The sequence below is a fragment of the Chiloscyllium punctatum genome, chromosome 17 (genome assembly GCF_047496795.1).
Source record: "Chiloscyllium punctatum isolate Juve2018m chromosome 17, sChiPun1.3, whole genome shotgun sequence".
Classification (NCBI taxonomy): Eukaryota; Metazoa; Chordata; class Chondrichthyes; order Orectolobiformes; family Hemiscylliidae; genus Chiloscyllium; species Chiloscyllium punctatum.
Window position 1 is genome coordinate 85,901,985 of NC_092755.1, and position 70,360 is coordinate 85,972,344.

The 70,360-nt window shown below is 41.2% G+C and overlaps 1 protein-coding gene across 3 annotated transcripts; it reads left to right on the forward strand.

The window, feature by feature from the left end:
• The first annotated feature begins 2,251 nt into the window (after nt 1-2,251).
• On the forward strand, nt 2,252-59,203 carry cltcl1 (clathrin, heavy chain-like 1). 3 transcript variants are annotated; one of them, XM_072587790.1, is made up of 34 exons: nt 2,252-2,464; nt 14,440-14,647; nt 19,340-19,608; nt 22,634-22,795; nt 23,113-23,226; nt 24,331-24,504; nt 25,019-25,216; nt 27,633-27,833; nt 27,993-28,145; nt 28,349-28,471; nt 29,468-29,605; nt 31,235-31,399; nt 32,362-32,542; nt 33,608-33,771; nt 35,608-35,733; nt 36,668-36,810; nt 38,929-39,163; nt 40,143-40,265; nt 40,959-41,104; nt 41,490-41,673; nt 41,934-42,126; nt 45,278-45,435; nt 46,096-46,260; nt 46,555-46,662; nt 47,726-47,893; nt 48,596-48,745; nt 48,988-49,119; nt 49,242-49,352; nt 50,123-50,293; nt 50,395-50,616; nt 52,910-52,930; nt 54,237-54,272; nt 56,232-56,307; nt 58,015-59,203. In XM_072587790.1, exons 1-34 carry the CDS (start codon nt 2,423-2,425, stop codon nt 58,122-58,124), a joined length of 5,070 nt encoding a protein of 1,689 aa, XP_072443891.1. In that variant the 5' UTR covers nt 2,252-2,422; the 3' UTR covers nt 58,125-59,203. The 3 variants fall into 3 exon arrangements, with proteins under 3 accessions (XP_072443891.1, XP_072443893.1, XP_072443894.1); XM_072587792.1 differs by lacking the exon at nt 54,237-54,272; XM_072587793.1 differs by lacking the exons at nt 52,910-52,930; nt 54,237-54,272.
• The last annotated feature ends 11,157 nt before the right edge of the window (nt 59,204-70,360 follow it).

The window sequence follows — 70,360 nt, forward strand, 5'->3', positions numbered from 1 at the left end:
AAAGGCATGGATAGGATAAATAGACAAAGTCTTTTCCCTGAGATGAGGGAGTCCAGAACTAGAGGGTATAGGTTTGGGGTGAGAGGGGAAAGATATAAAAGGGACTTAAGGAGCACCTTTTACACGCAGAGGGTAGTGCATGTATAGAATGTGCTGCCAGAGGAAGTGATGGAGGCTGGTACAATTGCAACATTTAAAAGGCATCTGGATGGGGATATGAATAGGAAGGGTTTAGAGGAATGTGGGCAAAGGGCTAGCAAATGGGACTAGATTAGGTTGGGATATCTGGTCAGTATAGATGAGTTGGGGTCTGTTTCCGTGCCATACATCTCTATGAAACGATGACTCTGTGACAACTGGAATACTGCTGAAAACATCAACCAATTAGCATTATTTTCTCTTGTAGAAGTTGAAATTAGGCAACGTTGCATTTGTCCTGATGAGTACAAGATGAAAAGCTTCAGCAACATCTCTCTGATATCAAGATGGCTTCAATTAATTTCATTATGTATTAAATCTATAATGCATTGTCCTTAATTCTACACATTATACAAGTCATAATAATATTGTATTCTGCAGGAATTACTTAAAGTGAAACACTTGTTAAATTAAGTTCAAACCCAATCCCTTGTGTATACTGGATTACAATAACAATGCAAGACCACATTTTTCACTCCAGTACCCATTCTGTAATATAAACTGAATTGTTACATTTACTGAGAGACTGTTCTGCCCATTGTGTCTTCACCAGCTCTCCAAATGAGCATTACTAATTAGTGCCACTCTCCTGCAAATCCTGCACAATGTTTCTAAAATGCTTCTTTGGGTGCCTGAACTTCGTCACCGTACTTCCAGAAGACAGAAGACATGATCAGCAAAGATATTAATGGATTATGGGCCAAGGCAGGTACAATATATGGAGTTAGGCCACAGACAGGTTATGGTAGAACAGGCTGGAGGGGCTGAGTGGCCTACTCTTGCTCTTATCAAAACAGGCAGCCGATATTTTAAATTGCTACTCCCTCCACCCACCAATGTGTTTAATATTGTGTTGCATTTCTATTTATAATTTTCTGCATTATTATTGTATAAAATGCTCCCCTCGCTGGAAATGGAACTAACTTTGAAGCTTTAACAATGCATCTCTAATTGAGCAACACAGTACTGTCGCAAATTTAAGTTAAAATCCTGCTGCATCATGCTGGCAGCAGAAAAATGCAGGGAACCCCTGGCACCAACACAATCACGTGACATGATGTAGCAGTCTGCAGCAGGCGGAAGGACACAAGCTGTGGGAATATGCTAAGCAGCCAAACAACATGCAGCAGAAGCACACGCCCAAAAAATCGCAGACCGCGAGAATACTTCAGATCCACGCTCAGATTACAGTTAAAATCAACTTTCCCCAAGCGCAGCAATGAGATGTGTGCGGGTGGACTCTATAGTCCCTGCGGAGGTTGCTGCTCCGCGGGAAGGACGCACACAGGCTGGGGCCACGTAATTGACATTCCTGGCGTCTCGTCCCGCCTTCATTAGGCGCCGATTGGTTTCTGTCGGCGCAGTGGGCGGGGATTGCACTAAGGAACCGCACGTAGATTGGGCCCAATGCGTTGTCCATCATTGGGAGGAAGGGCGTGAAGGCGGAGCGGCCGCGGGAACAAAGCGACAATTGGTCACACTGAGCCGTCAGTCACTGCTTGGAACGCATGAGGGTAGCGTGGAGGCGGACGTCCGTATGATGTGGATTTCTATTGGATAAGTTAGTGGTCAGTCACTTTAGGACACCCTATGGAATAATGCTTGGGGAGGCAACGGGATGGATGGGGCGTGGTCAATTGCGGGTATGTTGCAACGATTGGACATTAGACCCGTCAGTCATCCTTCCGGAGACGAGCTGGCGGCCGAGAGGCGGGATCGTTGAGAGCCAACCCTGTACCAATTGGATCGCTCACCCTTCAATCACTGCAAAGTCGGCAATCGGAACACGGGGAGATCCGGCGTCCGCCTCAATTGGGATGCCGATTGAACGGGCGGGCTGCCAGTCATAGCAAAGACCCGACCAATGGAGGGGCGGGACAACAGCCTTGCGGGGTTTAGACAAGTCAGTCTCGAGAGGAGGGGTGTGCCACGTGCGCGAGCCTAGGCTGCGATTGGATGCCCCGTGTGACAGCCAACCCCAGCGACGAATGAGGGACGGAGTGGGCGGCGCCCGGTGCGGGCCGGGGAGGACTTTAGGGCGGGCCCGGGGGCCGCATGCGCACACCGTTCCGCTCGCTGAATCCTGGAGGGGGATAGGGGGCGGCTTGAGGCTCTTCTCTCACCGGGGGCCCGTCTACTCTTTACGGACCTCACTCCCTCCGCCCCCCCCTCACCCAAGTCTTCCGCACTGACTGCTGAAGGGGAAACCGGCAGAGGAATAAACATGGCCCAGATACTTCCCATCCGCTTCCAGGAGCACCTGCAGGTAAGGAGTGAGATATAAATAATTTAAAGGTGAGGCCGGGGGGGGGGGGGGCGACAGGACACCCCCCCTCCCCCACCCCCGGGCCCAGTTGTTAGGCAACCGCGGCCTAGTCTTACTGAAGCCTGGGGTTCGGGTTGGTTGGGGCAGAGGTGGTTAGGGTACCTCACCCCCCCCCCCCCCCCCCTTCCCCCAACTCCCTGGCTGTTCGGCCACAGGGTGCATCACAGGGCCTTCCTGACCCTGTGAGGGGCTACTGCTCCTGCTGCAGCACTGGGGGGAGGTGGGACAGAGAGCAACCTCTCCATCCATCCATCCATCACTCGGATGAGTTTGAATGAAAAGGCGGCTTTTCTTTTAATGTTCAATGCTCTCCCAGGATTTTATTTTTCCCGAATCTCTCTCTCTCTCTGGATTGACTGAAGGGGTGGGGTGTGGTGCATGCAAACGGTGCTGATTATCCCGAATATCTGTTATTCCTCATTCTGAGAGTTTTAAACCAGGAGATTATTATTTTTCCCCCCACCCACCCCGTCAAAAAAAAAATTGCAATGACTGAAAACGCCGCCTCTTATTTTGGTGATGAATTACTCCCAGCCCTGGTCATGTTCCAGACCAGCCAGTCCATTGCAGCAAGGGGCTGCCTTACTCGGTACACACTGCCTCGTTTTACTCGGGGCCAATCGGAACAACTGTTTTGATCATTCTTTCTTAAACTCTTCAGTTGAAACTGGCACCATTAGGTGTAACAAACATTTAGGAGATGTTTGATCCAGATTTTCTTTTTCATCTTCCCCCCCCCCCCCCCCCCATGTCAAGTTTGCTGTTTTTTTTAATGACTTGAAGTCAGCTATTCCCGTTAGTTTTAGCTTGGCAGCAGTCGGACCTAATTTTCCAGTTGATTAGCACTACACCGTGCAAAGACTTCCATCTTCCTGATGGATCCACTTCAATTGCAGCTAACTGTTATTGGAGCCGCGTTGGTGCGAGGAATTAGTGTCCTCCATTTCCACGCATGGATTTTAAGTGTGGGTTCAAGGGTTTTGTCTTGTCATGACACCCCTCCCCCCGGACTAGTTCGAAGTATGTTGTCATACTTTTTTTAAAAGCAGGAATTTTAACTATTATCTCTTGATACTGGCGATGTTAACTTAGGTTTTCACCCTCCCGGAGCGCTTTTACAATATTGATAGTTGGAGATTGCCAAGCGTGATCATTCTCACTCCCCTGACATCTCTTCACGCCTATGTAAACAGAGCCACACTTGTCGCAATGGTTATTGATCAATGGCTTACAAGATGGTCGAACTCGTGAATGATCGTTAGAATCCTTCGCTGGTTTATTGAAGTGAAACGTATGATAATTGCTCCGAAGTTGTGCCGCTTTAAATAAACGTTCCTTCTACGCTCTTCGGTGTGTCCATGCCTATACGTTTTGCCTTCCAATACTCGTTATTAAATGCACTTAAACGTCTTGGGCTTCGTCTCTAGCACCCTTGCACTTTTTTGACTGACATTATAAAAAGCCCCCGACCAAACAGGAAAAAGGATTGCTAGCTAATCCTGTTATTTGCTAGGGGTGGTTATACCTACATCAGGACACAAGTCAACAGCCTGCGTGGTCGACATAGTCTAAACATCAATTGCATTAGTGTTTTGCTATGCTTGCACGCAAGCGTCACTGGTATTGATAATACAGTCCGGTTGTTTTCCAAATACTAACTAATGGACACCTACAAAGTTTAAACTTGGGCTTAATAGATCATAACAATTGTGAATGCCTGTTACCCAAAAACCAGCAATGCTAATAGGTTCTGATAGCTGAATACTAATGCACTTGTGGCCTTAATTGCTGATCGTATTTCAAAAGACTCTGAACACTGTCAACAGATTGTATTCTCTTGGTACTGCCGTGCTCCTAGTAAGTATTCTTTGCATAATTCATAATGTATCTTACTATTTGAATCAAAGGAATCATTAAATTGAAATATTAATGACCTATCTGAAAACTTGCCTCCTTGATTTAATGCCACAGCACATCTGGGCAAAGCTGTTTTGGACACTTACAAATTCTTCAGTGAAAACTTGAATTTCAATGTAGGCTCTAAGATGGGTATCTGAATACAGGAGCTTGGAATTTTTTGCAGATTCCTTTTCCAACAAATTTGTAGTTGTGACTTGTTTTCCTGATCTAATCATGTGGTTGAAGCTCAGCCTTGTTTTACCAGGCAAAAGTGAAGTGTTCATACTTGTGAAATGGGTTTGATGTTTGAATAATTTGACAACTGACTTCTGGAGGCAGATTGAAATGTTACTTTAATTGTTTTTGCTGCTAATTTTAAATTGGAGGTGCAAAACATCCTTTGTTTCTCAGATTTGAGTAGTACAATTGGATACACTTCACAGCCTGTTCTTGATATTGCAGCAGTTCACTAACATTGATGATGTTCAGGTTATAGTGGCAAGAGTCTGAACTTGGCTAGATTGCTGACCGTTCGATTGTTGAGAATGGGATCCAGGTGTTTTTTCACTTCCAAGGTTGCTGAGGAAGTTTACAGCTTAATATTAACTAAAATCAACTGTAGTGTTGAAATTGGGTGCTGTTTGGTTTGGAGAAACATTCTGTACTGATTGTCAGGGCACTATTTAGTTTATTTCTGATCAGTTGGGCCTTTTGAACACTTGGCTTAGTACAGTACTAGTCTTTAAGTCTGCAAACTAATTTTCATACTGCTGCAGTAACATGACTTAACAGTTGTAAGGTAATTGGGTGCCTAAATTGTAACTTGCAGCTGATAAGTTTGGTTCATCTTCAATATGAGATTGATAATCTTATTTATCATTTGGGTGGGAGTATATTGAGATGGTTAGACAGGAAATAAAAGGAATGTGGTCTTTTTCTGAATGACAGTTACTGTAGAATACAGCAGGGATTGGTATTAAGGTACCAGCTATTCACTTGGAATGCTTTTTTTTGGATCAAGGAACTAAATCTTGTTAAGACCAAAGCTGGGTGGTGTGAGCAGGATTCTTGTGTTTGGAGTGTGATTTGAACAAGCCATGTGGGTAAATGCATGCTAGATGTGTTCTAATGTGGATATGAAGTTATCCAGTTTGGTAGCAAAAAATAGATTCTTTAGTGAGGAGTAATCAGTGGCCAGGGTATCTTGCACCAGTCACTAAAGTAAGTATGCTGGTGCAACAGAAGTAAAGAATGCAAACAATGTGGGCCCCCAGAAAGAAGATTATAGTACAAGCATAAGAATGTCTTGCTGCAATTATACAGGGCACTGGTGAGACAGACCCCTGGAATATTGTGTAATCTTGGTCTTGTTTAGCAGAGGTAGGATGCCTTTTGCTATAGTGCATGAAGGTTTACAAGACTAACTCTTGGATTGACATTAAGGAGAAGTTTAAGTTGGTTTTAACATTGTATTCACTGGAGTATGGAAGAATGAGGGGCATCTTGCAAACCTAAAGCTTGAACACGTCTAGATGGGTTAGATGTCGGAGGGTGTCATCATGGGGGGTGGGGGGAAGGAAAGAAAGAGGGGAGGAAGAGTTTTAGAACCAGGGCCTGTCCTTTTTAAAGGATAAAGGTAATTTTTTTTTTCAGAACTGAATACCTTGCTGGTGAACCATCAAATTAAGTATTGTTTTTTTGAGGCGGTAGATCTAGCTTGTAGCTAGAGAACCAGGGATGGGTGGGAGTAGGCTGTTATGCCATGATCATAATGGCACAGCAGGCTTGTGGCATCAAATGGCCTATTCTATCCTCTATTTCTACAACCATTGCTAACAAGTTTTGCTATTCACTTTGTGAACAGAAATGATAGGGGATGGGGTGGTAGAGAAAGACAAGTGAATCTGCAAGATTTTGTTCATCTCATTAATTACATTTTAAATGTAATGGCCTCTACAATCATCACCTGTTGCTTCACTGGGCTAAATGTTCAAAAAGTCTATTGGGTTTGGTGTCAGAGGCTGGTTAGACTTTTTTAGTGACAGCAAGATGGAGTTGTCAGAAGGGAATACCAGAGCTCAGGGCCTAGGCAATTTTAAATTACCAGCTGCATTTTTCAGGTTTTTTCAAGAATCCAGAAATAGTTAAGCACAATGTGGGATTTGAAGATAAGCATTGTTAAAAATTTCTTGGTCAGATGGCAGCAAGCGCAGGAGTTAAGTGAACAGGACTTGGTTCGGTTATGTTTTGTGCATCAGAGTTTGGGAGATCAAGCCAGCCAGTGAAGCATCAGATTGTCACTTCAAGACTTGACTAAGGCATGAATTTCAAATGGATAAGTTGAAGTAGCACTTGGCGTGAATGACATTGGAAGCTTGAGCCATATACTGGTTTAATCTTAATTTGATGCCCAAGGAGACTATGGGAGCTGGTAGCTAGGGAAACAAATTAGAGTTGAGCAAAAGCAGTGGCTTCCATTCTCTATCTTGTGGAATTTGTAGCACTTGAAGTACAGTGACTTCTTTCTTTTTTGTCTTCTAGCATTCCTCCAGCATTAAGTTTGAGTATATAGATTTGCCCTCCTTACAATGCATAACTAATTAGTGACAGACTTTTAATCAAGTCAAGCCTTTTTTTTTGGGGTGAGTTGACTCCTTCAATGCAGGACAGACACTGCAAGCAACATGTAGTGCCCTGTCAAATTCACATGACTAAGCAAACTGTATAACAGCAAGTAGAGTTTGAAAGGAACTACTTAATTGCAGAAACAGAACTGATTTTTACTAGTAAAATTTGCCAAGGTCTGGCAGCATTCTGGGGTGGGGGAAAGCAGTCAGTGCTCTGGATCCAGTGACCCTTTCATTGCTCACTTAAAGACAAAGTGCCCTTAGATGACTATTTTACTGTTACATAACATTACAGTGCAGTACAGGTCCTTTGGCCCTTGATGTTGCACCGACCAGTCGTACTGATCTGAAGCCTATCCCACTACACTATTCCATGTATGTCCATATGCCTGTCCAATGTGTTAAATGCACTTAAACTTGATGAATCTACTACGTTGCAGGCAAAGCATTCCATACCCTTACTGAGTAAAGAAACTACCCCTGACATCTGTCTTATACCTATCTCTCCTCACTTTAAAGTTGTGTCCCCTCGTGTTTGCCGTCCCTATACTTGGACAGGGAGAGTCTTTTTCCGCCCTATCTAACCCTCTGATTATCTTGTATGTCTCTATTAAGTCACCTCTCAACCTTCTCTCTAACGAGAACAGCCTCAAGGCCCTCAGCCTTTCCTCGTAAGACATTCCTTCCATACCAGGCAACATCCTAGTAAATCTCCTCTGCACCCTTTCCAAAGCTTCCATATCCTTAATGCGGTGACCAGAACTATACACAATATTCCAAGTATGACTTCCAGAGCTTTGTACAGCTGCAGCATGACCTCCTGGTTCTGGAACTCAATCCCTCCTTTAATAAAGGCCAAAACACGGTATGCCGTCTTAACAACCCTGTCAATCTGGGTGGCAACTTTTTAGGAATCTGTGTACATGGACACCAAGATCTCTCTGCTCATCTGCACTCCCAAGAATCTTACCATTAGCCCAGTACTTTGCATTCCGATTACTCTGTCCAAAGTGCATCACCTTGCACTTGCCTACATTAAACTCCATTTGCCACCTCAGCCCAGCTCTGTAACCTACTACATCCTTCGTCGCTATCCACAACTCCACTGACCTTAGTGTTGTCCGCAAACTTACTAACCCACCCTTCTAAGCCCTCATCCAGGCATATTATAAATGACTAATAGCAACAGACCCAACACCGACCTTTGCGGTACGCCACTAGTAACTGGACACCAAGATGAACATGTTCCATCATTACAACCCACTGTTTTCTTTCAGCAAGCCAATTACTGATCCAAACTGCTATATCTCCCACAATCCCATTCCTCTGCTTTTTATATAATAGCCTACTGTGAGGAACCTTATCAAACGCCTTGCTGAAATCCACATACACCACATCAACCAGTTTATTCTCATCTACCTGTTTGGTCACTGTCAAAAAAAGTCAATAAGATTCATTAGGCATGACTTACCCTTCACAAAACTGTGCTGATTATCCCTGATCAGATTATTCTTTTCTAGATGGTTATAAATCCTACCTCTTATAATCTTTTCCAACACTTTACCAACAACTGAAGTGATACTCCCTTGTCTGTAATTACCAAGGTTGTCTCTACTACCCTTTTGAACAAGGGAGCCACATTTGCTATCCTCTAGCACTATTCCTGTAGACAATGATGATGATTTAAAGATCAGTGCCAAAGGCTCGGCAACCTCTTCCCTTGCTTCCCAGAGGATCCTAGGATAGATCCCATCCTGCCCAGGGGACTTGTCTATTTTCACACTCTGCAGTATTTCTAATACCTCTTCTTGTGAACCTCAATTTCTTCTAGTCTAGATGCAAGTGTCTCTATCTTCCTTGCCAACATTTTCTATAGCGAACACTGTCAAGATATTTTGGTGCTTTCTCCATCTCTGACTCCACACAACTTCCTACGATTATCCTTGATTGGCCCTGATTTAACTCTTGTCATTCTTTTATTCCTGATATACCTATGGAAAGCCTTAGGGTTAACCCTGATCCTATCCACCAACAACTTCTCATGTCTCCTGCTGGCTCTTCTGAGCTCTTTATAGGTCTTTCCTGACTTCCTTGTAACCTTCAAGTGCCCTAACTGAGTTTTCACATCTTGTCCTAACATAAACCTCCTTCCTGACCCAGGGATTCTACTTCCTTAGAATGCTTGAGCCATGGCTTACTATAATCTATACTCCTGCCTGACAGGTACATACTTATCTAGGACACACAGGATCCTTTCCTTGAATAACTTCCACATTTTTAATGTGCTCATCCCCTGCAGTTTCCTTCTCCCATTCTACACTTCCTAAATCTTTCCTAATTTGCATTGTAATTTCCCCCACGTGCCCCCCCCCCCCCCCCCCCCCCCCCTGCCAAACTCTTGCTCAGTAGAGTACACCCATCCCTTTCCATCACTAAAGTAAACCTGACAGAATTGTGATCGCTGTCTCAAGTGCTCACCTACTTCCAAATCTAATACCTGGCTAGGCTTGTTACCCAATACTAAACCTAGCAGGCCTGTCTACATACTGTCAGGGAGCACACACGACAAAAACTGACCCACTACACTAATCATACTGTCGTGATCCCAGTCAATATTTGGATAGTTGAAGTCCCCCATGACAACTACCCTGCCTACCCTCTCACTCCTATCAAGAATCATCTTTGCTATTCTTTCCTCTACATCTCTGGGACTATTTGGAGGCCTATAGAAAACTCCTAGCATGGTGACTTCTTTTCCTGTTTCTAACCTCCGCCTGTACTACCTCAGTTAACGAGTTCCCAAACATCCTTTCTACAACTAATGTTGTTCCTGATCATCAATGCCACACCTCCCTCTCTTTTACAATCTTCTCTATTCTTGCTGAAACATCTGAATTCCAGAACCTGCAACAGCCATTCCTGTCCCTGCTCTAGCCATAGCTCCGTAATGGCCACAACAAAGTCCCAGGTACCAATCCACTCTGCCAGTTCACCCACTTTATTTCAGATGCTCCTCACGTTGAAGTCCACACACTCCAAACCAGGTTCTCGCTTGCCAGTGTCAGATACTAGATTTTGGAACTCCCTACACTCATCCTCTTCTGTACCTTTCCTACAATTTTGGTTCCCATCCCCCTGCTGTTTAAATCCACCTTAATAACTTTAGTGAATTTCCCACCCAGGATGTTGGTACCCCTCTGGTTTAGATGAGGACCATCCTGCTTTAAAGGTCCCACCTACCCCAGAAGGAGCTCCAATTATCCAAAAACCTGAAACCCTCCTTCCTGCACCATCCCTGTAGCCACGTGTTCAACTCCTCTCCCTATTCCTCACCTCACTAGCACATGGCACAGGCAGCTAACCAGAGAAAAAACTTTGTCCTAGCTCTAAGCTTCCATCCTAGATCCCCAATTTCTGCCTTAAATCCCCATCTCTTCCAACCTATATCATTGATGCCAATGTGGACTACAACTTGGGGCTGCCCTCCGTCCCCCAAAGGATCCCAAAAACAGACATCACAGACCCTGGAGGCAGCACACCAACTGTGAGTCTCTCTCATCCCCACGGAACCTCATATCTGTCCCCCCAACTAAGAGTTCCCAATGACTACTGCTCTGCTCCTCTTTCCCCCTTCCCCTGGTAAGTCATCCCTCCCCACCACACGACAGTACCCAAAACAGTATACTTACTGTTGAGGGGAAAGGCCACAGATCCCTGCACTGTCTGCCGGTTCCCTTTCTGTCCCCTAACTGTCACCTATCTGTTCTGGATATTACTGCACCCTTTTTTACTATTCACCAGATATGAATGTCACTGACCAGCATGTATGCTATTGAGACTAAAGCAAATTGATCACTGCTTCAAAGGAGCCAGTTTTTGTTTTGTTGAAAACTGACACTTGAGGTTTTGATCTTATCATTGGAGAGACTAAATCTTAGTGAATCATTTGGTCAGTATCATCTGTTTAATTTATTCAATGGCTGGCCAGCACTTATTGCCATGGAAGGTTATGGTGATCAACTGCAGTCCACATGCTGCAGATTGACTTGCAATACCCTTAGGGAGAGAATTCCAGAATTTTGACCCAGTGATTGGGAATAGCAAAACTTCCAAATCAGGATGGGGAGCTTGCAGGTTGGTGTTCCCTTTTTTAAACTTTTTTTTTTTGTTGCCCTTTTATCTTCTAGATCGAAGTGGTCGTTGGTTTGGAAGGTGCTGTCTAGGGATCTTTGAATTTCTGCAGTGCATCCTGTAGATAACCAACACTGCCACTACTGGGTGGTGGAGTGTGGATCCTTGTGGATGTGGTGCCAGTCAAATGGGCTGTTCTATACTGATGGCATCACTAGAGTATTGTTGAGCTGCACTCATCCAGCCAAGTCGGGAGTACTCTATCACACTCTTGACTTCATCCCTGTAGATGGATGTGCTTTGTAGAGTCAGGATGAGATAGTCAGTATTCCTTGCTTCTGACCTACTTTTGTAGGCCCTGTTGGTGGCGAATGCAGTTGTTTCTGATCAGTATTCACAGGCCTCTATGAAGTTTTGAGGGAAGGAAGTAAAGATTGTTTAAATTAGTTTGTCTGAAAATGACTGACTTGCCAGACACATTTAACTGGTTGCGACTGAAGTAGTGTTAACAAAACAAAGCAAATATCTAGGCTTTCTGATGGGTCACATCCACTTTATAAGCCAGAGACTGAATGAAGTCTTTACAACATGTGCTTCAAGTGAGCACTGCAATTGATTGCCAGGTGATCCAGACTGGTCCTCCTTCAACTAAGACCAGGGCATGAACACAAAATCAACTCTCTATCTGCTTGAAGATTTCATGTGGGCAGCTAATTCTCTCTACTATCCTAGCTTAGATTCTTTCAACTGTTCCCTTGTTCTGTATGAACCCCATACTTGCCAAATAAACTAAATCCAGGTCTCAAATTACTAAATTAAAGTGGAGAAGGTAGTTGGCATGTTTGTTTTTTAAGCTTTGGAGACAAAGGATGATTAATGGCACTGACTTTGAATATCTGGAATGCCAAGATTACCACATTGCAAGATCCTGGTGAAATGTTATTTGTATAACTAGAACACCCTGAGCTGTTTCAAACTGTAAAGTGTTGGTCTCAGCCTTGATTGGCAAGCGCAACTCATCTCAGCAATAACCTGTTCATGCCACTTAGCTTGGGTCTCATAGGTCCAAATTGTGGTCAATGTAGTCCAGAGTCCATGTGGGATCAGGGAGTTTCATAGGCAGGCACTGAGGAAGGAGAGTGGCTGTGGCAGCAAGCCTGTTTTCAGGATGTCAGTGAAAACTTTAGGGTGGGGGCAATGACCTGGAGTTGCAGTGAGAGACTCTCAGATCTTTGTGGAGAGAGGAGAACTTCAAGTAGGCATCTTTTTTGAAGAGGATTCAGTGAGGTTAAAATCACCTAGGCAAAAGTGAAGACTGCAGATGCTGGAGGTCAGTTGAGAGATTGTGGTGCTAGAAAAGCACAGCAGGTCAGTCCACATCTGAGGAGCAGGAACACTAATGGTTTGGGCAAAAGCCCATCATCATTCCTGGAGGCAAATGAACTTTCTTTTGAAGCACCAACTAGGAGGGTATTACTGATTTCTTTTCACTAGTGAATGCACCATACTCTAACAGAACAACTGTGGTTTTGTGAGCTTGCTGCTAATATTCTGAAGTACTGTTGTCTCCAAATTATAACTGGCCAAAGCTTTGGCACAGCTTCAATATTTATTTCTGAAGATGTTTTAGTATGCTGTCCTTATTGGACAGAGCAGAAGGTATAGGAGTTGGGAAGTCATGTTGTGGCTGTGCAGGACACTAGTTAGACCACTCCTGGAATAGTGTGAAATTCTGATCTTCCTGTAGGAGGGATGTTATGAAACTTTAGTTCAGAAGATTTACAAGGATGTTGCCAGGTTGGGGGATTTGAGCTAGGAGGGGCTGAATAGGCTGGAGCTGTTTTCCCTGATGCTGAGGGGGATGACTTTGATTTTTATAAACTTCAAAAAAAAATAGGGGCCATGAATAGGGTAAATAGACAAGTCCCTTGGGATGGGGAGTTCAGAACTAGAGGGCATGGTTTGGGGAGAGGGGAAAAGGCAACCCCTTCACCTGGTGGTGCATGAATAAAATGAGCTGCCAGAGGTAGTGGTGGAGGCTGGTACAATTATACCCATCCAGACACCTTGTAAGTGTATGAATAGGAAGGGTTTAGAGGGATATGGGCCAAGTGCAGGCAAAAGGGACGAGATTAGGTTGGGATTTCTGGTCAGCATGGATTAGTTGGACTGAAGGTCTCTTTCTGTGCAAGTCAGTCAATCTGAATAGCTTCCTCAACTAGGAAAGACTTAAAATCAGCTTCAAAAAAGTTTCTTTTAACTGGAATTACTAGACAATTGCTAGCATCCTGTGCTTGGAGAGCCTTTATATTTCAATGTTAAGCTTTTTGTTTTTCTCCTTGAGGAATTTCGAATTGCTTCATTTCCAGTTGCCTAAGGGAGAAATACTAGCTCAGGAAGTGTTTTTGTAGTTCAGACATGCTGGTATTCTGCAGCACTATCTACTTTTTCCAGAGTTGCTATTTGAAAGTGGCAACATTCCCCAATCCTGTACTTTAATAAGGAACCCAAATTGGATTTGCCTAGTTGACATCAATCTGCTATCTTGGAATTGCTGAAACAAGTTCACTGAATCTGCTAATATCTGAACCAGATTCTTTAATGTTTTTGCACCAGTAGAACTAGTTTGTTTATACTATTACTGCACTACAGTTAGTGTGACCAGTGGTGATTCTAACACTTTTTTGCATAGGCTCTTCAAGGAATTGTATTTTTGATTTGTGGTAATGGTGGTGAAAGAAAACCTTTCCTTGAGAACCAATAAAGTGCAAATTTGCTCTTTTGTCTAAAGGAGGAAATATAGAGATGGGAACTTGTCATTTTAAATGACGTCAAACATTTTGGAAAGACCTTTCAGTAGTTGGCTCTTGGGTTTTTTTGTTCAAACAAATGTCAAGTTTGTGTTCAAATTGCCCAACTTGAGCTTTTTTCTATTCAAAAGATACCACTTCAAATGGGGCATAAACATGCCTACTAATGTCGGATAACTAACAGAAGTAATCATTTCTAATGCAAACTGTCTACTCTTAGCCCAATAAGAATTACTTGTTTTGGTTCCAAAGACTTGGTACTTTACCCAGTAAATGGAAATAAGCAGCTAAATGTAGCTTGGGCCAAGTGACTTCACTAACTACTATAGATGGGCTGTTTTTTTTACATTCCTTTTGAACTCTTAAACTGGATTCTTGGGATACTAAAATTGTAACTTTTTCTGATTGAGTATTTGTCATACTGCAATGTGCAAAATTTTGTCTTAAGCTCCAAAACCAAGGTGTGAATCCTGCCAATATTGGATTCAGTACTCTTACCATGGAATCTGACAAGTTCATCTGCATCAGGGAGAAAGTGGGAGAACAGGCGCAAGTGGTGGTGATTGATCTGAATGATCCAGCAAATCCGATTCGGCGTCCAATATCTGCTGACAGTGTCATCATGAACCCAGCAAGCAAAGTGATTGCACTGAAAGGTGAGTCTTTAAGTTTAACAGTAGTGAAGTTTCAATCTTGTAACTTTTGTATTCTTGGTATTAAGCACAATTATTACTTGCACACTTTTTTTGTTACTGATCAAATATTTTCCTTCCTGCATTCTTGTCTCGATTCAGATGGTGAGTTATGTGTTTTGTGGTAGCTTTGTCTCTGTAGTAAATGGGTCTTTTCATTTAAAAGCAAACCACAACATCCATTTAATGTATCCATTTGTTGCTGTGAATAACATCAATTTCCAGTTAAATGGGGGCATGCAAATCTCAAGCTTTGCCTGTAATAACTTAAAATAGCAAGTCTAAATAGACTGGCTGAGAATTTCACAAAATATGGAGTGCACATAGTCAGTCATGGGAAGTTGGTGTCACTTGCTGGGCCAGCACTTATTACCTACTTAATTGTTTTTAAAGGTATTGAGCTACTACCTTGAATTGCTTCAGTCCACTTGGTGTAGGTACTTCTATTATTCCATTAAGGAGTTTTAGGGTTTTGATCCCGTGACAATATTTCCAAATCTGGATAATGGGTAGCTCCAAGGGTGCTGACCAGTAGTGGTGTTCCCATGTATCTGTTGCTGTTGTCCTCTTGATAGTCACAGGGAACATTTGAATTTGTGAAGTTTCTTGTTTATGGTATGTACTGACTCCTCCAAGTCAATGGTGAAAGGAGTTGATCTCTATGGGTATGGGGCCAACTAGATTAGATTCCCTACAGTGTGGAAACAGGCCCTTCGGCCCACCAATCCTCCGAAGCGTAACCCACCCAGACCTAATTTCCCTCTGATTAATGCACCTAACACTGGGCAACTTCCCATGACCCATCCACCTGACCTGTACATCTTCTTCAGACGCAGGAGGAAACCGGAGCACTGGGGGAATCCCATGCAGACACAGGGTGTGTGGGGAGTTTGCAGTCACCCAAGGCTGGAATCAAACATGGGACCCTGGTGCTGTGAGGCAGCAGTGCTAACCACTGAGCCACCATGCTGCACATAGACCAGTCTTAGCATTGCTTTTCTCTGTGAATGAGATGGCATTAATTCAACCGTCAAGATGGAGATATTGATCATGCACCATATTATTCCTGAAAATTAAGGATCTTAGAATTAACTAAGATGTGATCAATCTTCCAGTTTCACCTAGATTTTAAACTTTTACTGAATGCTGCTCACACCAAGTATTTGATCGATTATCTCCATGTTTAAACACTTGGTTGTTCAAATTACTGCTAGCTTTGTCAAAGTTGTGGTTGAACAAAGTGGTCAGTTTAGAAATAAAAGGTAATACTCAAAAGCTACTGTATTGTAAGCAGACTTTAATCAGCTGGACTTGTATTTCCTATTGAAGGTGAGTTAATTCATAATACAATGCATAAATGTAAGTGGTCAAAGTTTTTAAATCAACCCCCATTTGTTATAGACCAGGCCAGACCCCCTCGCAACACTTTCTTGAAAGTAGCCCAGACTCCACTTTTACTAAATTTTAAGTGGGGGTAAAGTGGCTATTCCAGGAGGGATGCATCTGGCCCAACCACCTTGTTTTTTAAACAAAGCAGAACTTATTTACAATATTTCTGAAAGAAAAATGAGAACAATGCAGAATCTCTGAAAATCCAAACAATTATTCTAACTTTATGATGCTGTTCAAAATACTTGCAACAATCCCCATAAACATCCCTTAGCAACAAAGGTAAAAATCACAGGGTCTTGCAGGAGTGAAGTCAGAATCCAGATGGACCTGCTTCTTTGGGTCCAACAGCTTCACTAAAACCAAACCTCAGCAAAGCTGAGTTGGAAGAACTGGCTTACGCCCTTTCATTGTACAAGTGTTTTTTTTAAAACCTTAAGATTCAAGTAAATCAACCCAAACATTTTGGAACCTGTCTTTTTTGATCTTCTGGGGGACAAAGAAAAGGAAAACTTTAACAAGGTTGTTATGAAGCAGCAGCATTACTCATTTAAATGTAAATAGACTGCTTAATATGCAGATGTTGGAGTCAGCTGGTAAAAATACTGTTTGTGCCAGTAACACTCTCTCTTCCCTCTTCCCCGCCCCCCCCCCCCCTTCACAGTAATCTAAGAACAGTTCTGATTTTGCTACAGCGCCAATATGGTGATTCTCTCCTAGTGTTGGAGTAATGGATTTGGTAAATTTGAGTGACAAAAATATTTGCACCCCCTCAAGTAAACACTGATTTTAATAGCACCAAAGTGACTGTGTACCAGACACATGACATTGTTGCAATATATATTCAAATTTAGTTTTCCATGTAATAAAACCATCACCATTCTGTTAAACATCTGCAGAATTGCTTCCATAAGTACATTTTGCAAACTTCATAATACAGTAGAATTTATCCAATTTCATCCTTTAGTGTATTAAAGGGGCTAGATAGAAAAGATTTTGAAGTCACTTCACAGACCACTGTCAACAAATTGGTAATCTGAAATCTTAGACACCGAAGGCTTGGTCAGATTTCCAGAAGAATTTCAGATCAGAGCAAAGGGATACAGTTGCTAATGGTCTTAGTTTTTTCTAAAAGCCAGTGTTACTGTAGACATCAGCAAAAAGTCAAAATAATAGGTTGTCCAGTCTCCTGTACCTAATGAAGAATTTGATTTCACTTTAGGAAAGGAAATAGTGCCTTATTTTCAAATCGAGGAACTTCAATTCCAATTGAACTTTAGCATTTCTATAGACCAGAAAGTGCTAACATGAATCGTGACTCTGCCACAAAGATTGCAATGTTGTATTTGACCACAACATTTTCACATTCATAAATTGTTGTATTCTATTTAGTCACTTGCTCGTATGTCTGAATTGCATGGTGATCAATGTAGTTGAAAATCAGCCAAATACCATGACAGTGACTGAAGTAAGAAATACTGAGCTCTTGTAGGTGCTGTAGGACTTGTCCTGCAGTATAAATGGTTAACATCTGCAGTATTACAACGTTCCTTCTCGAGCTGCTCCAGCCAAGTCAGCACAAATGACAGATCACTTTAGATTTCTTGAATAGTCAGTGGGATAACTAGTGATAAACGAAGTTCTTGAAATATTAACTAGGTGCTGCAAATGTGTCTGACATTAAATGTATTGCAGACTGTGGTTTGCTGTCTGAGAATGATCCACTAATCTCTGCATGTTTTGTGTTGTGTGCTTTCTGCTCTAGTCTACCATTGTGAAGATGAGCCTTGGCAAAAAGCTTGCATTTCTGTTGAGTGGCTCTCTTGGTGGTATCCAGAAATGGAGTTTGGCTGAATGGAGAGCATTTACTGTACTGTAACTCAGATGTTGTTGTGTAGGATTTGTTAGCATGCAATGTTTGAATTGGTGATTCAATGTGCATTCTGACAGCTGAATGATTCAAAATTGCAGCTGGCTGGAAAAACTCAATGTTGCAGAAAATGCTTAGTTTCTTTATTCAGAGTAGGTGTGTGGAACCGCCTGTCTGCAACAGTAGACTCATTGTAAAGGCCATTTAAATGGGTATTGGACATAATAGAACAGTGTAGGCTAGATGGGCATCAGATTAATTTCACAAGTTAGCACAACATCCAGGGCCTGTACTGTAACATTCTATATGCACTCCTTTTTGGGATGTGGCCTCCCTTCCCTTGGCCACTCATTGCTCCTGTCTCATGCCCACTGATTCCCAAGTCAAGGAGACTTCTCCTCAAGGAGAAAGTGAGGATGACAGATGCTGGAGATCAGAGCTGAAAATGTGTTGCTAGAAAAGCACAGCAGTTCAGGCAGCATCCAAGGAACAGAAGAATCGATGTTTCAGGCAATAACCTTAACCCTATTGCAGCTATATCAGGAGTCTGTTGTACTAATAGTTGCTCCAAAGCAACTAGTTCCTAAGATCAAGAACAAAGGATTGCTTCAGCAAATCTGCATATGATCTTATTGAAACACACTATTGGCCTGGTTCAAGTGAATCCATTTTATTGCAGAATGCCATTGTTGCAGCAGTACTTCCTCAATGGTCACCCTAATTTGGCAATGCATAGATTAGACTAACAGCTATACAATCTTAAACACGTCAGGGGTAATCATTGTGTACACTAGAGATTGGCTGGTATTTTCTAATTTTTAGACCAGGCTTTCATGCTGGATTTTGGGCAGATTGAAAGGTCCCCAGCCCTTCTCTCTCTGTAGTGCATCAAAATTCTTTCCTCTAGCTAGTTGCTTTGTAACTGACACCCTTGCCATTTTTAGTAATCAAGATTATTGGTCAAAGTCTATTTGTAAACACTTTAATCTTCCCTCATCGTAGGTTATAGGCAGTTTGTGTAGCTGATCTTCAGTTGTATTCACTGACTAGTGAAGATAAAGGTCATAATTAGACTCAGTTTACATTTTAGGAATGGCTTTGGAGTGAACTTGCTTGTTATTAGTGGAAATGTGTACTGTCAACATGTATGCAATTTTGAAAAATCCAAATACTAACATAAAGACTTAACTATGGCCAAGGAATAGTGCTTGGATTGCTTTAATAACTGCACTAAAGATGTTTATGCATTCTTGTAAACCTTCAAGGACCTCAACTACAGATTTTTGGTATTTGTTAAATTTGATTTCTATATTGTGCATTACTAGAATTCTACATGCTGATTATAGTCAAATGCTGCTTTGATGTTCTAATGTTAACTTTTTTTTTGTTTGTACTAGCTGGCAAAACCCTACAAATATTTAACATTGAAATGAAGAGCAAAGTGAAAGCTCATAATATGGTTGAAGAAGTCACATTCTGGAAATGGATTTCTTTAAACACTGTTGCCCTAGTAACTGAGACTGCAGTATTCCATTGGAGCATGGAAGGTGACTCTCAGCCACAGAAGATGTTTGATAGGCATGCCAGCTTGGCTGGCTGTCAAATTATTAACTACAGGACAGACCTTCAGCAGAAGTGGTTGCTTCTAATTGGAATTTCTGCACAGGTAGATCACCTTTTTCCTCAAGCTATATGCCTTAACACTTTTTTGTCTCTCTCGCTAGTCTAAAGAATTTCCAGACTCCTGAAGTAGTAGCTAAGCTAATGCACTTGACATCTGGTTAGAACATTGCATTCATGTCAAAATGGGATTTAAGTGCAACATCTAGGCTGTCACTTCAGCACAGTACAGGAGAATGCTGCTTTCATAGTCCCACCTTTCTGGAGGGACATTAGGTTGTCTGCCTTGTCAGCTTGTCTCGTGACCTCCTGCATTTTGAGGAGCAATGGTGTCCTGGATTATGCTCGTCACTTGGATCACTAAAATGTTATCTCTTGTTGTGAAATGGGGTGATAGTGGCTCTGTTATCAGCACTGCTTCCTCAGCACCAGGGACCTGGGTTCAGTTCCAGCCTTGGGCAGCTGTCTGTGGCATTGACACATCTCCCTCTGTGGGTTTCCTCCCGGGTGTTCTGGAAAGGATGCTGCTTTAAACAATATTTTTGTTTTAGTTTTTAAAAACCCATTACTGAAAGTTTGAATTTAAGTGAGGGAGCATTCTAGGCAATAGTAGCATCATTGTTCAGGGCAACTTTGTTCAGACTGCTATTTTAGTTTTTTCAGTCTGGGCCAGTTCTTGGCTCAAGTACTTCATTATTGGCTCCTGGCATTCAGCTTGCTCCTTGTATAGGCAAATAAGAATTCCTCTAGCTACTCTTCCTTGCTTGCCTTAATGATTCTTGCTATAAAATCCTCTTGGGAAAAGTGGAAAATCTCTCATTTTTTAGAGGTGCTGAGATAGAATCCTGAACCAGAGACTGAGAATCGGTGTATCCACAAACCCCTGCCATTATGGGAATTGAAAGAATCAAGAAACTGAACTCATGATCCAGTCTGGTGTCAGAACACTGCTTCTGACTTCTGTTTTCCCCACCCACATTTTATCTATTTGTTGAACAGCAGTTCTAGTGGTAGTAAGTTATAGATCAGCATTTTGATTTCAGTTGCCATTGTTTTTAAAAAAAACTTTAGTCCAATAAAATACTTGGTGTGCAAATTCTAACCTGAATTAGGCAATTGGATATAATTGGACAATAGTTTTAATCACTCTCCTATTTGACTCTAGAAGTAGTGAAACTTTTCAATGAACTGCCCCTAGTGAGTTGACAGTAATGCTCTGAAAGGTTGTCAAAAATATTAGGTGTGTGGTATATTTCACCTGGCGACTAGCTTTTTAATTTCCCTTTCAGCTTGGGGAATCTTGTCTGTCTGGAGTCCTGTTTTTAGATGCTGAAAAGCACTTGTGCTTTCCAGTATCTAAAATAGGACATTCAGTTGTCAAACTGCATTGTAACTTGCTTTCAGATGTTTATAACTGCAAGTGTCTCTTTTAAGGAAACTTGGGCTAAATACTGGTGTTGTGCAGTCTTATTTCTTTACAAGTCACTGGGCTCTTCTCTCCTGTGGAGAGAAAGCAGAGTTAAGTCTGCAGATGCTGGAGCTCCAATGTTGCTGGAAAAGCACAGCAGGTCAGGCAGCATCCAAGTAGCATGAAAATAAGACTACATTTTCATCAGCACATTCCTGAAGGGCTCCAGCCCAAAATGTAGTTTGGCCCTGACCTGCTGTGCTTTTCTGTCCACGGATGCTGTCAAACCTCCTGAGTTGTTTGTTTTTTGTTTATGGCACCTAGAAGGAAGACTGGCTGAACCAATCACTGGAAGATTGTACAACCTTGGTCTTATTGTGCTGTAATGTGTTTGCAGTAATCAGACCTAAAGATTACTTTTTGGCTAGAGCATTTTTTCAGGGCCGTCCTCTGCTAACTTAAAGGTGTGTATATACACAATTGCCCCATGAGCTGCTACTGTCTTCCATCAGGGACCCAGTGCATTGAAACTAATAGACATTATGCCACTGACTTAATATTTCTGGCATGTAAGCTTTTAATGCTATTTTTACATTTGCTGTAAAGTAATTGAAAGAAAGATCTTGCTTTAGTGTGTTTGAGAAGAGACTTGGATGCCACATTAATTTTTTTGTTAATTGTTGGTTAGGATGTTTTAAGGATGTCAGGATAATGCTGACTTGCCTTGTAAAACTCTTTCGGTGTAAACTTATTCCCAAACAAGGTTTGCCCCCTTTGTGTTCAACATTTGGACTGCTGGGCAATTCTCTAAACTCTAATTGAATTAGTACAACTTACTATGTCCAGTTAAACTGTCACTGCAGCGTGGCTAATGATTCATAATGTCAATTTAGTGACCTTCAGGGATTCTTGAACAATTTCAGGAGTCTCCAAGCAAGATCATAGTTGAGGATAATGGTGAATCCTCAATGAGTTGAATGTTTATAAGTAGCTTTACCCTCTAGGTGACTGAAATGGAGTCCAATTCCCAGGTAACCTGCCAAAGCAGTGCATGTCCCTCAGCTTGAAGTGTGCAGCTAATCTGGCCTTTCCTATCTTCCATGCAGACTTGTTTTCATTTGTAGGATGTTGGTGTCTCTGGCTGTCTGTCACTTATTGGCCAACGTTTGGTTGCCTTTCAATTTGGTGCATTGCCACCATGATCCATTCCAGTCTGTCATCTGTAAATAGACCCATAATCCAATTAGGAAAGGAATTTCACATTTTAGCCACCAGAGATTCAAGTCAGTCAATTTGGCAGTTCTTTGGCAAAATGTTTTTTTTGGTCTTGGCTCATCTTTGCAGTAAATCCCTTGTAACCAGTAAACAAGCTGTCATGCTCAGCCAAGCATAAATTAGTTCTTGCTGCAAAGTATATGGCTCAAGTAGGAATCTGAAACACAGCAAATACTACCAGGGCCACCACACTAAAGTGCTCATGGTTTTCTTGCTGAATGCTATTTGGGTCTGCAATTGTAATCCTTTTTTAAGGAATTAAATTGTTTGCTAATCAAATGTGGATTGTAACCTTGTATAGTACAGTGCTGTCCACTTCAGACCACCTAGCACTGGTCACAGCTGAACTGACTGCATTTCCTACAACTTTTTGCTTTTCCTCATTTAGCAAAACAGGGTAGTTGGTGCGATGCAGCTGTACTCTGTGGACAGGAAGGTGTCCCAACCGATTGAGGGACATGCCGCAGCTTTTGCTGACTTCAAATTGGAAGAGAATCCCACACCATCGACGCTCTTTTGCTTTGCAGTTCGTAGTCAAGCAGGAGGAAAGGTAAATTTGTTTTGGTTAAACACTTCCTACTGCTAATTGGACACTCCTTTTGTGGTGTATTTTAATCCATTTCCCACCATCCTGCAAATGTAAATCAAATTTCACAGCCCTTATCCACAAGTTGTAATGAACACTTCAAGGTACTATAAAGAAAAGTGGTGATCTGGTAACCAGCAAATTGCACATTGCATCACATGCATCACATTGCATCCCAGATAATCCACCTAAAAATTTTTGTAATTGACAGTTTCACTGTCTGTATTTTGTGGCTAGTCTATCCCTGGCCTTTTGAAACTGACTTGTAAACTCTCTTGCAGTTACATATAATAGAAGTAGGTCAGCCAGCTGCTGGAAACCAGCCTTTTACAAAGAGAGCAGTGGATGTGTTTTTTCCTCCAGAGGCCCAAACTGACTTTCCAGTAGCTATGCAAGTAAGTACCTGCTTCATTCTAAACACTTTACAATAAACCACAGTGCTGTTTCATGCTACTTAGAATACTCATTACAAGACAATTACACTCTGCTATCAAAAACTACTTTTCAACAGAATATATTTTGACAGCCTAGGTTTGTTATGATCACAACAACTTGGTGCAATATTTGTAGCTATCTTGAGGCTTCATGAAGAATGCTTTACCAATGAGTTGCTCATAACCAGCATGTGCAAGCTGAGCCTGTTTTGGTAATGGCTATTGTCACCTGAAGGAATATTTTTGTCTCCTGCCAACCTTGGCTGGCTTGAAGGTCCTCTTGGCCCTGTTTCCATATGTTCTGGCACTTCCTAGCAAGTGTATATTTTTCTTTAAACTGCAAGACTAACAACTTTAAAGGCAGGATTATCTTTTGAAGTCAGTGGCCCCATTCTGGTCTCTGCATTGAGGCTGGATGTCTCCAGTTGAGTTTATAACCAGACAGTGCACTCACAGTTGGTTTCTTTACCAAATTTTAAAAATACTTTGCTTTTAGCTGACTTGAGTCACCTAGATGGTACAGTTAAACTGCAAGTGTGAATTTTGGAGAACCACTTACTACTCTATATATAGTTTCAGTAGTTTAGACTATAGAATTTTGAATTGAGTGGGCTAACTGGCTATAGTAAGTACATAAAACTGAAGTTTCAAATCAGCTGAATGGCAAATGTATTGCAGGGTCTAGTGCTATAGCTCCATTTTTGACTTGATGGATCTCACTACCAGTTTAACATCTCCCAGTGCTCCGTGTCTGGGTTTCCTCAGTGTTCCAGTTTGTCCCACAGTCCAAAGATGTGCAGCTTGGGTGGATTGGCCATGGGGGTACAGGGTTATAGGGGTGGGGTGGATCTGGGTAAGATCCTCTTTAGAGGGTTACTGTGGACTCTGGGCTAAATGACCCGTCCCTACACTATAGGGAATCTGATTCTATGCCTCCAACCTGTGTGCATGATCCAGTGTTGATTTTTTTTTTCTTTCATTCCTAATCTTTGTACTCTGCTGGCATCCTTGATGGAAATACTAAAATGTAATGGAAAGTTGTCATTCCAATATTTTTCTTTTCAGATTGGAACAAAATATGGGGTTATATATCTCATTACCAAATATGGCTACATCCACTTGTATGACTTGGAATCTGGTGCTTGTATCTACATGAACCGTATTAGTGCTGAGACCATTTTTGTGACTGCTCCCCATGAACCTACATCTGGCATCATTGGAGTCAATAAAAAAGGCCAAGTATGTTATCCAAGGCTGTTAGCAATTTCTGTAGTAGTAAGCAAACTGGAGTTGTTTTTTTTTTTGTAGTGTTTCCTATACCAGCAGTGAGGGCAATACTTATTATGGTCCTGAATTGCAAACCGTAATGTAGCAATGACTTTAGAGCACATTAAAGTTTCTTCAGGGTGCCTGGCATTACAAAAGCCACTTCCAAGTAGGCTTTTTTGCTTAGTGTGGTCAGCATGAGTGAGAATGTAATTCACTTTTAGCAAAGGATGTTTTAACCATGGGGCATTTGTGTAGATTATACCTTTTCTTAGCCCCAGGATGTAACTAACAAATTGTAGACTCCTTAACTATTTCATTGCCCTGTATACAATCGAGCTGTTGTAATTTCTTGGATGTGAATTAATTGGGAGTAGATTACATTGTTAACTCTTACAATTTGCTTGCATTCAATGTCAACTTTCACTTGTGTAGAGCTCTTGCTATATTGAATGTCTCTTAATTGACCACTTTTGTTTGCCTCCAGGTATTATCTGTTTGTGTGGAAGAAGAGAATATTGTAAACTATGCAACTAATGTGCTCCAAAACCCAGACCTTGCTCTCCGAATGGCTGTGAGAAGCAACCTTGCTGGTGCTGAGGAGCTCTTTGCACGAAAGTTTAACACTTTATTCGCACAAGGAAATTATGCTGAAGCTGCTAAAGTTGCTGCATCAGCACCAAAGGTATGTGCATTCTCATTCTACCAGAAGAACTTCTATCTGGAATTCAATTAACTAATTCTGATTATCCAAACAAGAGGTCCTGATGTTTGGATCTGACTCTTATCTGGCATTCCATTTAACAAAAATATTCCCAACTGTCCCTCAGATAATTTGAGGTTCCTCTAATGACCCTTTCCTAACATTGTAATGAACGCATTTCAACCCTCTACTTCTTTTGAACGGTCTAAGCTTAAGGTGCCTATAATATCCTTTTTTATTACTTTCACCATAATGCCTTGACTAACCAGTTGACTTGTCAACTTCCTCCTGTGGTGTAATCTTGCATTTTTATTTTGAATATAAAATAAAATAACATTCTCATTCCACTAGTGTTGGAGTGCTATAATCACAAGGACTTGTTTTTGTCTCCATTTTTGTACTGTTCAAACTTTGTTCTCCTTTTTTGCATGGTGCTGCACTGTCTCCTCATGCTTGCCAGCCTAACAGCCTCTTGTTCTTCATGTTTTGGATTTTCAAGACTTTTAGTAATCCAGGCCTTATTCCTAACTGCAACATTTTTAACAGCTGTACTATCTCGTTTGTTAACCACTACTGTTGCTGGAAAAGCACAGCAGGTCAGGCAGCATCCAAGGAGTAAGAGAATTGACACTTCAGGCATAGGCCCTTCCTCAGGAATTATGCCTGAAACGTCAATTCCCCTGCTCCTTGGCTGCTCCCTGACCTGTGCTTTTCCAGCAACACACTTTTTTTTCAGCTCTGATCTCCAGCATTTGCAGTCCTCACTCTCTCTCCTATAACCACTAATGTGCTCTTGCTGCAGGCAGTGGACTTCATTCTAACTAAATCTATTCCGATGTGAAAAGGCCAACTCTACTGCTGGGTCAGTGGGTGCAATAACCTATTAGACAATTTAGTGAAATCTTGTGCACTCTAGAATGTTGAATATACTTGTTTACAGGCATTCAAAACCTTGATTAGGATAGCACAACAGTTCAGTGATCAACACTGCTGCCTCTGCATTGAACCTGGGTCCCTGACAGTCGCCAGAGGCTGGCAAACTCCTGACAGACATTTTGCCTGTGTGGGTTTCCTCCCACTGTCCAAAGATGTGCAGGTTAAGTGAATTAGCCATGCTAAATTGTCCAGTGTTCAGGAATTTGTAGGTTAGTGCATTAGTCAGGGTAAATGTAGGGGGATGGATCTGGGTAAGATACTATTTGGAGGGCTGCTGTGGATCTGTTGGGCTGAATGGCCTGTTTCCACACTGTAGGGATTCTATGAAAACTTGGTACGTTGCTTAGCTTGTGATTATAGCACTCCAACACTAATGGAATGAGAAAATGTTGCCAAAGCTTGAGTTCATATTCAGAACAAAAAGGCAAGATTGCCAAATAGATTAACCACAAGTGGAAGCTGACAACCTTCCCCTGTCACCACAGGAACTGCAAAACATGCACCCACACCACCTCCCTCACCTCTATCCAAGGCCCTAAAGGAGCCTTCCACATCCAAAATTTTACCTGCACATCCACTAATATCATTTATTGTATCCGTTGCTCCCGATGCAGTCACCTCTACATTGGGGAGACTGGACACCTCCTAGCAGAGCGCTTTAGGGAACATCTCCAGGACACCCGCACCAATCAACCACACCGCCCTGTGGCCCAACATTTCAACTCCCCCTCCCACTCTGCCGAGGACATGGAGGTCCTGGGCCTCCTTCACCGCTGCTCCCTCACCACCAGACGCCTGGAGGAAGAACTCCTCTTCCGCCTCGGAACACTCAACCCCAGGGCATCAATGTGGACTTCACCAGTTTCCTCATTTTCCCCTTCCCCTGCCTCTCCCTAGTTCCAAACTTCCAGCTCAGCACCGTCCCCATGACTTGGCCTTCCTGCCTATCATTTCCACCTATCCACTCCACCCCCCTCCCTGACCTATCACTTCATCCTCACTCACCTATTGTACTCCATGCTACTTTCTCCCTTCCCCCACCTTCTAGCTTATCTCTCCACCCTTCAGGCTCTCTGCCTTTATTCCTGACGAAGGGAATTTGCCCAAAACGTCATTTTGTTTTTTTTTTGTTTTTGCTGCTCCTCGGATACTGCCTGAACTACTGTGCTCTTCCAGCACCACTAATCCAAAATTGTTTTTACCAAGTCAACTGGTTAATCAAGGGGTTATGGTGAAAGTAATGAAGGATATTATAGGCACCTTAAGCTTAGACCATTCAAAAAAAGGTGAAATGTGTTCTTAATGTTAGGAAAGTGTCAGGACAGAGGAACCTCTATTATCCTCAGTAACCAATGCATGTTTCAGGATTGCAATGAGTAAATCAGCTTATTCTATATGCCGTGACATTAAATTGGTACCTATGACTATTAAGCTTTTCACCTTGCAATTACTGTTCATGTAGGGTATTCTACGGACTCCAGACACAATTAGAAAATTCCAGACCGTCCCAGCCCAGCCAGGGCAAGCTTCGCCTCTTCTGCAGTATTTTGGGATACTCCTTGATCAGGGACAATTGAACAAGTATGAATCGCTGGAACTCTGCCGTCCTGTCTTGCAACAAGGCCGCAAGCAACTGCTGGAAAAATGGTTGAAGGAAGATAAGGTAACGACAGCTCTTTAATTCCTCCTGAGAATGGGCACTGATTATCTGGAGCTAGAATAAAAGTTACAAACATGTAACTTCATGCACTTGTGGTGGTGTATGTTTCATGAATCTGCAGTTATTGTTGACCTGTTGTTTAATGTTTGCTTTTTAATGTAGTTGGAGTGTTCTGAGGAGCTGGGAGACTTGGTGAAGACAGCTGATCCCACACTAGCTTTAAGTGTCTATCTCCGTGCCAATGTGCCAAATAAAGTTATACAGTGTTTTGCAGAAACTGGGCAATTCCAGAAAATTGTTCTGTATGCAAAAAAGGTAACTTGTCCTACATCCTTCTATTGTCTTTGCAATACCTGTTAAATGTTTTAGGTAAAACTTGAACAAAAATCTTCAGCACTTCCACACGTATTCAATGTACTAAATACCTTTGTCTGAAATGCACCAGATTGTGTTGTGCTTTTTTTTTCTTGACTTTTCAAATGTTTACCCCAAGTCCAACTTATACAAATGTTTAACAGGTTGGTTACACTCCAGACTGGGTCTTCCTGCTGAGAAATGTTATGCGAGTGAGCCCTGACCAAGGACTTCAGTTTGCACAGATGCTTGTCCAGGATGAAGAACCCCTAGCTAACATTAATCAGGTCAGTTTGAACACTTCTAAGCTTTTTAATTTGCAGCTGAAGTTTAAGGAAGGATCTGCTGGTGGGTCTTCAGCTGGCTTGTTAACTGAACCAAGTGTTAATGAGTCCAGACTTGGATTGTTAGCCATCTCCTATCATGGGTTGAAATTAATTTTTAGGAATCTGTCTATTGGATTAATGAAGTGTGGGTGATGTGGAAAATTGTAACTATTGTTTCTGGTCTAGTGTGGCTTAAAAACCTAACTCCACTCAGCTGTGATCTTTGTTTTTAACAAGCAGTAGTTCTGACACATGTATGCTAGCTTGACAGTTGCTTTTGTAAACTCCATATCAGCATAATTTTAGAGGGCTAATTTAAAGCACAATGCATGAAAATAGTATTCTATAAAGCATTGTGTTTTAGTGGAACTGTAGACTTCTAGTGTAAGCTGGTGAATAAAGTGAGTAACTTTGTAACTAATTTCACTCCCATTTTGTATTATGGTGAATGAATGCTCATTGTGGCAGAAATGTGGATTCTTTAGTTACCCTGTAAAGTGGGATAAAATCTAGATGACCTTTTTTTTTTGCTTTCTGGAGTAACATGGTACCTGGATTTTCTCCTGTGGCCTTCAGTGATTTCTAAAATTTTGTATCATGTTGTTTTTCATGACTTTGTTTCAATATTGCAGTAGATATTCAATCCTGAAACTACACAAAGGTGCATAACTTAATCTGGCCATTAATTGTCAGATGTGTTCTCTGTGGAGCTTCACAGAACAACCCCCCCCCCCCCCCCCCCCCCCCCCCCAGATTTTTATCTGCCCATGCCTTTCCAGTTGAAATTGCTTGATTGTTCTAGTCAAAAATCTTACCCAACACTAACCACTTCCCTAGGATCAGCTGAATGGATCAGAAGTCTGTTTTTGTTGTTTCAAATCTGTTATGGACAAACTAACATTTTTAAAGAGCTGTGCAAGTTCCTGACAGTTGATGCTAATTTTCCCTTCCTTACAGATTGTGGATGTATTTATGGAAAATAACCTGATCCAGCAGTGTACATCTTTCCTATTAGATGCGTTGAAGAATAACAGGCCTTCTGAGGGTCACTTACAAACACGCCTTCTTGAAATGAATCTGATCCATGCACCACAGGTGGGAAATGTACTTTACTAGCCATGAATGCTTGGATGTTTTGGGTTCTTATTTGGTTTAAGAACTAATCTCTGGCCTTCACTGTGTCAAGTAAAGTAGCAACATTTGATTTTTTTTTTGTCTAAAGATATCTTAAATGCCTAAGTCTCATGACATTTGAATACTCAAATTTATTGGATTGTAAAAAGTGCCTTTAATATAAATATTGACCCCTCTTCTGATTTCTTCAGTCCTAACCCACAAATGAATACTAAATTTGCCAAATCTAGTTAGTCCTCAAACTTCCCTAGTGTCTGGAATAGCCTTAAGTGCTATATTTACACTAAAGTAAACATTACACATACAACCTTGTATAAAGCCAAAGTAACATTACTGCAATACAGTGTGGACATTAGGCTGGAGTTCTTGGGACAAGCATCATGGACCTTGGAATGAGCAAGGCTCTTTGAATTTACCTAGTAATGCAGCATGGGAATAGACCCTCTGTTTTTTTCTAGTCCAACTGATCCCTGCTGACCAGATATCCTAAACTAATCTATGCCCATTTTGGCCTATATACCCTCAAACATTCCTATTTGTATACTCCTCCAGATGCCTATTTTTAAATGGGTAATTGTACCAGCCGCCTCCCAACAGTTCATCCTATGTATCCGTCACTATGGAAAGAGTTGCCCTTCCAGATCTTTTTTTTTTCTTTTGGACTTCCCTGAGGTAACCATCTTGGCTGCCCACTATACTTCCAATGTTGCAAACTTATTAACCATACCTTTGTCAGTGAAATCCAAACCGCTTACTTATTTAAATGATGAAAAGCAATGGACTCCACTGGTCACAAGTCTCCAGTCTGAAAAGCAGCCCTGGTCATCTTCTGTCTTTGTATTGTTTTTTGAGCAGGTTCTGATTTCAAATAGCTAGTCCTCACTACTCTATGTGGGTCTAAGCATGCTAAGTAGTCTACAATGAAGAACCTTGTCAAACACCTTACTGAAGTCTATATAAATCCCATACTATGCCTTCATAAATCTGGAGGTTTTTTGAAGTAGCAAAAAAATCACTATAATGAGACAATACTTTCACCCACACAACTGAATTTTTTTTTTTTATTCAATCATTTCCTCAAACAATTGGAATCAGAACAGAATCTTAGATTAAGGCAAGAGAAGCTTTTTTCCTCTGGTTAGGTTTCCCATTTTAAATGTTTGGTTTTAACTTGAGTTAATCCTGTGTCAGATGGACTTGCTGACCTTTTTTGTTCTGGAATTCTGACTTATGTTGGTCAAAATTTCAAGTGACTTAACATTCTACAAACAAAATATATCTAATGAATATTAGAATTATATCTGAAGGCAATTCCATCACAATGGTTTATAACACTGTAACGGTTTAATGTCCTTGCTAGTTGAACATTAGCTTGCATGTTGGCTAACAGTCAAAAATCAAAGGCATTTTGAGCAATTTCCTGTCCATTCAGCATCTTTCTATAGATCTGCTTTATCTTAGTCTAGAAACTCAGCATATGACCTCCCAGATTGCTACATTCTAATCTAGCCAACTGTAGCAGCTGATCACTGCAGTTCATGAGTTATGTGCATATCTAACATCCTTACTAATGGGACTTTACTTTCTTAGGTGGCTGATGCAATCCTAGGAAACCAGATGTTCACTCACTATGATCGTGCCCATATTGCCCAGCTATGTGAAAAAGCTGGCTTGTTGCAGAGGGCTTTGGAGCACTATACAGATTTGTATGATATCAAACGTGCTGTTGTACACACTCACCTTTTGAACCCTGAGGTATGAGCTTTGAACATACTGAATTCAAGTCTAAGTGGAATTTGTGTGAAATGCAGCTTTAATATAGCCTAAGTTGTTTAAAGCTAAGGCTGACATGTAGGCATCTTCAATGTTGATTTTGAAAGTAACCCTTTTTTTCTAAAAACATGTGAATGGATAGCTGCATAGTGGGTGGCGTTACTAACGAGACCAGTTTATTTAAATTCTTAGGCTTGCATAAATGTAAGACATCAGGATGGAAACTTTTTTTTCTTGAATTGATGGTCTCACGAGTAGTGGCTTCCTGAAGCAACGAAATATACACTTGAACTACAGAAGCCTTCCTCCGTAAGGGGCAGCAAGACCACATGCAAATAGCATGTTGAATCCTAGAAAAGGAGCTTGGCCTTGGTCATAGTCTGAAAAGCGAAGTTCTTTAGCAGGAAAAAGTAATCATCTATTTTGAAAACTGAAGTAATGCAGAGTTGTGTTCGTATGGTCATTGCCACCTGAAGAGCAGCTTGTGGTGCTCTAGCGACTTCTACAGTTGCAAAGCTTTTGATTTCAGGATAGCATTATATTCACCTGACTGCACACTCGACAGAATTGACTAAGTCAGGAAAGTCATAATCTCCTAGAATTTGAATAGCTCCAAATTATACTTTAAAGGCTGGGAACTTACAGCAGGAATAAGTTTATTCATATATCTATTCTCCAGAATTGTGTAGAATGTTTTTTAGGCTAACTTTGGCTGTAGTTATGCAGAATTCCAGGTTAATGTTCCATGGCACTTCAGAATGCTGCCCCAGACCGTAATACTCACTACTGACTTTTATTCCTCTGGATTTTATTGTAAACATTTCAAATCTGCAAAGACAATGAGCTGTTCACAATATCTTGCAAATTCTGAGCTAAACATGATTGCTATGCTTTTGGAAACTAGGGCTTAAAATGTTGGGTTTTTTATTTCTCCCTACCTCTAGTGGCTGGTGAACTTCTTTGGTGCACTCTCTGTTGAAGATTCCCTTGAGTGCTTGCGTGCCATGTTGTCAGCTAACATCCGCCAGAATCTGCAGCTTTGTGTGCAAGTAGCATCCAAGTACCACGAGCAGCTTGGCACTCAGTCATTGGTGGAACTTTTTGAATCCTTTAAGAGTTATGAGGGTAAGCTGTTTTTATGATTAGAGTCTCTTGCACCACCTGAATTCCTAAGGAAGCTGTTTTGTATCCATGTCTTACTGTGAGTAACTCACTGACTTGAGCTAAACCTCTTGCTCCTTTCTCAAATTATAGTGATGTTGCTGCTTTAACTTTACAGGACAAAGCCTAGTGCAGATTTAATGCTGTTTGTTTAAACCATTAGTAAACTTGAGACTGTAGATCCCATCTATGCAATTACATTCTGAAACTTTATCTTAAGAATTTTTTTAATCTACACTTGTTTCCTTTCCTAACCATTTTTAGTGCATTCATCCTTTTTTCTATCTGTCCTTATTCTAAGAGTTTTTCATTTTCTGTATTTTTTAGTTTTGTGAATACCAAAGCTGGTCTCTGATATATCCACTACTTTTAAAACCAATATTGTCCCCTTAGTGTAATTGCAGGAGACTTTTATCCAGGAGATGTTTTGGTTGGTCTGATTTATTACCTTCACAAGTCCAAATATATCAATGTTCAAAACTTGCTGGCTTTCACTTTTCTGCTAAGCACATTTTTAATGATCACAAACTATACAATGACTCATTCAGCTTAAAAAGCAGCTGATAAACTGCATTCAAAGATGTTTTGAGGCAATTGAGGTTCTAATCCCGAATCGTGCAAGGAATAACTTTCTCTCCGAGAAGTAAGTCAATGTGAAATTAGTTAGTCTACCTGTGTTTTAGGAATGTAGAAAATAGACCTTCTAACTCTTAAACAACTGTCTCTGAGATTTAATCAAGCATGTGTAGAGATGAGGGTAATTCTATTAATGGCTTTTTGACATTTTATTTAGAGATCTTTTAAACTCATCATAAAGTAATGCTAATGGGTCTAACTTGTATAGCAGATTACTTTTTTCTTTTGACAATTTGTCTTGCAGCAATCTAAGTGCTAATGACTGGCAGTTTCTGGCATTGATTGCATTGTCGTTCCTCTATTTGTAGCATTCTATTTCTGAAATATTTGCTTGGAGCAAATTGAGTTTTTTTTTTTTTATCTGCACCTTCTGTTCTTTCCTTCAAATTTTAGGGTTATTTTATTTCCTTGGATCCATTGTGAATTTCAGTCAGGAGCCTGATGTTCACTTCAAGTATATTCAGGCAGCATGTAAAACTGGACAAATTAAAGAAGTTGAGCGTATATGCCGTGAGAGCAACTGCTATGATTCAGAACGTGTGAAGAATTTCCTGAAGGTACTTTTTATAAAAATGTGGTGCCTTTGGCCCAGCTTCATTTGCATTCTTGGCAGCACACTGCCCACTTTTGGTCCTTCTTGCCTCTGGAAAATAGCTTGCAGCCTTAAAGTGCCCTTCCAATAAGCACTGTAGGGCTGCTGTGTTGCTGGGGGGTAATATTCTTCAGTGACCATACACAACCTGTTCTAGTGCAGATCTTATGTCTGTTTTAAACTTGGGAATACTAAACCATCTGGCTTAAAATGATATTTGTTTGCTTACAGACCCTATCCAATACTTGTCTATAATTACAGAAGTGGCTGTGTTCCCAATTATGTTTCAATAGCCACTCCCAGCCTGTTCTGCCCTTCAAGATGTTTTATGGGTAGGGGAAAAGTTTCCAATATTCAAACTTTAGGATTTGTTACATTCCATTGAGCATCCACTGCTCCAAGATTGAAAATTCAAGGTCTCAACACAAGATTTCTCTTCCACATGAAAAGCAGCCCTGAGCTTCAATCCTGTGTATGTTGACTGTTTATGGTTCCATTCCTTTACAAAACTTCACCTGGGAACCTAATAGCCTCTGAAACAGTCAAAGGTGGTTATAACTACAAGTCTGTCTTTTTAAAGTGCTGTCAGTAATGGAAATTAGCAATTCTGATGGATCACCAATCTAAAACATTTGGCCTTGCCAGAGCATTTTTGTTTTAGTTTACTATCAAAGTACTTTGCTTTCCCCCTGTCTTTCAGCTGTCCTATAATTATAATGAAAAGATAAGCCTTATTCAGCAAGATAGATTACTTGTAAAGTCCAGTTAATGAAACCTGAGCAGTTGATAGCTAAGTTGTTGAATGTGCAATTCTCTTCTGAGATTTTTTTGTCATGGGTAGATGATCAATGCCTACCTAATATGCTGAAAATGCTTTAAATGCTTCACTGTTCATATGTACTTGCAGAATTAACATGAACTTTGAGCAGACAAGATTAATTCAACTAATGGAAGTCTGCTTACAGCTTCACAGATGAAGGTGGATAGACAATCCACTTTCTGTTGCTACTTTTCAGAAGTAGATAATTTTGATTTGTGCAGTTCAGCCATTTTGTGACTGAAATTTCCTGTAGTATTGCAGGTGTTGAATTATCTACCATTTTTAGTAGCACAGGCTATTGTCCATTTTCAAAGTGGTAGTGCAAACTGGAGAGGGTTCAAAGATTTCAGGATGTTGTTGGGAATTTTGAGACTGGGACTTAGTGTAGATGGTTGAGGGGTGACCTCTTTTTTTTTTTATATAGAAGTTGACAATCGTGAGGCCTAGATAAGGTGAATAGCAAGGGTCTTCCCCCTAGGGTGGGGGGAGTTCAAAATTATGGGGCATATTTAAGGTGGAGAGATTTTTTAAAAAGGGCATGAGGGGGCAACCTTGTGGTTCATGTGGAATGAACTCTGGAAGTGGTGGTGCAAGTACATCTACAATGTTTTTAAGACATTTGGATAAGTATATGAATAGGCAAGACTTCAGGCATGTGGGATTAGTTTAGTTGATGTGGATTAGTTGGATGAAGTCTACTTTCCTGCCGTGGTGCTTAGAATGGACTAGTCTCAAATGGAACCAGATTTTGGTGTAGAGGTAACTTAGGGGCTATAATGCAAAATCTTTAAAGTTGCTTTCATTGTCACAATCAGTCAGCTAGCATTTTAAAATCCATCATTGTCTCCAAAAGTTAATCTGCCATCCTTGCATAGCCTGTGGTGCTTGAAAGTGACAAACTCTTTAGTTGAATGGAAGTTGGGCCACTGCAACCTGAAGCCTTTCTTGTGCTGGGCAGTAATGATGTTTTTGTTTTTTCAGGAAGCCAAACTGACAGACCAACTTCCCTTAATCATTGTGTGTGACCGATTTGACTTTGTCCATGACCTCGTTCTGTACCTGTATCGCAACAACCTGCAGAAATACATTGAAATCTATGTCCAGAAGGTCAGTGAAATCATTTTGAGCTGTTCTTATAACTATGATCACTGCTTTGCAAAGTGCTCACAGATTAAGTTTCACAATCATCCAATAGGTGCTCAGCCCTTCATACCTGTTCCACCATTGAATAAGATAACTGTCAAACTCAACTCATACTACTTTTTTTAAATATCCTGAATCCCTTGTTGCCAAAAATATGGCACACAGCAGTGAATATACTCCAGCTGAGCCCACATACTTTGGGATAGCCAATTCAAAACTAGCAATCCTGGAATGAAGACATTTTTTTAGTCTGAGATTTGAGTGCTTACCCTAATTCTAGAACCTCTCCAGCCACTGTTAACAGCACACATGCCAGGAAAACTCCTGAATGAGATTCTTTTCATCTAAGCTCTTAGGATTTATGTCTAGTCTACTGTTGCATCAATCACTCATCCTAGGAGTCAGCTGGTGGGTTTTTTGTACAGCAACTACCTCCTTGGGTAAGGAGATTGCACTGTGTTGTGCACAATTCTAGATCATTGCACTTGGCACTCCTCTTGTAATTTATGCCATTTGCCCTTAATTGTATTCAGCTTGTTGCTGTGATTAGAGTATTGAAGGGTAACAGGATAAATCCAAGAATAGCAGGAAGAACAAAGGTAGGGCTGAACAGCTGGCTTGATGCAATGGGCCAAACATCCTCCTGTATTAGTTAGAAGTGACATTTTGCTACAAAACCCTGAAGCAGTTTGGCATAAAGAGGGTGATTTTTTTTTCTTCTGTACACCGAAAGCTATGGAAATGCGTTGCCTGGAAAAAGTGGCTAAAGAGGTAGTCAAACCAACAATTCTCAAGCAAGTGACTTCATGCAAGAACCAAGTTCATGCACTTCAGTTTTCCTTATGCTGGTTGGATAAACCGAACTGTTGCTAATTTTTTTTTGTCTCATTGTGTGCAGGTGAATCCCAGCAGGCTTCCAGTAGTGGTAGGTGGACTATTGGATGTGGATTGCTCTGAAGAAGTTATCAAAAATCTTATCACTGTAGTCCGTGGACAGTTCTCAACTGATGAGCTTGTGGGTGAAGTAGAGAAAAGAAACAGGTTAGTAGCTGACTTTTCCTTGTGTTGTGAGGTAGTGAATGAAGTTTCTGCTGCTAGTTTTATGGTACTACTCTTGTCACTTGCAGGATCAGGGTATTTTTTTTAATCCCAGTCTTCTGCCCCAGAATTATTCAGAAGCATCTTCTGATTACTACTGAAGAGTCCAGCTAAATTGCTAGATCTGTTACAGAAGATGTTTTGAACCCTATTTTGTGCATTGCCAATTGTTTGCAGCATCCTTTTTAACTGTACCATTTTAATGGGAATTTGTCACTATATGGAGCACTCTACAACTGTAGATGGCTTCCATATATTGAAGTTTAGTCTGTACTACAACAGATTAGCAGGAAGGGAATATTAAAATCAGGCAGAATTAAAGAAAACATCAGACATTTAAGCAGATCAGTGAGACTGACTGACTTATTTTGAAATGTAAACTGTGGCACCCAGACTTCTATAATTTATTACTAAACACTCAATCTACCCTGACCCAGGTGATAGCAATGGTCAAAGTTCCCTGTTGTACAAGTGATATTTATTTAGCTACACTTTTTTTAAAACTTTTTTTTTTGGACAGACTTCAGGACTGTATACTGATCTGGGAGTGTCTGCCTAAACTGTTTTTGGATTTGAGTTGTTGAACCTCCATCTGAGCTAAAGAGCTGCAGCTGACCACTGGATTTGGTTTAGCTACCTCCTCCCCTCATTTTTACAAACTTCTGAAACCAGGAATCCAGAGATCCTTCTTCTGATTTAGAGTGGTGAAGATTAAGTATATTTCAGGAAGTCACATAGCCACCTTCTCCTAAAGCAATGCATTGAGATTTAAAATTGGAGCATTCAAAGTTCATCCAACAGATTTATTTTGAAGCACTGCTCCCTACAGGTGGTGGTAGTAGTTGATGGCAAAGGTTCATCTTGGAGTGCCGTCACTAGCGGTGTTCCGCAAGGATCTGTTTTGGGACCATTGCTGTTTGTCATTTTTTATAAATGACCTGGAGGAAGGGTTAGAAGGTTGGGTGAGCAAGTTTGCGGATGATACGAAAGTCGGAGGAGTTGTAGACAGTGAGGAAGGATATGGCAGGTTACAGCGGGATATAGAGAAGCTGCAGAGCTGGGCAGAAAGGTGGCAAATGGAGTTCAATGTAGCTAAGTGTGAGGTGATTCACTTTGGTAAGAGTAATAAAAAGATGGATTACTGGGCTAATGGTAGACTACTTGGTAGTGTGGAAGAGCAGAGGGATCTTGGTGTCCATGTACACAGATCTCTGAAAGTTGCCACCCAGGTAAATAGTGCAGTGAAGAAGGCATATGGCGTACTGGCTTTTATTGGTAGAGGAATTGAGTTCCGGAGTCCTGAGGTCATGCTGCAGTTGTATAAGACTCTGGTGCGGCCGCATCTGGAATATTGTGTGCAGTTTTGGTCGCCATACTATAGGAAGGATGTGGAGGCACTGGAACGGGTGCAGAGGAAGTTTACCAGGATGTTGCCTGGTATGGTAGGAAGATCTTATGAGGAAAGGCTGAGGCACTTGGGGTTGTTTTCATTGGAGAAAAGAAGGTTTAGGGGTGACTTGATAGAGGTGTACAAGATGATTAGGGGGTTAGATAGGGTTGACAGTGAGAACCTTTTTCCACCATATGGAGTCAGCAATTACAAGGGGGCATAGCTTTAAATTAAGGGGGGGTAGATATCGGACTGATGTTAGGGGTAGGTTCTTCACTCAGCGAGTCGTAAGTTCATGGAATGCCCTGCCAGTAGCAGTAGTGGACTCTCCCTCTTTATGGGTATTTAAGCAGGCATTGGATAGGTATATGGAGGATAGTGGGTTAGTGTAGGTTAGGTGGGCTTTGATCGGTGCAACATCGAGGGCTGAAGGGCCTGTACTGCGCTGTATTCTTCTATGTTCTATCACATGAAGGAGCAGCACTTTGGAAGCTAGTGCTTCCAAATAAATCTGAACTGTAACCTCCTGAGCTTAACTTTTTGGATGCCCCAGTCCAACAGCAGCACCTCCAAGTCATTCCTCAGTTTGACATATTTGCCCTTTGATTTGAATTTGCCAGTTGCTGCTGCTTCTCAAGGTTGGTTTGTTTTGTATTTTTATTTGTCTGCAGACTGAAATTGCTGCTTCCCTGGCTGGAGGCTAGAATTCATGAAGGCTGTGAAGAGCCTGCTACACACAATGCTTTAGCTAAAATCTATATCGATAGCAATAACAATCCTGAGCGTTTTCTGCGTGAGAACCCCTTCTATGATAGCTCAGTGGTCGGCAAGTACTGTGAAAAGAGGGATCCGCATTTGGCTTGTGTGGCTTATGAGCGAGGCCAGTGTGATCTGGATCTCATCAAGGTTAGTGTCTTGGCACAGCATTTTAAGATGGTACTGTCTGGGTAAAAGCTGGCCTATTACTCATAAATTCATTGGGTTTTTGTGCAAGAAGTTTGGTTACAGCCACAGCTAAGGATCTGATCTTGTGGGTGCAAGGGAGATGGATCAGAATATGGGATGGTGTACATTTTTGAGCAGAGTGCTGAATGGGGGCTTTTTTTTTTTGGTGAATACAATTTGAGGGGCATAGACCAAGCAAATGGGAGAAATATTAACCATTGGTGTTGATCAGGCAACCTTAGTTAAGGAGCTGGAGCTTGAGGGAATTTTGAGGAAGAATCTTTCACTTTGGGTATTGGGTATCTGGAACTTTGCTGCCTGAGAAGGTAATTAGTAATGAGCTATCTCCTGTTTTAAGCATTTGGTTAGCAAAGTGCTGCAGCACTTAAATGCTGGCCAAGTTCTGGAACATGAGGTAGGAGTGCTTGACTAGTGCAGACATTGGTGTGTGGGGCTTTTTAAAATTTTTCTTTTGCACTGTAAACCTGACTGCTTTTGAAAAAAGCATTCCTCAACTCCTCTGAACAAAAAAATTATCCTGAATTTGGCTGTCTGAACTCTGGGCTTTGAGGTTGCAACCTGGAATTAGATTTGCAAGCTCAGACATGTGGATTTCTCCATGCTAACAGCTAATGCAGCCCTTTTTTATGCTTGGTTTTTCAATAGATGGAATGAACAAACATTGATATTTGAGCTTCTCATCCCTATCTGTCAGCTCTGGCAGCTGAGGGATAAAATATACTTGCCCTCTTTCTAATCTAGTGATTAGAAAATCCCTGTTTTATAGAATTTAAAGGAGCAATTTGGTAAGGCAGTTGTAGTCCTCAATCATGGCTAATACAAACTTTTTTTTAATGCAAGAACTTTCTGAATTGTTGGCAATTTAAAGTTAAGGAGTGATGTGTACAGCTGACTTGTATGATTTTAATCTCATGCTTAGGTTTGCAATGAGAACTCTCTATTCAAGAGTGAGGCTCGTTATCTTGTACGTAGAAAAGATCCACAGCTTTGGGCCAATGTTCTTGAAGAAAATAATCCTTTTAGACGCCAGCTGATTGACCAGGTATGCTTTACATTCTCTAATTATGAAAGCTTAAGGGAAATGTTCTGCCTGATTTTAAATGTACTTCCAGTCAGACTGGTACTAAAATCCTCACTCACTGCATAACTTTAAATTGAGATGTGAAGACTCACCTCTGGATCAAGTAGGACTTGAACCCAGAGTTGAAACATCTCATTGTGCCACAAGACTCTTGGTGCACTATTTTTGTTGTGAATGGAAAAGTAGAGATCTAGCTACTGCTTTCTGTCCGTCCATCCGTCGCTTTTGTTCAGGGAGTATATGGATAAGACGTCAGTTTTCAAATTAAATTTCTCTCCAATCCCAGAAGACAACTTAACTTATTAAAACTGGCTGTAGGTCAGTAATGTCATTCCAAGCAGAATGACACCGGAGGAGATCAAGGTCTTCAAAGTTGGACTAATCTAGTTCACTATCATGGAACTTCTGGCAATTAATTATAACACGACTGCAATGAAGTTGTGTAACTTAAATATTTGCTCTTTAGCAATTTTTGGCAAACAACAATAAAGATGTAGCATCTGTTGACTTTTGTAATTGTTTTAATTTATTTACCTTTTTTAATCTCTTACTGAATATCTCCCTTTAACCAGCTAATACATTCTGAGCTTAGCTGACAGCTTGTTCTTAAGCCTCATGAACCACTTTTGTAAAGTGAAAGGAATTGCTTTTCAGGTTGTCCAAACAGCCCTGTCTGAAACCCAAGATCCAGAAGAAGTATCTGTCACTGTAAAAGCCTTTATGACTGCTGACCTTCCCAATGAGCTGATTGAACTGCTCGAGAAGATAGTCTTGGATAACAATGTCTTTAGTGAACATAGGTGAGAAACATTTGACTATTTCTGTGCACTGTAAATCTATGAACAGCCTGTCTTAGAAATAAATGCCTGGCTATAGTTAACAAAACTAGTGACCTTTTTTCACTACCTTCCCAATGGTTTTAATTTTTTATAGTGGGAACCAGCTCATGAAAGGATTACAATGCCAAATTAAAATTTGCCATCTGAAAGGTGATAATAATAATACTATTCCTATCTGTAAACTTGCTATTAGCTGTCAGGATCCTTTTTTAAAAAGTTCAGGCACAGAAATCCAACTACAGTAACTACCTTACTGTTATAGGGATTTGTCACTTTAACTGCACTGACCGTGAAGTTTATAGAATTAATCCTGAGGCTTGTGCTTTTGATGCAATTCCTTTCACAGGAATCTACAGAACCTCTTGATTCTTACTGCGATTAAAGCAGATCGCACCCGTGTTATGGAGTACATTAATCGTCTCGACAACTACGATGCTCCTGATATTGCGAACATTGCCATCAGTAACGAGCTCTTTGAAGAAGCATTTGCAATCTTTCGAAAGTTTGACGTGAACACTTCTGCTGTGCAGGCAAGAATATTTTCCTCTCTATTGAAGGATTAAGACATTTGCATCTGAATAAGTAGAGGTGCCCAAGTATGTAAAATGAGCAGAGTGGATTAGTGGTTTGTATTGCTAAGTGTTCTGTCTCCAGCATTGGACTAGCCAGTTAAGCAGGATGTCTTTAACAGAATTTTGTAGTTGGTGGTCAAACAGATTTGAAAACCTTCTGGTTTTTTTTTTTGCTTCTTTTAATAAAGCTTTTCATTGACCTTCTTTTTTTTTTTTAGGTTCTGATTGACCACATTGGCAATCTTGATCGTGCTTATGAATTTGCAGAACGTTGTAATGAGCCAGCAGTATGGAGTCAGCTGGCAAGAGCGCAATTACAGAAGGATTTGGTTAAAGAAGCCATCGATTCCTACATCAAGGCTGATGATCCTTCTGCCTATATGGAGGTTGTGAAAGCAGCCAACAAGAACAGTGAGTAATGGTCAATGAATCAACCAGAATGAGGTTAATGCACATTCAGGAAGCATTTATCTCCCAAACTTAACTTTCTTTTTTGCAATTTACTACCCCTACCCCCCCCCCCCCCCCCCCCCCCCCCACAAACTCCTTTTCCCCTTTTTTAATCCTCAGCCTGTCAGATGACCTGTTTCCATAAACTTGATCGCCTGACCTAGATTCCCATGTCTGGCTCCTATGTCTGTGACTTGTTCCTTCACCTTGTCCTTTTTTTTTTAATTCTCCCATGCTTATCATTTAGTTCCTGACTGTCAACGTTTCTCATAACTTTTTTTTAATGAATTCCCACAACCTCCATATTAAGGTAAATTTTTTCAAACATATCCTGAGACCTTGGTAGTGTATTGTTTTCATCCTGTCAGCAGCATTTGACACACCATGCCATCCTCCACTCCCATTTGCCCAGTGGCACTATCCTCAGCTGCTGTAGTTGATCAGAAACAAGAATGCAGATTCACTGGTATTATCTTGTCACTTCAACAGGTTTCAATGAGATCACCACCTCTATTCTAAATCCAATGTGTAAAGCTCACTACCTTCTTAGCCTTACTCTAAGATCATTTCATTACCAGCAAACCTCAAATTTTCATTAGAGAAATCTCAAAAGTTAGATCAAGAATGCTGTCATCCCACCAGCACCTTGTGCAGTTGCAGTACGTCTTCCCTGTTTTATTCCAGCCCCCCTTGAAAGTATGGGCCAGTATTGTTAGCCTTCCTGATCACTGCACCAGCTGCTAGTGTGTGCAATACTCCCAAACCCCCTGACCTTTGTGGCTTTCTCCATTTTAAACACTTCTCAGTTCTCTCTCTTCAAACTGAACATCTTCACGTTTCCCTAACATATTCCATCTGCCAACTTCCTGCCCATTTCCTTAACCTACCAATATATCGAAACTTTCGTGGAACTTGGATCAAGGTTTTTTATTGGTTTGTATGTGTGGCTCCTGTTGACAGTTGGATTTTTTTAAAGTCAAATCTCTTAATCCACTTCCTCTGTCTCAAACTTTCATCTGCAAACAATTTAATTTTAACCCCTTGGCTCTTGAATTAATCTACTAACAAGTCTCCAAAGTTGGCAGTCATGGATTTTTTTTTTGGTATCCAACTCAAGTTGGAGAATTACTTCTCCAAAACATTTACTTCCTCTCCTTGGATAAGATAGCAAAGTAGGACACTCCTGCTCCATCCAGTCTGTCATTTTTTCTTTTTTCCCCACTTGGCCTTTGACCTCCAGTTGGTGGCTTAAAGTTGGGGCACCTATCCAAGGTGGTGTGTGGTAGTAGCCAGCAATCTGACTGGAGATCCCAGCACTGGTTGTCTGCAGAGGGCCCTTGGAAAGAGTCTGCATTTAACTTATTTTGATGTATGGTTATACTATGTGTATAGCTGTAATGTAACTTTATCTATTCTCCTTCAAAGGATTGTACCCAAGCTGCTACATAATGTCATCTTATCAACTTTTCACTGTACTCAAATGCATACATGTGACAATGCTAATTCAAATTCACTTACCCATTTCAAAAGGAGTGTCTAACCTGTACCAATATTCCCTCAGTTTAGCTAGATGTACACTTGTTGGAAGGCTGTGGTGCAGTGGTAGTGTCCCTGTCTGAGTCAAAGGCTGAAGTTAGTCTCGCCCACCTTGGGTGTCATAACCCATCTAGGCAAGAGGCTGATAGTGAAGGTATCTACAAGTGTCTGCTTCTGTTTTAATAGCGTAACCCTATTAACTGGAATTGTAAAGGCAAGTTGTTGATCCTTCTATTTTTTTAAAGGTCAACTGTTTTGATTTGCACTGATTTAAACAAATGCTACTTTTTTTTGTTAGCTCTCTATTCTTAAAGCCTTGTCATGCAGCTGATATCTTGTCAGGTATCCTTTCTACTTTTGATAGTCTTTTCTGAATTGCACAATTAAAAAAAATTGTCCTGGGGGGTTTTTGGTCTTCCCATGGGACATGGGTGTCATTGGCCAGAGTTTTTTGCCTGTCCTTTAGTTGCCCTTGAAGATGGTGAGCTGAGCTGGAGCCTCCTGAAGCACTGCAGGCTGTGCTGTTGGGAGACCCACCTCCCTTTTTAGGGAGGGAATTCAAAGTTTGTTTTACATGTTGTGGTGTTAGACCATCTTTCAGTCACACTTTTTTTGTTCTGGTTTTGAGTTTGCTGTTTTAAAACTAGACTTCCAGCACATAAGGAGGGATTTCTAGTTTGGGCTGAAGGGCATTTTGGAAGATTGCATTGGTGAGTGATCCAGGATTTAACAGTCTCAACAGCTCCCTGGATCTGTAGACCAGACCTGAAATATTTTTTGTCCCATTTTAAGGGAGTGGCATTTTCCCCCTTCCTGAAGATTGATTGGGGTACTCCTATGGGTGCATCTGATTCCATCCCAAACCTACTGCAAGCCTTTCAATGGTTGAGAATCCATTTCCTTGCTACCTAGATCCTTACTCCATGGGATATAGCTATTGCGACAGCTGCCTAACCTGGATCAAGAAGAGCCAACTGAGGAATGGAATATGAAAGCACTAAAATATTCTTTTGAATTTGAGTTTCTTTCACTTAGAGCTGAACTTGTGCTCCTCCCCTTTCTAAAATGAGAATGCCAGCAAAATGTTATATCAAGTTGATTCTTAATCAGCATTACCTGATGCTGCTGTACTGGGCTTCTTGTTCAAGATACGGCACGGTGGCACAGTGGTTAGCACTGCTACCTCACAGCGCCAGAGACCCGGGTTCAATTCCCACCTCGGGCGACTGACTGTGTGGAGTTTGCGCGTTCTCCCCGTGTCTGCGTGGGTTTCCTCCGGGTGCTCCGGTTTCCTCCCACAGTCCAAAGATGTGCAGATCAGGTGAATTGGCCATGTTAAATTGCCCATAGTGTTAGCTAAGGGGTAAATGTAGGGGTATGGGTGGGTTGCGCTTCGGCGGGGCGGTGTGGACTTGTTGGGCCGAAGGGCCTGTTTCCACACTGTAAGTAATCTAATCTAATACTAAACTATCCTTTTTACTCTTTACGAAAAAAATATTGATGCCAAGTGTTGGAAATGTTTTAGTTCTTAGTTTCTTTAGCAGTGATTATTTAATCCCCACTTCTGATCTTTCAGATAACTGGGAAGACCTGGTGAAATTTCTACAAATGGCTAGGAAGAAAGCCAAAGAGTCATATGTGGAGACGGAGTTGATATTTGCTCTGGCAAAGACCAACCGTTTGTCTGAACTAGAGGAATTTGTTAATGGACCCAACAATGCCCACATTCAACAAGTAATACTAGAAGACATTGTTTTATAAGACTGCATTTAAACTCTGCATTTAAATGACTACACTATTGAATTAAGTCTGTTCAACAATCTTGGTTTCAGTTGTCTTTTTGTCAACTTTGATAGCTCAGTTTTACAAGGCAAGCATTTAATTTGCATGCAAGTCCTTAAAAGCTGCAACTCATTAAAGCAGATTATGCATGCAGTTAGAATTGCATATTTAATGTGTTCCATTAAATGGAGAGCAAATGTGGAAAAAGCCAATTTTTCAAATGGTCCAAGTGCTGCGGGACCCAGAAGTTTTTGTGTGCAGTCTGAGCCAGATGAAATGGCTGATAATGGCCAGACTAAATTTCAGAAAATACTCAACTTCAGTGAATTAAAGTCTCTAGTTAATAACTTGCTGACCACTAGGGTGGTGAAAATGCATTGAGATTGTTTTATTGAAAAGGGACATCGCTGGGCACCTGAAAAGTTGTTTTTTTTTTTAGTTTGTGGAGCAATTGGACTATTGGCACTAAATTTTAATGTGCAGAATTGTAATATTGTGCTGTGAATCAGAGCTCTAAGAACTATTGAGTGTTCTAACTCTGGGTACAGCTTAGGCCATTCAGCACAACAGTATGCTAATGTATGAAGCTAATATATTTACCTCCAACATTAGGTTGGTGATCGCTGTTATGATGATGGCATGTATGATGCAGCAAAATTACTTTACAACAATGTGTCCAACTTCGCTCGCTTGGCTTCCACTCTGGTACATCTAGGAGAGTACCAAGCTGCTGTGGACAGTGCTCGCAAAGCTAACAGCACCAGGACTTGGAAAGAGGTATGAAATGCAGTCAGTAACAGTTGTTTGCATTACTTGAGCTGGTTTTGAAGATTATGAATTTATGGGTATCTATAAAATTCCTGGCCTTGCTAGAGCCATTTGGATTCAAAATATGGCTTCCCTAGCTACCTAAAGACTGCAAATGAACAATAAGGGTGAACTTTTGAAGCTTGTACTAAAGTCACTAAAGTTTCACTTAAACTCTGCACTGCAACTCTAATCTGGGCATTCAATTAATCATGTGATTTTTGAATAATCTTTTAAATTGCTCTCCTATTCACCCATCTTTAGGTTTGTTTTGCCTGTGTTGATGGCCAAGAATTCCGTCTAGCCCAGATATGTGGCCTACACATTGTCATCCATGCAGATGAACTTGAGGAGCTGATCAGTTACTACCAGGTAATTGTTCTATAACAGCTCTATAATTCCTCAGCTGCTGCGAGATGATTTACTAGGAGTTCCAGCAATTCATAGTCAGTTGTCTAGCACAAACAACATGCCAACCAGATATCATTGGCCAGCATTTGGCCCATATCCCTCAGTCATTCCTATTCTTGTACCCATCCAAATGCCTTTTTGTTTTGAATGTTGTAATTGTAGCAGCCTCCACTACTTCCTCTGGCAGTCCATTTCCATACACTCGCCATTCACTTTGCATGATTTTATAAATGTTAGATCATCCCCCAGCCTCCTATTCTCCAGTTGTGCAGGGGGAAGCCCTAGCCTATTCAGACTCCCTGTAATCTCAGACCCACCAATTCTGACACATTTTTAAATTCTGGTATTAATGAACACATTAGTGCCTCAGTTTGTAACAATTATCAAAACTGGAGGTAAATTTGTGCTGTAGATACTAAATCTACAAAGGCAGAAGTACAATAGATTTTCCTGTTTAGATTCCATTTTGAAGTAGCCAGAAGTTAAATCATTGGTAGCAGCAGAGTATAAGTCAATCAAAATTTAACAATAGGAATTCTAAACTCATCTGGGGAAAGTACACTCTTGCCCCATTGGCTTTATTTTTACATGGGGTGGGAGAAAGCATGGTAGGTGGACCTGGATGAATGCCACATTGCTGTCTGTCAGGCTGATAATTGTAATGTGACAGCACTTATCCTGCTATTGACTGAGCAAATAATTGCAATAAAAGTAAACTTATTCACCAGATTTGGCAACCAAGCTCCTGTTTATGCAATATAAGTGAGCAAACCAATCTGGAGCAGTTATGAAAGAATAGTGCTATTTCCTATTAGTTTAACAAAATGTCAGATTTACTTTTGATCTTTATCAGAACCACTTTGGAAACTAGTTTTCCATATGTCCATAACTAAAAAAAATGAGCCATTGAAGTCTTCACCCATTAAGCCTCTTTCCAGTTAAAACCTGATGCCTTGGTAAGGCTACAATACTTGTCTCTATTACATAATCTGTTATGCATTACTTTGGTTTTTTTTTTTACTAGGATCGAGGGTATTTTGAGGAACTGATCTCTCTCTTGGAAGCAGCATTGGGCTTGGAACGGGCTCACATGGGAATGTTCACAGAGCTGGCAATACTATACTCCAAATTCAAACCACAAAAGATGAGAGAACACTTGGAACTTTTCTGGTCCAGGGTCAATATTCCAAAGGTATTTGTCTTATTCCACTAAAAACTGATGCATCGTCCAAACTAACTACTGTGGGTGCATGCTGCAGAGTCTAGGATCTGAAAGGTCGATGGACTGATGTTAGTTCCAACCCATAGATACTGCCAGACCTGTTGAGATTCAGATTTTTTTTTTTTTTTTTGCCACCTTATTCTTGGCTGAGACACCAACCCTGGTGAAATGGAATTGGCATGCAAATTTTCACTCTGCTTTCCTGATGCCTTTTAAGTTTATAAATACACTTTTGTGTGCATCAACTGCCACTTCAATGCTTTTTTTAAAATGTCTGGCAGAAAATGTTGAATATCTTCCATGGGTGAGGTTCTTCACCAGATAATAGATTTAAGGTGTCAAAAGAAGCAAAGGTAGAAGGGAGGTAACCTTTTTACACAGATGTTTATCTGGATTCCCCTGTTTTTAGGGCATTGGAGTTACTTTTTAAAAAATTAAAAATTTGAATTTTTATAGAACTATGTAAAAATAAACTGGTGAATGGAACTAAACAGGGTAGCTAGCAGAGACAGTCATGTTTGGCCTGCATCTCTTTAGTGTCTACCTGGGTGTAGAATTCTAATACTCCTCCTGTTTTTGGACATTTTAGTAACTGGAGTCCTTTTTTGGTTATGTAGATTAACTGATCTTGAATAACACTTTGTTCATACTACTTTTTCCCTTGCTATCTAGGTCCTTCGTGCAGCAGAGCAGGCGCACCTTTGGGCTGAGCTGGTCTTCCTTTATGATAAATATGAAGAGTATGACAATGCAGTCATAACTATGATGAGTCACCCAACAGATGCTTGGAAGGAAGGGCAGTATAAAGATATAATCGCAAAGGTATAGCATTACATTGCTAATAACACAATACTTTCATCCCAGTGATATAATGTTCTAAAGATTGCTGTTCTGAATAGTCTTATTTTTACCAATGGCTGTTGACTGCCTGGTTAAACACTTCCTAATGTGGAACAGTTTCACTCCTCTGGTTTTGAAATAACCTGTCTTGGGAATTGATCTTTCTCTTAATTCTCCAAGTCACCTGAACTTAGTCTTAACAATGTTCCAATTTTTTTTAATAGGTTGCTAATGTAGAGTTGTATTACAAGGCCCTGCAGTTCTACTTGGATTACAAACCACTGTTGATCAATGATCTGTTAATGGTGCTATCACCACGTTTAGACCATACCAGGGCAGTCACTTTCTTCAGTAAGGTGAGCCATGACCTGAGTCACAGCAAAATCATTAACTGACACTGATCATGCATTTCATGAGTAACTTCAGTGGATGTGTTAATGCTGCCATTACTTTTTTTTGTTTGTGTTCTGCTTTGCAGGTGAACCAATTGCCTCTAATAAAACCATATTTACGCTCTGTTCAAAATCACAATAATAAAGCTGTGAATGAAGCTCTGAACAACCTGCTTACTGAAGAGGAGGATTATCAGGTACCATGCAACATTTTAATAATTTTAAACTCTTGAGTAGCTGCTTAAGGGCAACTGACTACTCCAGTTAATTCCCATGTTCTTATTGAATCACTTGCTCAGTAGTCTTGCCTTGGATAGATCGTTCCTTCCCATCCAACTTGGAGTATCCCACATGAAATCACAAAGCTGCCTATTCAGGGTCTTGGGGTTGTTGACTATCCCTTCCATGGCATATTTCTGTGCCTGCAGTTAATTGATCATGTGAAACCAAATTATGTATTAATTATCTTATTCCATTAACTGACAGGTTTAGTTTTTTCAAATGGCTTGAGGGTTGGCTTACTTTCATAACTGACAATCTTGAACCTACTTTAAACAGCCAGCATTTAACTTTTTGAAATATTGGATGTCTTGGTGAAAATCTGCCTTTAACAACACTTAATCCCTCTGTTCTAATTACTCTTTTCCTTTGGGTGCTGCTGCATTTACTTGATCAAAGCCCCAAATTCCAGTATTCTGGAAGGAACTGGGAAATGATCTGTCAAAAAAATCCTTGGCAGGAACTGCTGTCAGCGTACCTCAACTACCACTCCAGGGTAACTGAGGATTGGTGTTAATGCTCATTGAGCCAGGAACACCCATTTTCCCTCTAACAAAAATCTAGTGTGCTTTTGTCATGAAAGCATCTGTAAACAGTTTTTAACTTGGACTTTTTGAGCTTTGACCTCCATCTGAAGGGCATATGGCCAGTGTTTGAGTAAGATTACCTTGGGTTTTTCTTGTCACAGGGTTTGCGTACATCTATTGACGCATATGATAACTTCGACAACATTATCCTTGCTCAGCGCCTGGAAAAGCATGAGCTAATAGAGTTTAGGCGTATTGCTGCTTATCTCTACAAAGGTAACAATCGCTGGAAACAAAGTGTGGAACTCTGCAAAAAAGACCGTTTGTACAAGGTAAGTTTCTGTAGAATTGGATGGAGCAATGTTTTGAATCTTGCGTTGATAAAACTTTGTTTCGTGCAATGGTCAGTTTTTTGAGTGACTTTGTTTTGTAGGATGCAATGCAATATACAGCTGAATCCAAGGACACTGAGCTTTCTGAGAAACTTCTGCAATGGTTCCTGGAAGAGGGCAAGCAAGAATGTTTTGCATCCTGCTTATTCACATGCTATGATTTGTTACGGCCAGATGTGGTTCTTGAGCTGTCATGGAAACATAACATCATGGACTTTGCAATGCCATATTTTATTCAAGTTATGAGGGAATATCTCAGCAAAGTAAGTGAACTTTTTTACAAGTCTTTTTGAGCAGTCTTTGCACCAATCCCAGTTTTTTTTTTGTGCTGTTTGTCCTGTCAAAACACGTCTTCCACAGCATTCAGTAGAAAATCTTCAGATGACCAGGCTTGAGTGTAAAAGACTTCAGCCTAGGCAATGACGTAAAGCTACATTGACCAGGGTGTTGCTTGGAGCAGAGAAGTCAGAGGCTTACAAAATTTGAGGTAGAGGGTTAATAGCAATAAAGTTTTTTTTTTTTTTTTTTTTTTTTTTTTTTTTTTTTTTGGTTTGTGGGGGCTCCTCTTTCTCTCCTCCCCCCCCCCCCCAACTACCTGCATTTGGAGGGATCCATTAATAGGGGTATTTAAGTTTCAAAGGGCTGAGGAAATATTTTTAGGATTGGGACTAGCTCAAACTTATCTGTGAGTTGCAGGCAGGAACCACTTGCTACAAAGTAGTACCAAGTTATGTTTTTTTGGAAGCTCCATAGCCTGCAAGGGTATGGACCAAGTGCTGGGAAATGGGGTTAAAGTAGAGAAGTGCTTGATCTGTGGACATTAAACCTGAATCTTGTTCACTAGGTGTCTTGAGTGCAAATGCTGGTTTAAGTATTATTCCTGTTGACTCTCCAGATGTGGTTCAGTAACTTGCTTTCAGATCATCTTAGTGACCTATTTAAAGTCCCTCTTTAGTTGAAATCACAATATTAGGGCAAGTAACTAAGTTTTGATCTTTTTGAGTGTCTTAAGAGAAATGACCAGAGGGTGGAATTCACACTTGGGCAGCTGAAAGACTGCCAATGGCAGGTTGGTCCAAAATGTTTCAATGAAGTTAGACTTCTATTCAGAGAGGGAGGAATAAAACAACATCATGGCAGTTTCTCGTGCCTTGAGACTGCAGATTGAGGGCAGTTTAGCAGTTCTGAATTGGAACCTCTGTTCATTGTCAAATTGACATCACCAATTCTGATAAGCAACAGTTCAAAAGTTTAGATTCTGCAGAAGTTTTTATTCAATCCAATTAGAGCAAGAAATTTCCATTTGTCCTTTGGTATGACAATTTTCCAACTGATTTACAGGGAAATGCCCCAAATGTTAGCAAATGGGGCTAGGTCAGGTTTTGGATGTCTGCAGATGTGTGAACTGAAGGGTCTGTTTTCCTGCTGTATAACTCCTCAGTTCTGCTCTCTGGGCTAAGCTTGCCTGTTTGGCTGGTTCTGTAGGTAAGCTGGGTCCCTTCCAGTCTGTTATCAGGCGTGCATCTGGGCTGAGGAGTGGCAAATGGTCTACTCTTTTAGAGGAGTGGTTTCAGTAGATGCATCGTTCCTTGAGTGGAGTTGCAGGCAGACATTTAAGAGACTTTAGTCAGTGCATGTTGTACAGCTTCTGTACAACCACAACATCACAGGACATTGAGACCACTTAATACTGTGTCCAGTTCTGGTCTTCCTGCTTTAAGAGATTCTAAATTTGAAAGGGTTTAGAAAAGTCTAAGGATGTTGCCAGGTTGGAGGGTTTGAGCTATAGGAAGAGGCTGATTAGGCTGGGGATTTCCCCTGGAGGTTTAGATTGAAGTGTGACTGTGTAGAAGCTTAAAGATCTGTGAGGGGCATGGATACAGTAAATAGCCAGGTCTCCTCTTCCTGGGTGGGGAAGAAGGGAAAGGAGGAGAGGAAAGAGTCCAAAATGAGACAGCATTGGTTTAAGCTAAGGGAAAAGATTTTAAAAGGGACCTGAGGGGCAGTGTGCTAACACAGGGGTGCAAATATGGAATGAGGCTGGCACAACTATACCCCTCAAAAGGCATCTGGATGAGTACATGAATAGGAAGGGTTGAGGCTTGGCCAAATGCTGGCAAATTGGATGTAATCTGTTGAAGATATGTGTGGATGAGTTGTCTTTGGAGGGTTTGTTTGTGCTGTAGGACTCTTAAATTAACCAAAGACTGGTAAAGTCTTTAGATTTGGCAAGTGTTTCAGGAGATATTTCAATAACTTTTTCCAGTGTCAGTATTCATCCATTCTTTGGACTTGACATCACCTGATCACTAATGTTTCATGCCATCCATTCTAAATTGATGTTTGGAACAGTGACTTGCAGATATCAGTCATAAATGTGTGCAGTAGTTAGAAAGAAGCCAAGCCAGTTGAGACTTAGTGAAGGTGTTTCTGATCTATGAAATTGAAATACCTTGTGGAATTGCCCTATGAAAACTGCAAAAGTTTGTATGATTTTTCTTTTCCTGTGCTTGACCTTTTTTTGCTTTGGAGTTTGACATCTGAATTTTCTTGCAGGTTGATGAACTAATGGAAAAGGTGATAATCTGCTTTTGCTCTTATTAGGCTTTCTCAAATGAGGCTTTAGTGTTCTCGCTTAATGCGGAGGAATATGCTTAACCTGGCCATGATTTGAGTACCTTCTAACTCTATAGTATAGATATTGACTAACCCTTAACTAATTATCTCCTAGGACTAGTTGTTTTCAAAGCCTCGATTAACCACTTGTCTAACTGCAAGGTTTTTTGATTTTTGCTACTTTTGAGGTCACTCTCTTAAAACATGTTAAATATGTTCTTTAATCCTTTTCAGTACTTCTATTCCAAGATGTGCTTTGCAACTCCTTGTAGATGTGTGAAACAAGCTCTTAATTAAAACCCTGCCAGTGTTTCCACCTTGCTTACAAGATTGCTTTTTGAACTTTGAATGAATAATGAATTTTGATCTACAGTAATTTGAACTAGTCTTAATGTGTTACCTAAAGACATCCTTTCTCAGCCTGGTAGATTTTGTTCTCTGATGTGCTTGAGGCTCGTTGTTTTGTCACCATAAGTGCTGGTGTTCTTTCCCACTTTTGTTTGTCTTAGTCTGTTATGGTGGGTGATATCACTTCTGGTTCTTGTGGTTGGGGTAAATGAGGTCCAAATTAATGTTAGTTCTGGATTGAATGCCAGGCTTCTAGGAATACCAGTGTGCCTTTGTTTAGCCTGTCCCAGGATGGATGGATGTTCTCTGTGTATGGCTACTAGTGATGGTTGGTCATGTCTTTTTTGGTGGCTAGTTTCCTGCCTGTCTGTCCAAAGTAATGTTGGTGCTGTCCTTGCAGGGTATCTTGTATGACATTGTTCTGCTGACTGTGTTTTTGTACAGGTCCTTTTTTAAATTCATTAGAGCTCCCATGATGCCTAGGGGCCCCATTTACCAACCCCCTCAGATGGAAGTGATTTCACCCACTACAACAGACCAAGGCACATAGCAAGTGGGACAAAAAGCCAAGCACTCACTGTTACCTAGCATGGTGACAACATCTGAGGGCAAACCTACTAGCTCAGTAAGCAAACCTACAGCCTGAGTAACAAATTCAAAATTGCCAATATTTCTTATCCTTTGATATACTTTTTTAAGCTTGCCCCACAAAACCTATTGAGGCTGAATATAAAATGTTCCCCTGCTATCCAGCATGGCTCATTAATGTCTCTGAACTGGTGCATCGCAGCTCTTGAGGTGGAAAACCTTGACCAACTGAATTTTTTTTGGAATGTTTGTTTCCTTAACTTTTTAGTGATGCAGCCTTATTTTCTCTACCCCGTTTTCCTCCCCATCCCAACACTGAACTTTTTTCAAGCCAACTGATCAACTGGTTAAATCCAAAGCAATATCGGTAAGGTTAACTTGCATTTGATGCAATAGGCAGCTGATTTTAAATAGGCTTCTAGGCCAAGCTGCAATGTACACTACTGCATGCAAGGTAACTTGCTACATTAACACTGTACCTGATACATGTGCTCTGTGTGGAAACCTGTCCTAATCATTGTTTGGAACTGTTCTGTTGGATAACCATATGTGCTGTCCTCTGCATATTTTCCATAATGCATGCTTTTTCATGCAGTCAGACTATAGGGTTTTAATAGTGGGATATGGGCTACTGGGAGTTGGTGGAAACTGACATTGCTGCAGGAGTTTGTTTTGGAATAGTCCTTTTTTTTTGAATCTGAAGACTGAGCTCCATCACCTGTTCCATATGACTTTAACAGGTCCTGTTTCTGTCCTTCAGTTGCCCACTTGATTGGTATTTGCCCATTACAGTTCTGTAATGTAACATCTTCAGTTCTCAAGATTTGACCTGTCCATATCCAGCAAGACCTGGATGATGTCTAGAATTTGGGCTGTTAAGTAGCAAGTAAATGCATGTTACATTGGTATTCATTTGTCCCCCAAATGGTACTACCATCACTGAATTTCCAACTATCTGTATCCTGGTTAGTTACCACTGACAACAGATTGAACTGGACCTGCCCTATACCTACTAAGAGTAGGTCGTCAAGAATTTTGCAGAAAGGAACTTTTCTACCAGACTCTCCAAAGCCTGGCCACATCTAAAAAGGCATCCATCACTGTGATGGAATACTTGCCCAGATGAGTGCAGCTGCAACAAAAGATGTGAGACCACTGAGGATGCTAGAAATCAAACCCTGATGGAGGAAACTCAGCAGGTCTGACTTTCAAAGAAAAATGAGTACCATTTTTGACCACAAACTGAAGCTGCTAGAAAAGCTCAGCAGGTCTCGCAGTATCTGAAGAGAAATCTGTTAACCTTTTGGGTCTGGTGACCCTTCCCCAGAACCAGACCTGGAGCATCAAGTCTGATTTCTGTTCACAGATGTTGCCAGATTTGCTGAGTTTTTCCAGCCGATTTTGGCTTTTTGATTTACAGCCTCTGAAGTTCTTTATTTTTGTCAACTCAAATTTTTGATCTGATGTTTTGGTGTCATTAGGACAAAGTCTGCTTTATTGGCAAACATTCACATTGTAGTAGTGAAGGGAATAAACAAGTGTCATCTGCAAGGTGCACTAGTCTCCTTTTTCAGAACACCTTCCGAATCTCTACCCCCTCTTTTTTTTTTAAGAATGCCTAGCAATAAGCTCCGTTCAAGTTGCACATCAACCTGATTTTTAAAACTGTATGCCAATTCTAGCCTAGAGCTCACTACCTAGTTGTATTGTGGGTGTTCCTTAAAGACAGCTCCCCTCCCCTGGCCTGGCCCCAGCAGGTAGCAAAAGCTGCTCTAAACAAACATCCATGTTCCCAGGCAGAGGATTGATTTGTAGCATCACTGTCAGAAGGAAGCCCAGAACTGGAGTACAGTGGTCTCATAGAAATGAGTCTCTATTCAGATTTCATGCTTATAGACTTAGTGCCCTTTTTTGAGCTGATGTGGTCTGCTATTTTATGTAGAAATATCCTGCTACAGGTGCTCCTAAAAAGTCTGTTCAGCAATTCACTTAAAGCCTCTGCACTCTTGTTTATGAACATGCATTAACACTTTGAATTTCTGCATTCAGGTTAATATGCATTATTTGAGCATTTAGTGACTTGATATTTTTCACTTGTACAGTGTGCAAATGTTAAATGTGTTGTGTAGATTTTAACTCTGCAATGTTCTCCAGTAATATTTTGTGGTTCTTGATGCAGATACTAAAATAGCTAGGTAAGTATTCTGGTTGTGTACAGAAAAATGGTATTTCTTTGTAAATGTTTGGAGGGTTGTAACTTTGTAATAGCATTTTGTAGTCTCTTTGAACTTGATATGGATTTGCTTTTAATTTTTCTTAACCTTAGGTTGATAAACTTGATGCTTCAGATAGCTTGAGAAAAGATGAAGACCAAGTGGCTGAACCAGCTCCTCTAGTATTTGGTAGGTTTGATTTAGTTAAGCTGTAATGCATAGCAATTCTATTGTTCTAGTTCTGATATCCCTGAATTTAGAATCTGCCCAATAATTCAGGGTTACTTGTAAAGTGAGCCAGATTTGTTGTTTTTCCAGTTGATGCACCCAAAGCTCTGACTTAGCCTACATCCAACTGCAGTTGTTAGAAAAGCACAGCATCTAAGCAGGGGAATGGCCATTTTGGGCAGCAGCCCTTCTTCAGGAACACTATTCTGAAGGGCCTTTGCCCAAATGTTGAATTGTCCTCACTGGATGCTGCCTGACCTGCTCTGCTTTTCCAGCACCATGTACTTGACTCTGATCTCGAGCATCTGTAGTCCTCACTCTCCCATGTGTAACTGCAGTCTCTTGTTGTTTGACTCCCATTTTATACTTCTAGCTTTTTTAAATAGTTATCTTTTTATTCTACTTCACATTGGACCATAACTAGACTTAGTTTTTTTTGGCTTTGGAAAAGACTTATCTATGAGATAAACTGGCAGCGCACAGAAAGGTAGTAACTTCATGTTTTGCATTGCTGACTTTTGAGCAATAAATAGGCCATGATCTGATCCTTTCTCCTGATCTGAGAAGGCAGCATTTCCGTTTCCAAAATTGTTTCCATGGGATGTCCAAAACTTGCTGCTGTTAACTCAATTTGTATTCTGATTTAAACACTTTTTTTTTTGTTTTTGTGCTTATTACTAGTGTTACAACATGGCAGTAAACCCTTCTGCTAATTAAACCAAGGGCACAAAAAAGCCCACCTGTCCAAAATCTATTAAAGTATGAGTGACAACTACCCAAATGCCACTTTTTTTAAAAAATGCAATTTTCAACTCTAAAATGAATGCTAATCAGCTATTTATAACTAAGCCTCCTTTCTCTTTAAAGATTTATCTTCCCCATTCCATAACTATATACTGATCCAATAAGCCCCTATTAAATTTATAGCAGCTGTATTTTCAAAACCAGACAGCAGCTGTCATCCCCCAGTGTTGATCTTGTAGACCTCCCCTGGGTTGTCTTTGGTCCTTTGCTGCAAAGATGTTTCAGATGATAGAAGTACTTTTGAGTGGTGATTAGCAGTCTTTCAAATGGCAGATGGTGCTCTTTTGGCTAACTCCAAAATGTCTGCTTTTTATACCCCAAACATTGATCATCTCACTGACTCTGTTATCAAAATGGTAAAATTCAATTGGTTTTAGTATCTTGGGGCATAATTTAACCATTTAAATTCAAGCTGCTGAGAAAACCATTTTGTATCAAGGTTACAGCCAAAGTGTTAATCTTTCAATTTTCCAGCAGTGATATGACAGGTGCTTGCCAGCTTTAAGGGTACAGTATCTGCCTTCAACTTACACTATTTGCACTCTGCAGCACATTCAACTAAGTTTTTTTTTAAAAATCTATATTCACAATCTGTATTCCTGCATCTTCACTTCCAAGCTCAGCTATCTGAGCTCCTAACTCTGACTCCTTGATCGATTAGATCTGGGCTGAAGAGAAACAATACTGAACAGGATTTGAGCATTGCTGTGTTAGTTCAGTATTCAAACAGATTTTAGAAATTCCTGCATGTTGAAGTCTGTATAGATATTTATTTGCTGAGCTTGAATATTTTAAATTTGTAAAAGGGGTGACCAGATCTAATGTATTATCGGTTTAACTTTTTTTGCCTTGTGATTTTTCTAGGTCAGCAGTTAATGTTGACAGCAGGTTCCACTGCAGTCCCTCCTCAGCCTGGCTATGCTTATGGTTATCCAGCTGGCTATGCTCAGCCTGCTTATGGCTTCAACATGTAGAAGCCACATCACGTTGTCAACTTCACCATTGCTACCCCTGAATCTTCATGAAAAATGTACAACCATCATAGAGCACAGGATTACAGCCAAACATCCTCTGCAGCATGAAGATTTTATAAAGGACTTCTGTTATTTTATTTATTACACTCTTACATTTCAACTTCAAAATGTAGCTTTTTTAAAAACTGTATTTAGGAACTACAAACTGTTGAGGCACTGACTTAAAGATTAAGAAAAGTATTAACTAGTTTATTGAATCTAGTCATGAATATTTCCAATAGATTGGTTGCCACCTTTTTGTTTTCAAGCTGGCAGCTTAGTGCAATGTGGATGGTTTCTTTGCCCCCACACTCCTCCCCAACCTGTGTAAAGCTTGTCCTCAATGAGATGAGTAATGGTACTGAAGGCAGTGTTCACCTATTCCCAGGGAGTTTAAACTTGGAAGTTTACTTTGCCAGTATCTGCATGTTTTGCCAATATGTAATGCTAAAGGTGAAGCTGGAAAGTGAATGCAGGATTTTTTTTTGCATTCCTAGTTGGTGCAGAACTGACTTCACTAGTCACTTCATGTGAAAGCGTTCTATCTTCTGTGGGTGGAGCACTCTGTTCTGCATCAGTTCAGGCCTCCATGCAAAGAAAGGGTGTGTGCCACTTGTTTAAAATATTGTGCCTAATGTAAAATTTATGGTAAGGAGCTTTTGTTGCTAATCATGAATATTAGGTTTAATAGAATGTAAGCCCATGTCAGTCAGCACTTTGGTTGAAGTTTCTGGATCTCTTGAAATATTTCATACCTCTGGCAAGTTTATTGAAAGGCAGTTAGTTGCAGGCCATCTTGTAATGGAACGAACTTGATTCAGTCCAGAATGTTGGTTATAGTGGTGACATGTATTTAAAGGGAAATTGTGCTGTAAAATCTTCAACAGCAATGGTATTGTGAATATTACTTTGTACAGTTGTGCTAACCTGTTGAGTTAGCAGAAAGAAATGGATGTGCATTGGACTTCCCACATACCCCCTCCTGCTGCCCTCGTCATGTCACCAGAGGGATAAATAAAGTTTACATATGTCTCATGATATCACTATGCTGAGTAATTCATTGTCTCCATGTTACTAGATGTGCAGAAATGTTAGCCTGCTATTAGTGGAAGTCACTTTTATAGAAGCATTTGGAGTATGTGGACACTGAGCAGTGATAATGGGGTAGTTTACTTTGATTTTAAGCTAAATCTTTTTGGGAATCAGATTTTAATAAAGATGTGGAAATGTCAGTGGACTGGAGTGGGCAAAGTCACAAATCACATGACACCAGGTTATCATCCAACCAGTTTATTTGGAGCAGTAAGGTTTTGGAGTCTCTGTACTTCAGGCAGCTAGAGAAAATATACTTCAGACACCTCTTATAAAAAAAATCAAGGGAGATAGAACTTGTATGATCCTTTTTACTATAAATTTAAAGTATATTCTCCCGCACTCTCGCGCGCTCTCTTTCTTTTTCCCCCCAATTAATGTCATCAGACTTTGTCAAGTGCAGTGTTGGAAAAGCAGTCAGGAAGCACTTTGACTCTGATCTCCAGCATCTGCAATTTCACTTTATATGCAAGGCCAGATTGGGAGAAAGTTATAAATGTTTTATGCTTCTCATTCACTACAAATGCCTTTTTAGGTAATTATCAGTGACAACAGCTTGGTAAGAATGCACTCTTAATAAGCCAGTAAGATCAGTAATGAGACTGCAATATCTGAGGATCTTCTGACTTCAACTGAAGTAATTAACTTGACCAATCTTCTAACAGATCCACTTGTATTCTATTTAGTCTAATAACTGGCAGGGTGGTGGGTGGCTGGCCAGCTATAAATGATAGCCAGAGAATACCTAACAAATGGCTTTTGTTTTGTGGTTTTAATTCTTCTGGGAGATGCATTTGGTTTTGCACTTGTCAGCAATGGATATGCTAGTGTTTTTATGCACTTGTATTCTTTGATAAGCTGGGCATTGAGTTTGACTACACCATTCCTGGCACTCTCAATACTAAAAGTTTAGGCTGAGTGGCTATAAGCCATTCCTTGCTTGGTTTCATCCTTTATTCTGATCCAAATTGGATGAGAAAATTGTAGTAAACCAATGACCAAGATGGGCTACACTCAGGACAAAAGGGTAACGAGAGAGCGAATCGGCCCCTCAAAGATCAGTAAGGTAGCCTTGTGTGGCGCTGCAGGAAATAAAGTATTTTACACCAGTATTTACTGTGGGGGAAAAAAAGATATGGAAGATATGGAATCTAGAAAAATCTCCATTAGAGGAGGAAATGCTGGACGTCCTGAAACTCAAGTGATAAGCTCCCAGGACCTGATCAGGTGTACCCTAGAACTCCTGGGAGGCTAGGGAAGTGATCGCTGGGCCTCCTGTTTGAGATTTGTATCCTCAATAGTCAGGTCAGGTGCCAGAAGACTAGAGGTTGGCTAATGTGGTGCCACTATTTAAAGGTGGTAAGCACAAACCAGGGAACTATAGACCAGTGAGCCTGACATCAGTGGTGGGCAGGTTGTTGGAGGGGGTCCTGAGGGACAGGATGTACATATATTTGGAAAGGCAAGGCCTGATTATGGATAGTCAACATGGCTTTGTGTGGGGGGAAATCATCTCAAACTTTGGTTTTTACTTTTAAAAAAAAAAACTCCAGGATTGAGGGCAGGGTGGAGGACGTGATCTATATGGACATCAGTAAGGTGTTTGACCAGGTTCCCCATGGGAGACTGGTGAGCAAGGTTAGATCTCTTGGAATACAGAACTAGCCATTTGGATACAGAAATTACTCAAGGTAGACAGGGTGGTGGAGGGTTTTTTCAGACTGAGCATATGAGGTATAGTTAGTAGGTTTGCAGCTGACTCCAAAATTGGAGGTGTAGTGGACAGCAAAGAGGGTTACCTCAGATTACAACAGGAATTTTGATCTAATGGGCTGAGAAGTGGCAGATGGCATTTAATTTGGATAAATGCAAGGTGCTGCAATTTTGGAAAGCAAATCTCCACAGGACTTGTACACCTAATGGTATGGTCCTGGGGAGTGTTGCTGAACAAAGACCTTGGAGTGCAGTTTCAAAGTTCCTTGAAAGTGGAGTTGCCAGTAGATAGGATAGTGAAGGCATTTGGTATGCTTTTATTGTCAGAGGATTGAATACAAGAGTTGGAGGGTTATGTTGCAGCTGTATGGAACATGGGTTAGGCCACTTTTGGAATATTGGTCTGCAATTCTGGTCCCGTTCCTAAAGGATGGATGTTTTGACCCTTGAAAGGGTGCAGAAAACATTTAAAAGGGAGAAGTTGATTAGGCTAGGGCTGTTTTTTTTTTTTTCCCTGGACTGTCAGGCTGAGGGGTGACTTTAGATTTACAAAATCATAGGCATGGACCGGGTGAATAGACAAGTCTTTCTCTGGAGTGGGGGAGTCCAGAACTAGAGGGCACAGAGCTAGTGAAGAGAAAGATCTAAAGACCTGAGGGACAACTTTTTCATGCAGTGTGGTGAATGTGTGGAATGAACTGCCAGAGGAAGTAGAGGCTGGTACAATTGCAACATTTAACAGGCCATTGGAGGGGTATATGAATAAGAAGGGTTTGGAGGGATATGGGCTGGGTGCTGGCAGGTAGGATTAGTGGATTGAGATATCCAGATGCCATGGACAAGGGCTGAATGATCTTTGTGCTATACATCTCTGGCATTCAAAGTCCGCACCCCCCCCCCCCCCCCCCCCCCCAAACCGCACTTACCTCTGCCTAATGCACCTATGTATGCATCCCTGGACACTATGGGCAATTTAGCATAGCCAGTTCACCTAACCTGCACATCTTTGGACTGTGGGAGGAAACCCAAGCAGACATTGAGAATGGCAACTGTCTGTGCAAACTCAGAGGTTGGAATCAAATCTGGGACCCTGGTGCTGTGAGGCAGCAATGCTAATCACTGAGCCACTGTGCTGGTTAAGAATATGAATAGGAAAGGTTTAGGAGCTGCCAGGTAGGGCTAGTTTACTTTGGGGTTATGTTCGGCATGAACTGGTTCGATCAAAAGCTCTTTGTGCCATATGACTGTGTACAACAGCTTGCATCTGTTTGGACCACTTATTTCTCAAGGTACTTCACAGGAATGAGTCAATTTACAAACCAGGAACAAGTACAGACCATTCGAGCCTTCTGGTTTGCTCTAAGATGGTGGCTGACTTGAGTTTAACACCACTTTTTCAGTTTGGCAGAGCTCCACTAAACCACCAGGAGAAACTGAGGACTGGAGATCAGTCAGTGTGGTACTAGAAAAGCACAGATCAGGCAGCATCAGAGGAGCAGGAGAGTTGAAGTTTTGGGAATAAGCCCTTCAGGCATCTGGACAAAATCCAATTTTTCTACCACCCCCTACATTTCTGAAGGGGTTCTGTGTGAAACATTGATTCTGCTGCCTGATCTGTGCTTTTCCAGCACCACACTTTTTTTTTTTTGCCTGTCTTAAACTAGTTGAACAAAGCTTGGTTAGAGCTTTTTTAAAAAAAACCCTTGAGGTAAGGAAGGCAGATTTTAGGAATTGAGGTCTTGACAGCTGTCAGTACTCCAGTGCCTAATATTTGTGGCAGAGGCCAGTTTGTGCACCTAACCTGGAAGGTGGCTAATTGAGGGACTTAAGAATTAGAGTAATATAAAGTAGTAGCTTCCAGTTAGATATCAAGAATTTGAGTGGAGTGATTGCAGAGGGTCATGCAGTTCTGAATGAATTTATTCTGTACCCATAATTTGAATTGAATTTGTCACATGTACCAAGGCACAGTGACCAGCTTTGTTTTGCAAACAATGCTAGCAGATCAGAGTTACCTATTTAGTGAATAGGTAAAAAGCAACAATACCAAAAACAAGTACAGGTGAATGTTAAGAATTTGAGTCCATTCTGTATTATAATAGGGTAGAAACTGGTGTGAAACCAGTTGGTGCCTGTGTTCAGGCTTCTGTACCTTCTCCCCGATAGTAGAGGTTGTAGAAAAGCATTGCCAGGGTGGGTGGATCTTTGAGAATGCTGGCGGCCTTTCCTTGACAGCAGGCCTGGTGTATGGATTCTATAGATGGGAGGTTGGCCTTTGTGATTGTCCAGGCAAAGTTCATCACTCTCTGTAACCGTCTCTGATCTTGAATGGACAGTTGCCATACCAGGTAGTGATACATCCAGACAGAATGCTCTCTGGCACACCTATTTAAAAAGTTGGCAAGAGTCTTGGGCTCATGTAGATAAATAAAGCTTGTTGATGGTCACTCTCTCCTTGTTCCACCTCTGCTGCTAATGTGCAGGGGGCATGAGTTCCTTTGTTTTGCCAGCATTTAGAGCTAGATTGTTCTCAGTGTACTATTCTCCAGGTCTTCCCCCTGTCTAGTCTGCTTCATCACCATCTGAGATTTAACTTATGGTAGCATCTTCAGCGAACTTGTAAATGGCATTAGTCTGGTATTTGATGCAGCAGGGGGCTGAGTATGCACCCCTGGGGGGGGGGGCTCCAGTGTTGTGTTAGTGACCATGAAATATTGTCCCCAATCTTCACTGGCCTGTGTCAGGAAACTGAGGATGCAGTTGCAGAGTGGGGCTTAATCAGCGATTTACTAAGTTTAGTAATCAGTCTCAAGGGGATAATGTTGACTACAGTTAAACTTTCAATGAGTAGGATTCTTACATTAGCTGTTCTGTGTCCAAGATGTTCGAGGGAGGAGTGAAGGGTAACTGATTATGGCATCTGACACGGCTCTGTTGGTTCAGTAGGCAAATTGGAGTGGACCAAAAGTGGTGATTTAATGCCATGACCAGCCTTTCAAAGCACTTCATGACCACCAGTGTAAGGGCCACTGGGCGGTAGTCATTGAGACATGCTGCATGAGCTGCCTTAGGCACAGGGATGATGTTGGCTCCCTTACCCCAGGTAGGGACAGTGGCCTGCTGCAGGGAGAGGTTGAACTGTGCATGCTCTGAGTGCACATCCTGGTACTCTGTCTGGTCCCATCACTTTCCTTGGATTCACACGAAGGAAAACTGATCTGACCTCTGATGCCGAGACTGTTTGGGATAGGTTTGTCAGGACTTGTCGGAATAGGTGTTACCTCTCTCTTCCGCAATTCTGCTCAAAGCAAGCATAGAAGGCATTGAGACAATCTGGGAGGGGCATATCATCGTCTATCTTGGTCATGTAGTTTGCTAACTTCTCATGTAGAGCTACAAGTGAAGTAAAACGCAGAGAATTGAAGATGTGTACATGCTAGCTGTGATTCCACATTTTGATGGAAATGGATTTTCTTTGCTTTTTCAAAGATCCAAAGTGCAAACCCAGCAGCCGATGATCTTCACCCAACAGCACTTATCTTCCAGTGTTACTGAGTATCTGTGTAGGCAATTAATCCAAAAACCGTTCTGAATGCGGTTTAGAGATTGAATCACAATGTGTACAAATACCAATTGTAGCAGATAAAGGCGCAAAGCCAGAAATGTCTGTCTTGTAAGTTTGTAATGAAAATAAAACCAGGCAAGTGGTGCCTCGTTCCCTCCCCAAACTGCCACCACACATTGCTGTGTGTGTATTGTGATTATGTCAAACTCATTATAATGCTAATACACAAAGGGCTGTTGTGTAGTGGTGTTCCTGTCTCTGGACCAGGAGCCCAGGTTTCAGGTCCTCCTTGTACCAGAGGTTCAGTAACATATCTGAACAGGTTGGTAGGCACAGCTTGGTGATATGTAAGTATTTATGGAGTTCCAGTTTGCATTGTCACCTCAGCTGGGGATTGTGCCATCAGCCGTAAATCTCTAGTGGCTAGAATTTCACAAGTTTTAACAGAGGAGGTTGAAGCCTGTCAAGAACATTTTCAATGAGAACCACAGGCAAGGTTTCAATGTATCTGTTAATGGGGTTAATATCACTTGTGGCAATTAAGTAATCAATTTTGAGCTGTGTATAAGGCACACTCCTACATTTTGTCACTTAAATCACAATGAATCATTATGTAGCCAAAATATGACAAACAGTTTCATAAGAAATGTTTTTGAATACCTGCCAAAGGACACTGTGTACCTTTTTATCAACGTAGCTTTGTAGAGACAGACTCAATCCTTGGAAAGTTCTATAAGATTTTGATCCTATGGTGAGATACCTAATGACTGCATGTTCGTGTAAGATAATTGTGATTAAATTGTTAAACACACAATGCTAAAGACACTTGCAATGCAGTGACAATGTCCCTCCCTGTGCACTGGAAGGTCTGGGTTAAAGTCCCACTTGCCCCAGATAGGATTTTATAACATGACTCAACGGGTTGATTTAACCTGTACATGGATGTACCTAATAGAAGGTGCCACACTTGACCTACTATTGGGAAATAAGGCTGGGCAGGTGACTGAGGTGTCCGGGGGCGCGAGCACTTTGGGGCCAGCAACCATAATTCTATTAGATTTAACATAATGATGGAAAAGGATAGACCAGATCTAAAAGTTGAAGTTCTAAATTGGAGGAAGATTAGAGTGGCGCTGAAAAAGCGCAGACGTCCGTGGAGCAGTATAATCGACGTTTCGGGCAAAAGCCCTTCAGACTCCTCGGACATCTGCCTGACCTGCTGTGCTTTTCTAGCACCACTCTAATCTAGACTCTGGTTTCCACCATCTGCAGTCATTGCTTTTACTGAAATTGGTGGAAGGCCAATTTTGACGGTATGAGGTAAAGACTTTCAAAAGCTGATTGGCACAGATGTTCACAGGTAAAGGGACGGCTGGAAAATGGGAAGCCTTCAGAACTGAGATAATGAGAGTCCAGAGAAAGTATACTCCTGTTAAGGTGAAAGGAAAGACTGGTAGGTATAGGGAACGCTGGATTACTAGAGAAATGGAGGGTTTGGTTAAGAAAAAAGAAGGAAGCATATGTCAGGTATAGCCAGGATAGATCGAGTGAATCCTTAGAGTATAAAGGCAGTAGAGGTATACCTAAGAGGGAAATCAGGAGGGCAAAAGGGGGACATGAGATAGCTTTGGCAAATAGAATTAAGGAGAATCCAAAGGGTTTTACAAAGGACAAAAGGGTAACTAGGGAGAGACTAGGGTCCCTCAAAGATTACCAAGGTGGCCTTTGGAGCCACAGGAGATGGGGGGATGGGGGGGGGGGGGGGGCGGAGATACTAAACGAGTATTTTGCATAAGTATTTATTGTGCAAAAGGACATGGAAGTTATATAACATAGGGAAATAGATGGTGATTGCTTGAAAAATCTCCATATTACAAAGGAGGAAGTGCTGGATGCCTTAAAATGCAAGAAAAGTGGATAAATCCCTTGGACCTGATCAGGTGTGCCCTAGAACTCTGTGGGAAGCTAGGGGCTCTTAGGAGATACTTGTATCATCGATAGTCATGGGTGAGGTGCTGTGAGACTGGAGATTGGCACCACGTTAACCAATGTTTAAGGGTGGTAAGGACATGCCAGGGAACTATAGACCAGTGAGCCTGACCTTGGTGGTTGGCAAGTTGTTGGAGGGAATCCTGAGGGACAGGATGTACATGTATTTGGAAAGACAAGGACTGATTAGGGATAGTCAACATGGCTTTGTATGTGGGAAATCATGTCTCACAAACTTGAGTTTTTTGAAGAAGTAACAAAGAAGATTGAGGGCAGAGCAGTAGATGTGATCTACATGGATTTCAGTAAGGCGTTTGGCAAGGTTAGATCTCATGGAATACAGGGAGAACGAGCCATTTGGATACAGAACTGGCTCAAAGGTAGAAACAGAGGGTGGTGGTGGAGGGTTGTTTTTCAGACTGGAGGCCTGTGACCAGTGGAGTGCCACAAGGATCAGTGCTGGATCTGCTACTTTTCTTCATTTATAAAAATTATTTGGATGTGAGCATTTCGGAATGGCAGGCAGTGACCATTGGAGTACTGCAGGGATCAGTACTGGGACCGCAGCTTTTTATAATATATCTTAATGATATAGAAAATGATATTAGCAATAACATTAGCAAATTTGCTGATGATGCTAAGCTGGGTGGCAGGGTGAAATGTGATGAGGATGTTAGGAGATTACAGGGTGACCTGGACAGGTTAGGTGAGTGATCAGATGCATGGCAGATGCAGTTTAATGTGGATAAATGTCTGGTTATCCACTTTGGTGGCAAGAATAGGAAGGCAGATTACTACCTAAATGGAATCAATTTAGGTAAAAGGGCAGTACAAAGAGATCTGGGTGTTCTTGTACACCAGTCAATGAAGGTAAGCACGCAGGTACAGCAAGTAGTGAAGAAGGCTAATAGCATGCTGGCCTTCATAACAAGAGGGATTGAGTATAGAAGCAAAGAGGTTCTTCTGCAGCTGTACAGGGCCCTGGTAAGACCACACCTGGAGTACGTGTGCAGTTCTGGTCTCCAAATTTGAGGAAAGACATTCAGGCTATTGAGGGAGTGCAGCGTAGATTCATGAGGTCAATTCCTGGAATGGCGGGACTACCTTACACTGAAAGACTGGAGTGACTGGGCTTGTATACCCTTGAGTTTAGAAGACTAAGAGGGGATCTGATTGAGACATATAAGATTATGAAAGGATTGGACACTCTGGAGGCAGAAAACAAGTCTCTGCTGATGGGTGAGTCCCGAACCAGAGGACACAGCTTAAAAATACTGGGTAGGCCACTTAGGACAGAGATGAGGAGAAACTTCTTCACCCAGAGAGTGGTGGCTGTGTGGAATGCTCTGCCCCAGAGGGCAGTGGAGGCCCAGTCTCTGGATTCATTTAAGAAAGAGTTGGATAGAGCTCTCAATGATAGTGAAATCAAGGGTTATGGAGATAAAGCAGGAACAGGATACTGATTAAGGATGATCAGCCATGATCATATTGAATGGTGGTGCAGGCTTGAAGGGCAGAATGGCCTACACCTGCACTATTGTCTATTGTATATTTAGTAAGTTTGCAGATGACACCAAAATTGGAGGTATAGAGGACAGCGAAGAAGGTTACCTCAGATTACAATGAGATCATGATCAGATGGGCCAATGGGCTGAGCAGTGGCAGGTGGAGTTTAATTTAGATAAATGTGAGGTGCTGCAATTTGGGAAAGCAAATCTTAGCAGGGCTTAACATTAACTGTATAAAGTCCTAGGGATTGTTGCTGAACAAAGAGACCTTGGAGTGCAGGTCATAGCTCCTTGAAAGTGGAGTCACAGGTAGATAGGATAGTGAAGGAGGTATTTGGTATGCTTTCCTTTATTGGTCAGAGTATTGAGTACAGGAGTTGGGAGGTCATGTTGTGGCTGTTCAAGACATTGGTTAGGCCACTGTTGGAATATTGCGTGCAATTCTGGTCTCCTTCCTATCGGAAGGATGTTGTAAAACTTGAAAGGGTTCAGAAAAGATTTACAAGGATGTTGCCAGGGTTGGAGGACTTGAGCTATAGGGAGAGGTTGAATCGGCTAGGGCTGTTTTCCCTGGAGCATCGGAGGCTGAGGGGTGACCTTTATAGAGGTTTATAAAATCCTGAGGGGCATGGTTAGGATAAATGGACAATGGAGTGGGGGAGTCCAGAACTAGAGGGCATAGGCTTTGGGTGAGAGGGGAATGGAATGAGCTGCCAGAGGAAGTGGTGGAGGCTGGTACAATTGCAACATTTAACAGGCATTTGGATGGGTATATGAATAGGAAGGGTTTGGAGGGATATGGGGCCGGGTGTTGGTAGGTGGAACTGGATTGGGTTGGGATATCTGACCGGTGTGGAAGAGTTGGACGGAAGGGTCTGTTTCTGTGCTGTACATCTCTATGACTCTAACAATGTCTGTCGTACAATTCTGGGTAGTCTGGCCTAATCGTTGTGTTCTGCCATTTACTGATAAATCACTAATGAATGTCCATGTCAGAAATTCTATGTCACTGGTCCTGGGCTCTATGTGGCTGATGAGCCTGATCCTAGATCCAAATCCAGGAAGTGGTCCTTAGCTTTGTGATCACTGGCGTTCCTCTCTTCTATACTTTCTCTTGCCAACATGTTCCCAAAGAATTGTACCTTCAGAAAAGAGATTCTTCCAAGCCCCTTTCCTCCTCAATAAAGGTCTTGTGAACGTTGCCATTGCTATTGTATTTACGTTAAGCCCTCAGGGAATCTTTGAAACACTACTTCTCTCATTGTCTCATTCCCATGCCACCTTTTGAGCTGAGCAAAGATGATTTGATTTTGGCAGTCAGATTTTGTGCATCCTTCTATTGTTGTCAGGCACCTTCAAATTCTACTCTTATGAACAGCCATTCTGTGCAGCCAAGTCCAAACAGTCTTCCTACGTTAGGGTGATGTATCTGTAGCCATCATCCATCCTTGGGCATGTTTTAGTTGGCTCACTAGAGAGGAATAGAGCATACAGCAATATTTTAAGTATAGCCAATGATTTCCACTTCCAAAGGCTATTAGAAATACTTCATTAGGATGGAAGTAGTGAGGGCAGGTGTTGACCATTCCATCTCAAGTCAGGACTGTGATGGAATACGCACCACGTGCCTAAGATTACAAGTACAATCCCAACTACACTCGTCATCGTCGTCCAAGGCAAAGCAGCCTTTTCATTTGTATCACATTTCCCCAACCCCACCATGGTCACTCAATGTGACTTATGCACTGTAGAAACTCACCAATGCTCTTTTAAACAATGCCTTCCAAACTTCATGTCTGCTTATCATCTAGAAGGTCAAGAATAGCAGGGAACACCACTTGCAACCACCTACAATTCTGACTTGCAATTGTATGACTATTCTTTCACTGTCTCTGGGTCAAAATCCTCGAACTCCCTCTCTAACCAAACTCCCTGTCTAACAGTACTGTCTGTCTACAACATGTGAATTGTTGCAGTTCAAACAGGCAGCTCCCCACCACCTTTTGAGAACCAGCTAACAATGGTCACATCTGAAGTGAATAGCGGGGTGGAGGGTAATAACTTCTTACGTTTGTGTCTCCTCGCGCAAACTTTCTTTGGGATAATTGATGTGCAGTTTTTGTTATGGCAACATTACAAGCAGTTTGTCAAATTTTTGAATTTTTTTTTAAATTAGTTGCTTAATATGGTAGTGCTAATGTGAAAAAGTGACTGAGCAAGTGGAATTGCATTAGTGGAAAGTAGGATTTTCCCAACAGTATAATTCTGTGAGCTATCCAACTTTAAGTGAAACCTGAGGATGTATATTGTCCAGATAGTGAAGTGTGCAA

What these genes read in the sequence shown, in the direction of transcription:
- cltcl1 (XM_072587790.1), top strand. Translation starts at nt 2,423, where the DNA reads ATGGCCCAGATACTTCCCATCCGCTTCCAGGAGCACCTGCAG. An exon ending in CCCTAGCTAACATTAATCAG is followed by an intron (nt 28,472 to 29,467) that starts GTCAGTTTGAAC and finishes CCTTCCTTACAG; the next exon opens with ATTGTGGATGTATTTATGGA. An exon ending in CAGTCACTTTCTTCAGTAAG is followed by an intron (nt 49,120 to 49,241) that starts GTGAGCCATGAC and finishes TCTGCTTTGCAG; the next exon opens with GTGAACCAATTGCCTCTAAT.